At 41.9% G+C, this 57,431-nt stretch overlaps 1 protein-coding gene across 2 annotated transcripts; it reads right to left on the bottom strand.

Annotated features, from left to right (window-relative positions):
- Positions 1-4,333: 4,333 nt before the first annotated feature.
- Positions 4,334-41,902, bottom strand: CYP2J2 (cytochrome P450 family 2 subfamily J member 2). Of its 2 annotated transcripts, XM_068966316.1 has the most exons (9): positions 41,663-41,902; positions 28,526-28,688; positions 25,542-25,691; positions 24,997-25,157; positions 22,871-23,047; positions 21,032-21,173; positions 16,334-16,521; positions 10,536-10,674; positions 4,334-4,831 (listed from the first exon to the last, which is right to left on the bottom strand). In XM_068966316.1, exons 1-9 carry the CDS (start codon positions 41,870-41,872, stop codon positions 4,653-4,655), a joined length of 1,509 nt encoding a protein of 502 aa, XP_068822417.1. In that variant the 5' UTR covers positions 41,873-41,902; the 3' UTR covers positions 4,334-4,652. The 2 variants fall into 2 exon arrangements, with proteins under 2 accessions (XP_068822417.1, XP_068822418.1); XM_068966317.1 differs by lacking the exon at positions 16,334-16,521 and having other exon boundaries at positions 21,032-21,241.
- Positions 41,903-57,431: the final 15,529 nt, after the last annotated feature.

Genomic DNA, 57,431 nt, shown 5'->3' with positions numbered 1-57,431 from the left:
TGTTGCTTCCTGTTTAGTGACTTTCTTGGAATAATTCCGTAAAATGTCTGTTCTTCACCACGTGGGGCACCTGAATGCTGTGCTGTTAGCCTTGTGTTCCAGCAAATGTGTGCAGAGAGGTCTCCTCAAATGCCTTGAACCTAATGGTCTCTGCATGTGATTTGGGTTGAGCCTTCAACACTTCAGCAGGCAGTTCACACCCTACATTAGCATTAACTTCCTGTTTGGGCAGAGCCTGGAGGTCAGCTGGAGATGAAATTAGTGCTTCCTAGGTTCCTCCTGTGGAGAAGGCAATGGCATCCCACTCCAGTACTCTTGCCTGGAAAATCCCATGGACGGAGGAGCCTGGTAGGCTGCAGTCCATGGGGTCGCCAAGAGTCAGACAGTACTGAGCAACTTCACTTTCACTTTTCGCTTTCATGCATTGGAGAAGGAAATGGCAACCCACTCCAGTGTTCTTGCCTGGAGAATCCCAGGGATGGGGGAGCCTGTTGGGCTGCCGTCCATGGGGTCGCACAGAGTCAGACACGACTGAAGCGACTTAGCAGCAGCAGCAGCAGCAGCAGGTTCCTCCTGAGCATGCACAGAGCCCTTGAAGGTACATAGCTTTCTAAATTCCCAGGAATATGGCAGAGTTTGTTGAAGCCCCAGTGGACACCTCCTTCCCGTTTTCCCTCTTAATCCTCTGGGCAGCATGTCTTTTCCCCTCATGTTACACCAATGTCCAATTGTCCCTGATGTGTTTGAATACATGCCTTGTAGTGTGGTTCACACAGGCTGGGCTTGGAGGCAGGTTAAGTAAAGACAATGTGAAGAGTTGACTCATGGGAAAAGACTCAGATTCTGGGAGGGATTGGGGGCAGGAGGAGAAGGGGACGATAGAGTATGAGATGGCTGGATGGCATCACCAACTCGATGGACGTGAGTTTGAGTGAACTCCGGGAATTGGTGATAGACAAGGAGGCCTGGCGTGCTGCAATTCATGGGGTCGCAAAGAGTCGGACATGACTGAGTGACTGAACTGAACTGACAGACTTCTGTGGTGATCCAGTGGCTAAAATTTCACCTTCCAATGTGGGAGGTGCAAGTCCTCGATCCCTGGTTGGGGAGATCGTACATGCCTTGTGGCCAAAACAACCAAAACATAAAAAACCAGAAGCAATATTGTAATAAATTCAAAAAAGATTTTAAAAAATGGTCCACAGTAAAAAAGATCTTCAAAGAAAAAAATACAGGCCTTGAGAGTGGGTCTTTCAGGGGATCTGCCAGATAGTCCAGTACTGACAGCTGTCTGGGCTCAGGGCCTTTGGGGAACACACTCCAGCGGCTGTTTGGCACCTGGTTTTCTTGGCTGCCAGAGTTGCCAGGCAGTTGCTTTTCGGGTGACTGCAGAGCTGGGGAGAGAAAAGCTGGAGCAGGGGCACAGAGCTCAGTGCTCCTACTGAGATTCAGCCCTCCTTTTGTTTTTCTTTGAGTTTTTCCTTAAACAGAAGCTCAAGTTGTTCCAAGACTTTGCATGCAATACTGTAGTTGCTGCACAAAATATGGTTAATGTGTGGAATTCTGGAAATGTGGATTTTGAGAACTTTTATTGGTTTTCTCTGTGCTTTTATGGAGAAGTAGATTTCAGAATGTCTTTACTTTGCCATTTCAGAAGTTCTCCCCATAAGTCAGAGTTTTGGAAGTAGAAGGGACCTGAGCAAGCAGTCTTTGAGATCAACATTTTCCAGAGTGTGACATGAAGGCTTTTAAAAGGCCTGCTGCACATAGCAGACATCTCTGACACACTGCAGCATTAATCAGTCTGCCCTGACCCAATCACTGGGCTACTCCCCAACCCCATCCCAAACCCAGTAGGTTCAACAAACATTTGGTGAATGCCTACTATGCAACCGGCTTCCCTGGTGGCTCAGAAGGTAAAGCCTCTGCCTACAATGCCAGAGACTTGGGTTCGATTCCCTGGGTCTGGAAGATCCTCTGGAGAAGGAAATGGCAACCCACTCTAGTTCCCTTGCCTGGAAAATCCCATTGATGGAGGAACATGGTAGGCTATGCTCCATGGGGTCACAAAGAGTCGGACACGACTGAGTGAGTTCACTTTCACTATGCAACCACTTAGATACTGAGCCTAAGGGAGCCAGGAACAGTCACCTCTGAAGAGCTCAGTACACTTAGGAGATTACATGGAAATAGGGAATTTAAACCTCTGAATAAAGTTCTCAGAGAATGAAGAAGGGATCAACTAACTGGCTGAGAGAGTCTAGAAAATCGAAGATTTGGCTTTAAAGCAGAGTCTGCCAGACATAATTAGACATTTCTTACAGAAAAATACAGATAGACAAGAATATGATAAAGAACCTAGCCTGGAGGGAATTGATGGGGGTAAGCATTTTGGCAGAAGTACTGAGAGATGTGTCTGAAGAGATGAGCTGGTGTCAGAGCAGAAAGACTACCATGTGCCCAGTTAGTGAGCAGGACCCCCTGACCTGCTCACTGACTGGGAATGCCTGGCTATGCCCGGTCCACCTCCAGAGGGCGCTGTTCACTTAGCCCACCATGAGGGCATCCTGGGGGTTTACCATGTGGCAGCCCTGCTAAAGGATTCATAAAGATCCTGTGGTCAGTAGGGAGGAGAGTAACCTACAGTGAACCCACCTGACGACCTTATAAGAAGGCAGGGAAATTTAGAATACAGTAGAGGGAAAGGGGAGCTGGAGCTCCCCAAATAAACCAAGAATAAGAGAGTTACAAAAAGACAGATAACAAAATACTTGTGTAAATGGCTTGGACAGGAAAACAGTTCATAATTTAGAGTCTCTCCAGTGAGGTTTGAGGAAAGAAGGAGACATTTTGCATGGTCAGAAAGTTCAAATACTCCCAATCCTGTGTCCCCAAGTTTTCTGGTTAATTGTTGTCACACTCTGCTTGAGTCCAGGTCCCACTGCACCTATTAGACAGGATGAGTGTCCAGGGTTTTCCATTGATTCCACAAGTAGGTAAACTCCCGTCCTTCTAGAATCATGGAAAATGCACAGCAGAGCAGGAATGGACCTCCGAGATAAGTCAAAAAAATCCACTGAGCACATAATGAAAAGCATTTTGATCAATTCTCAGTCTATGTGGATGATCTGATTGGGAGAAACAGAAGTGGGAGAGAAGCACTCAGATGTTCAGGAAGCGCATGGTCTGCTTTGAATGGCTTTATTCTAGAAATGTCCTTTAGGTTGCTTTCCGGAGATGCAACTTTCCAGGATGTTACAAAGAAAGAGCGCTCTGGTGGGTGGCTAGGGTTCTCACTTTCTATTCTAGACCAAATTCTCCATCTAAACTCTAGGAACACAACCAACTCTCCCAGACATACTCTTGGCTCTGACAGGCTCAGGCTAGCTCCAGCCAGACACTTGCTCTCTCACTTGCCTTCTGTCCCTCCCTCTCTCCTGCTCTTGCTCTTCAGTGTCTTTCCCTTTCTAATGGTATTTATTGAATTAGCTTTCCTCTGAATTCCAAGCAACAGGAATGAAAAGCCCAATGACCTCATGGCCCTTTTTGTTCTGAGCTATTTAAATTCCTTAAGTGTAGCAATGTTAGAAAAAAGACCTTGAATGGTTTAGTCCCATTCACTAGGTTTGTTGGTATCTGTCTGCATGGGGGTTGGGATCCAAACCCAGGGACTGTCAGTGGGACCTGGCCTTCCAGGTGGTGCCATTTTCTCCCCTCAGTGACCACACACAAAGAGGGCTGAGCAGGATTCTGGCATTTCAATTTCCTGCTATAAAATATTCTACCATGCCTCAGCTGTTGTGTTTAGGCTGGGAATACTTGCCAACCAAAAGCCAACATCAGTTTGTGAGAAAAGATCACACCCACCACACTGTCAAATCCAATATGAAATGGCCTGGGAATAAAAAATGCCAGAGAGGGGATTGAAGTATAAGGAGTAGCTTAAAAGATAGAAAATATTTCCACATTTGTCTCCCCCCTAACCTGCTTAAAACGTTTAGTTAAATGGAGTCCAAGACCAAGATAGTGCTTTGTTAGGTAAATCAGAGAACATTCTTCTTCACAGAAACTAGTCTATAAATTAGGAATTCCACCTGCCCTGCTGACTTCCCAGGGGCCAGTCTGGGGCAGAAGCAGGGTAAGCCTGCCCAGTGCTACCAAGTGTAAGGGTCTATCTGGACACGGTCAGTGGCTGCCCCAGGGCCCAACTTCTAACTCTTACCCACCATTTGGCACCGCTTTGACCCAGGCCATCTCAACAAGCCAGAGCAAATCCCTATCTAAGGAAGGAAGCAGGAGGAGGCAGATCAGAGTTATTATGCCTTTTATGATGCACTTTATGGTTTCCAAGCCACTTAAAGCCCATTATTTCCTCTGATTTTTACAGCAATTCTTCCTTTTAGAGAAGAAATCATTGTCCACTTTAAATCCTCTGGATGAAAATGATATCATTCATAACATAACTGATTTCCTCAATGCCCCACTGGAGACAGTAAAGCTGGGGTTTGGATCCAGTTTCCTCTGAGTCCAGTTCCTATGACCTGTCCCAGAGTCACTGGATGCTGTCCTCTCACTTCTGAGCAGGCCTCGTGCCTTGAGGGGTGACAGGCCCATTCTTCCTGCTTTCCTTCCCCTCCCTCTCCCCAACAACTTCAGGCCCGAGGAACAGCACAGAGGCGATGGCTGACTGGGGAGAGGGTCAAGCCCATTCTGAACGCCAGGCTTAACTCTTCATTGTCTGGAGGCCTGAAGGTAAATTTTTGCAGAAGTGAGGTAAAAAAAATAAACAACTCAGTTCTGGCCAGTTGTTCTCCAAGGCACATCCTCTTTCCTGAAAGACAATAAAAAGTTACCTGTTCAGGTGGTGTCTGTACCAGCAAGGATTGAAATATTTTATGACTTCTTGTAAAACCTGAGCAAAGGCAGAGGGCCTGCCAGCCTCTGGGGCTTTATGTATTCAGTTTGATCACAACCACCTGGGTTAACCAATGGAGAAGGAAATGGCAATCAACTCCAGTATTCTTGCCTGGAAAATCCCATGGATGGAAGAACCTGGCAGGCTACAGTCCATGGGGTTGCAAACAGTCGGACATGACTGAGCGACTAACGCTCACACATACACACCTGGGTTAACCAAAGCTCAGCGAGCTTATTACACAGTCACACACTCCCAACCTGCACGTGTGAATGAGAGAAGTGAGGCCTGAGCTGGCCCAGCACTAGCCTAATGTTGTTTAAAAATCCATTAGCAAATAACAATGACTAAAGCAGACAAAAAACCAAAATCTTAGGTAGTTTTTCTCAATTGTTAAAAGAAACTTTTGAAAAGTGTAAGGAAGTAAATGTCAGATCAAAGTTTCTCAAGTACAAGGCATCTTCTCTCTACATCACAGTTCCTTCTATTATGACCGGGAGTCTCCCTGCCATGCAGGGGCGACCCCATCTCATCCCACCTGTGTTCACCTGCTCCAGGCTTCCCTCCTCCCCTCCTTGGGCTACAACACCCCACACTGGGCTCTACCATCATCTCTATTTTTTTAGATTTTTTTCTTTTTTTAATATAAATTTATTTATTTTAATTGGAGGTTAATTACTTTGCAATATTGTTTTGGTTTGGCCATACATCAACATGAATGGGTGTTTTAATACCTTACTTTCTCCCTAAGGAAAAAAAAAAAATTGTGAAACGTGTGAAGACAAAAAAAGATGTTTGTAACCCCCAAATTCAGACAAAACCCTTGTTAATATTAGACATATGTCAGCACTGTCTTTGTAAGGATTCTCCTGCGCACCATCACTGGGATTACTCTAATTAATTCTGGGCATTGTTGCTTCTGTTACTTGGTATTTTCCCCTGTAATGAAACTTTCTTAGAAATAGTTAATGCAGCATGCCTCTGTTTTGTCCTTGCCTATAATGAGCTGTTGAGGAAATGAAATTAGAGAATATCTGCAAAATATTGAATCAATTAAAATATGCTTTAGAATCATATCGTTCTTAAATTGTTTTGTGCCTATTTCCCACCAGCGTGTATCTAATTTTCTCTGTTCCCCTCATCCTTATCTCTGTGTGTGTGTATGTGTATGTGTGTGCTCAGTTGTGTCCAGTTTACCAGGCAAGAATACTGGAGTGGGTTGCCATTTCCCACTCTGGGGATCTTCCTGACCCAGGCATGGAACCCACATCTCTGGCATCTCCTGCTTTGGCAGGTGGATTCTTTACCACTGCACCACTTGGGAAGCCCCTTTTTATCTCTTTACCCATCACAAATAATACAAGAAGGAATTTTGTTAAAACAGTACCAGATCAGCTGTATTGTAAATACCCAGGATTCTCCTAGAAGAATCCATATATGACAAAACTGGACCCACGGAATGAAGAACCAGGGTTACAGTACTTGTTTCATCAGTACCCAGCTCTGGGCTAGGAGTAAACCCTTTATTCCTACAGACCTGAACATGGCTCACTTGTCAAACACGTGAGATAATCTCTCTCCCAACTATATTACGTGGCTGGGTGAGGATACCAGGAAGACAGGAGGTATGAATTACATGAATTTGCTTTTAAAATCATGAAAAGGAGGGCAACTTGATCTCACAGCTTCATCCTGGACTGCGGGAAATGTGGACCTTCTCCTTGGTGCTTCCACTAACTGGCCATCATTAACTAACCAGGTCAATTACCTCATTAGTAAAACTAGAGAAATGACCTAGGGTTTTGGGGGAAAGTTCTTCATAATTTTATCTCCCATGATCCAGTGAATTAAAAAAAAAAGTTCTTTGAAAAACGAGGATTCAGCCTCTTGCCTTTCATGAAGCTGTCTGCTGCTTTGTTGGATCAAAAGGGAAAAACTTAAATGAGGAAAAGAAAATACAAATTTGCAGTAACAGCTTTGCCATCTGCCCTGATTATATGCATGTGTCCTAATTCCACACCTGATCATCCTTTCCAGAGAAGGGACGGAGCTCTCCACATTCTATCCCTTCAGGGAGGCTGTTTTTACAAAGTGCCAGATCAAGAATGAGGCAAAGCCACCGTGCTCCAGAGATGGCAGCGTGGTGAGAAAACAAGACAGTGGTGTTGACTCTATCTCCTGAAACCTTTTAAGCTGGCCTCACTCTGTCACAGCTGAGGAAATCCCCAAATTGCTTGCCTTCTCTCAATGCATTCTCCTCAGCAAAAAGACAGATAGTGAGACCAACTATTTGCAAAAATGGCTCCAATGTCCCCCCATCTCCCTGTACCCACATCATTGGCAGCATGATTTCATAGCCCTTCCCATGAAAGCTGCTTCGTTCCCTTTCTCCTGAACTGGGGCACACAGGTGACCTCTGGCGGCCACCAGAACGCAGTGGAAGTGATGGTTGCCAGTTCCCAGCCTGGCCCTTAGGAGGCACTGTGTGCTTTTCTCCCTCCTGGGGTCTTATCTTCTACATGTACACCTGCTGGCTAGATTGCTAGAGGATGAAATTTGGAAAGGACCCCCACTGTCTCAGCTGAGGTCATCTTCCCTCAATCTTCAGTCAGCTCAGCTCCCAAACAGGCAAGAGGACAAAGCTAAGGTCAGTCGAGCTCCCAGCTCAACTGCAGACTTGGGAGCAGTAATACACACTAAAGCTATGGTTTTTCCAATAGTCATGTACGGGTATAAGAGTAGGAACATAAAGAAGGTTGAGTGCTGAAGAACTGATGCTTTTGAATTGTGGTGCTGGAAAAGACCCTTGTGAGTCCCTTGGACTGCAAGATCAAACCAGTCAATCCTAAAGGAAATCAACCCTGAATATTTATTGGAAAGACTGTTACTCAAGCTGAAACTCCAATACTTTGAACATCTGATGCAAAGAGCTGACTCACTGGAAAAACCCTGATGCTGGGGAAGATTGAAGGTAAAAGGAGAAGGGGCATGGTAGAGGATAAGATGGTTAGATAACATAGATGTTATATAATTACTCTTTTAATTATAGGCTTCATTTACAAGGAAATTATCTCATCATTTAATCCTCACAGCAGCCCAGTTATTAATAGTTAGGCAATGGATCAGTATCTCATTTCTTAATGTGAGGAAACTAAGAATGAGAGAGAACTGTTTCTTATTCAAGATCTTGAGCCCAAAGAATTGCCAGAATGGGGCCTAGACTCAAGTTTTTCATCTAGCGCTCCTTCTTGCATAGTTAAAATGTAATTCACTTGCCCACTTAAAGCCTTTCCATTTTAAGATTCACCAAATTCATATCATATTATAATTCTCAATAGCAAAAACAAACAAAAAAACTGTGTCAAGCATGATTAAAATACTTAAAATACACATGTGAAACTTTGTCTTGTAATAGGAAATATGAAGCTCTTATAGACAGGAAGATTGAAAGGTATTTCTACATCTCATGTCTGTTTTCATGTTAGGAGGTGACTTGTCCAATGTAAAGATGGCACAGAACCAGAGGAAGAAAGACACAGAAGATCCAATCAGAATCAGTTCAGATACACGCAGGACAGTGTCCTACAGCAGGAAAGCCTGGGCTTTGCATCACTTCTACATGGGGTCAAATTCCAGTCCCTCCCTCTCTGTGCTTTTGTGGCATGATCAACAAAATAATACTGTTGTAAAAAATCAATCTATATTTAATTTAAATCAGTGATAAGAAAACTACTATAAATTCCAGAGTGCCAACTCATTGTAATATTTAGTTACTGTTTTGGAGGGAGACGCTGCTAGGAAGAACACAGGCTTTAGTATTTGATAAACTTGGTCACCACTGAGTTCTAGCTCTGTCTTGTGAGCTTTTTTATGACTGCAGGCACAGTAGCTGACCCTGCTAAGCTCCAGTTTCCTTCCATATCCCTAAAGGTGGTGAACAGAATTTGAACTTTGTAAGGTTACACTAGAACACATACTTTTTCACTTTTTATGACAATTAAATTTATTTTTTTAATTGAAGGATACTTGCTTTACAGAATTGGAACACACACTTTTTAAGAGTGTTTTTTTTTTTTTTACTTCATTCATTATCATATCCTCAGGGCTGAATGTCTGATACATAATAGATACCCAGGAAATTCTTACAGAATTAAGAAATTGGAAATTTAGTTGAAATGATCTCTGCAACATACCTAACTTAATATGTTAAATATACTAAAATTTTTCTCACTCATTTTACAATGTTATAAATTGAAATACTCTTTTGGAACTGGCTGTCTTGGAAACCCAGGAGTTTTCACTGCACCTTCTTTCATACCTTTCAAACTGTATACCATGTAAATGTATTGACTAGTTATTTAAAGAGTTATTAGAATTTAAGACAGTAAAAGGACTTCTTAGGACCAGTGATAGAGTAGAATCCCATTTAGTTAAGCCTACGGCACTTAGAGTCACTTGTGATGCCCATAATGAGAAGCAAGCAGCCGCTTTCCTTGCCCCTTCCCCATCCTCTCCTAGCAACTGACTCTAGTTCTGTGTGAATGGGTTGCCCTAAAAAGATCTTTGAACACTGAAAACTCTGTAAGGAAGGCAAGTATTCAACCTCCTCTCTGGGTGACAGCAAGGGTCTGAACTCTTGTTTCAGCATTCTGGGGCCAGCACAACGTGACGCTGAAATCTCCATCAGAGTCAGGCCAGGGCTTAGGAAGTAAAGGCATGAGTCCTGGGGATGCTGCACCCGGGGAATCCTGAGGTGCAGCCAACAGCAAGAGAGAGTCACTCTGGAGGGGACTCTATGGTGTGGACTGAACACTGTTGCCGGCCATTCTGCTGCTCTCCACAAAGCCATCAGTCACTGCAGCTGCCCCTAGTGCTGTGCTCTGAGTGGAATTCAGGATGGAGAAAAAGAGGATACTGGCTAGAGTGTTAGGATGCATATAAAGGACTGATGCTAAAGCTGAAACTCCAATACTTTGGCCACCTCATGCGAAGAGTTGACTCATTGGAAAAGACTCTGATGCTGGGAGGGATTGGGGGCAGGAGGAGAAGGGGACGACAGAGGATGAGATGGCTGGATGGCATCATCGACTCGATGGACGTGAGTCTGAGTGAACTCTGGGAGTTGGTGATGGACAGGGAGGCCTGGTGTGCTGCGATTCATGGGGTCACAAAGAGTCAAGACATGACTAAGTGACTGAACTGAACTGGACTGAAAGGAATAATTTCACTGAGCCCAGACTCTTGCATCTTCCCATAAAAAGAAAGGCACTAAAATCATTAACTTGAAATGTCTGGTCTTTTTGTGTGTGTCTAGCAAAATCTTATGATGTGTGATTACATGTTTGTTTTTTTTTTTTCTCTTTTCCAGCAAGAACGCCTACCTACCCTGGTTCTTTCCCTACCTTTTGGAAACAGTCCCCAAGAGCTATCTGAGAAGCCATCTTCCTGGGATATAGTCTTCTGTAAAGCCCTGAATAAAAATTCTCAACTTTTAGGCTGAGTTTTTATTTTCCTGTTGAACCTGGAGACATGCCAACTAAAGCAAAACACCAGGGAGAAGAGGAGGGAAGGGCTGAGAGAGGGACTCTGGGTTTCCACACTCATATTTCTCACTACTCACCTATTGAAAAAGGCAGAAAGGCTTCCCTTTTCTTAAACCGTCCATTCTCTAGAAAATGCTCCGGATTGAACGTGTTGGGGGTGGCCCACTCTGCAGGGTCCCTGTGCAGTGCAGTCAGGTTGGTCAGGACCATGGTGCCCTGGAGAAGGCAGAAGAGACTCAGGCAGGGATTGACCCGCACAACATACGTGTGCAGAGGGGTGGCGGTCCCCCGGGACTCCACACCAAGCTGGCAGCACCCTGAACTCCCTCAGCCTCCCTGACCCACCACCTTCTGAGGCCAGCCCCTAGGACCCAGCTCTTTGCCATGGGACAGCTTACAGTGATGGACTGGGATTGTCTGCTGGGAATTTGACCTGGGAAGTGTGACTGCTGTTAGTGCAGAAAGGATCTCTGCAGGGACTCATCAGTGTAGAACTTGGGAGGGAACACATATACATCAATAAGAGAATAGTGAGACATCTCCCATTTGCTTCCTTCCAATGTCTAGTCTGTTCTACAGAGGGTTTAATAATAGAATGAGGTCACCCAGCAAAAGGAACCGCTGTTCTTCCAGACACAGAGCAAGAAACCTAGGTGTCTTCCACAGTGCCTCCCTTTCCCCCATTCTTCCTTCAAACAACCCTTCTTTTGGTCAACTTTACTCGAAATTTCTCTTGATCCTGTTATTCCATTTTGTGTCCACCACTGCCACCTGATTCAGGCCACCACCTCGCTTCAGTCATGTACGACTCTGTGCGACCCCAGAGATGGCAGCCCACCAGGCTCCCCCGTCCCTGGGATTCTCCAGGCAAGAACACTGGAGTGGGTTGCCATTTCCTTCTCCAATGCATGAAAGTGAAAAGTGAAAGTGAAGTCGCTCAGTCGTGTCTGACTCTTAGCGACCCCATGGACTGCAGCCCACCAGGCTCCTCCACGCATGGGATTTTCCAGGCAAGAGTACTGGAATGGAATTGCCTTCTCCGCCTCGCTTGGCTATCCGCCAGTAATAGCCCTGCCTATGCCCATGTTCTCTTTTCCCCTTCAATGTGCTCCACATGATGAAAGCAGAGTTAGCTTTGAGTAAGATTTAATCATTCCACTCCTGTCTACCCAGCACACCTGGAACGTGACGGATACCCTTCACTAGCTCCCATCACTCTTAGATGAAGGACACATCTCCCTGTCTGAGTCACCCTCCTGCCTGCACTCCCACTACATCAAGCTTCTTTCAGTTTCTCAAACATGCCACATTTCCCCACTCATTTCTGTGCCTTTTTACATGCTGTTCACCTTTGTCTGAAATGTCCTTCCTTCTCATTTTGTCACTGAGTTAACTCTTAACCACCCTTTAATCCTCTGCTCAAAGATCACTTCCTTTGTGAAGTCCTCTCTGCCCGCTCCTGCTCCCACTCCTCATTGCAGTCAGCCTGCATCTTCCTAGAAACTAGTGATTTTTTTCCTTTAGATAGTTATCACAGTTGTACTTTTAAACTTGCGTGATTATTTTCCTCTGAGTTGTTCTCTGAGGTTTAAACATTTTAGGTGCTTAATGAATATCTGATGAATTAATAAAGAATAATAAGCGCTATTTTGAGAACTTTCTATAGTAAGCACAAGGTTAAATATTCTACATGCATGACCTCATTACACATCCATCTGTGAAATGGATTTAAATGCATTCTCACAGGTAAAGATTTTAAAGCTCTGGGAGGTGGAATAAGATGCCCAAAGTCACAGGGTGGAAGGAGGCAGAAAAATGATTTGAATTAGGACATTTGACATCAAAGTTTGACTCCTAGCCTCTACAACATAGCCAACGGGATCTTTAATTCCCAGGATGATTTTTTAAGTCAACATTAATAATCAATGTCAGAACAAGTCTACTGATCTGGGATAGTTTCCTGGAGTTAAATGAATTGCTATAAAAATGCAAAGATCACTTGAGAAATAATATAGACCTCAGCAAGAGTCAAATACGACTTAGCAACTAAACCACCACCACCAGCCTTCAACCACAAATGATCAATTAGCAAGAAAATATTAGGTTGGTGCAAAAGTAATTGTGGTTTTGCACTACTAAATTTTGCCCTTTGATACTGGAATACATTCTTAAATGTGGTTATGTTATACATCATTTTCATGCACATTTCTTGCTTTATGTTTTTTTTTTTTTGCTAATGACATTACTTGCTGTGTATTTTATATTTATTTTAGACTATGGAAATAATGTTAGACAAAAAGCAAATGTGAGCAATTTTCTTATGAGTCAGAATGGGTCATAAAGCAGCAGAGACAACTTGCAGCATCAACAAAGCATTTGGTCCAGGAACTGCTGATGAATATACAGTGCGGCGGTGGTTCAAGAAGTTTTGCAAAGGAGACGAGAGAGAGAGTCTTGAAGATGAGTAGTATGGTGGCTGGCCATTGGAAGTAGATGACTGTTGGAGAGCAATCATCGAAGCTGATCCTCTTACAACTATAAGAGAAGTTGCTGAAGTACTCAGCGTCAACCATTCTATGGTCACTTGAAGCAAATTGGAAAGGTGAAAAGCTCGATAAATAGGTACCTCACGAGTAGACCGCAAACAAAAAAAATCATCATTTTGAAGTGTCATCTTTGCTTAATCTACACAACAAAGAACCATTTCTCGACTGAATGGTGATATGCGACAAAAAATGGGTTTTATATGACAACAGGTGATGACCAGCTCAGTGGCTGGATCTAGAAGAAGCTCCAAAGCATTTCCCAAAGCCAAATTTGTACTGAAAAAAGGTCAGTCACTGTTTGGTGGTCTGCTGCTGGTCTGATCCACTACAGCCTTCTGAATTCCAGCAAAACCATTACATCTGAGAAGCATGCTCAGCAAATCAATGAGATGCACTGAAAACTGCAATGTCTGCAGCTGGGATTAGTCAACAGAATGGGCCCAATTCTTCTCCATGACAACAACTGACTGCATGTTGCATACTTCAAAAGTTGAATGAATTGGGCTACATAGTTTCACCTCCTCCACCATATTCACCCGACCTTGGTAGCCAACCAATGACCACTTCCTCAAGCATCTTGATAACTTTTTGCAGGGAAAATGCTTCCATAACCAGTAAGAGGCAGAAATGCTTGCCAAGAGTCCTGAAGGACAGATTTTTACACTACAGGAATAAGCAAACTTATTTCTCATTGGCAAAAATGTGTTGATTGTAATGGTTCCTTCTTTGATTAATAAAGATGTGTTTGAGCCTAGTTCACTTCAGTTCAGTTCATTCACTCAGTCGTGTCCAACTCTTTGTGACCCCATGGACTGCAGCACGCCAGGCCTCCCTGTCCATCACCAACTCCTGGAGTTTACCCAAACTCATGTCCATTGAGTTGGTGATGCCATCCAAGCATCTCATCCTCTGTCTTCCCCTTCTCCTCCTGCCTTCAATCTTTCCCAGCATCAGGATCTTTTCAAATGAGTCAGTTTTTCACATCAGGTGGGCAAAGTATTAGAGTTTCAGCTTCAACATCAGTCCTTCCAATGAATCTTCAGGACTGATTTCCTTTAGGATAGACTAGTTGGGTCTCCTTGCAGTCCAAGGGACTCTCAAGAGTCTTCTCCAATACCACAGTTCAAAAGCATCAATTTTTTGGTGCTCAGTTTTATAGTCCAACTCTCACATCCATACATGACTACTGGAAAAACCATAGCCTTGACTACACAGACCTTTGGTGGGAAAGTAAAGTCTCTGTTTTTTAATATGCTGTCTAGGTTGGTCATAACATTTCTTCCAAGGAATAAGCGTCTTTTAACTTCATGGCTGCAATCACCATCTACAGTGATTTTGGAGCCCCCCAAAATAAAGTCTGCCACTGTTTCCACTGTTTCTACATCTATTTGCCATGAAGTGATGTGATGGGATGCCATGATCTTTTGTCTTTTGAATGTTGAGTTTTAAGACTACTTTTTCATTCTTCTCTTTCACTTTCATTAAGAGGCTCTTTAGTTCTTCTTCACTTTCTGCCATAAGGGTGGTATCATCTGCATGTCTGAGGTTATTGATATTTCTCTGGTAATCTTGATTCTAGCTTGTGCTTCATCCAGCCTAGCGTTTCTCATGATGTACTCTGCATATTAATTAAATAAGCAGGGTGACAATACACAGCCTTGACGTACTCCTTTTCCTATCTGGAACCAGTCTGTTGTTCCATGTCCAATTCTAACTGTTACTTCCTGACCTGCACACAGATTTCTCAAGAGGCAGATCAGGTGGTCTGGGATTCCCATCTCTTTCAGAATTTTCCACAGTTTATTGTGATCTACACAGTCAAAGGCTTTGTCATAGTGAATAGAGCAGAAATAGGTGTTCACAGTGATTTTGGAGCCCCCCAAAATACAGTCTGCCACTGTTTCCACTGTTTCTCCATCTATTTGCCATGAAGTGATGGGATGGGATGCCATGATCTTGGAACTCTCTTGCTTTTTCGATGACCCAGTGGATGTTGGCAATTTGATCTCTGGTTCCTCTGCCTTTTCTTAAAGCCTAGTTACAATGATTTAAAATTCACAGTCCAAACAGCAATTATAATTGCACCAAACTAATATAGTAAGGCAATCATTGCAGGAATAGCTGCTATTCCTGGTTCTGCTGGGCTGGTGACTAAGGCTGGACAATGCAGAATTTCCTCAGGCTTTGCCTTGAGGTTGTCCCCAGGTACAACACACACAGAGCAATTTAGACAAACTAGAATGGATCCACAGAGGCTCACCAAAGTTGTGAGAAAGGGAAGAACCGCAAATGTGCAGTGTACAGAGAGGACACTAGGGGGCACAGGAGAGCTGTCATCTGAGACCCTCAGTGTGGTGGGCCGAGTGAGAGCAGAATTTCCTTTGGGAGGACAGGTAATTTAATGGGGACCCACTGAGAAATATTTCAGGGAGACTCTTTTAAAATCCAAGGAGAGCAACTCCTGTGGAAAGAACATGGTGTAGTACAACAAAAGATGAGCCTGGGAGTCAGAACAGTTCCGTTTCTGGAATCCAACTCTTGTCACTGTAGCTGAGAGATCTTATGCAAGATTAATTACTCTACAAGCTCCGGCTTTCAGATTTATAAAATGAAAGAATGGAATTATTCTCAGGACCGATTCAGACATTTCTAAATAACATATATAGTCCGCAGGACATAATCACTGCTTAAAAAGAGTTGGTTCCTCCTTTCTCTCCTACTCTGATATTTAATACTGCATATACTTGGATTGCTTTCCCTTGGGAGGCAGTCCCACCAAGGGTCTGTAAGTCAAAGACAGAAAAACACCTGTGGTGACAGTATGTTAGAAACACCAGAATGAATGTGATGTTGGTTCAGGCGGTCTCAAAAGTCCCTCATTTTTCAACATTCCAGCACTGCAAAGCACAACTGTGCAAAGCACAGGTCTCTGTCTTGTGAGAAGCACTCCCAAGGCAAAGGAAAGGACCTCCTGACAAAGTCTGAGACTTGGAACTGCTGCCTTCTGTATCCCCATGTAGATTTACCACTCACGCCACATAGTAAAACACTGAGAAACCTCATAGCAAAGAAAAGCCTGGTTTTGCCTAATCACAGCTGACCTAGGAATCCCCCCTCTCCTCTAAAACACCTGTTAACATCCTGTTCAACTAATTTTCTAAGCTCACACTTAAGGAACAAAACTAGTATTTCATCAGGCATAATATATTTCTCTCCCCATGTAAATAACTCTCTAGGCTAAGAATGTTTTTCCAATTGAGATATTCCCACCGTTTACAGATATGAGCTTGGAGATCTGAGGCTGTTGGTGTGAGCCCCTAATTAATTACCTTGGGCAGGTGGTATCCAGCCAGGATGGTGTCCACTGTTACCTCCCGGGGCACGTTCAGAGGGAGGATGTTCCCCATCCGCTGCACCTCGTGGATGACAGCGTTGGTGTAGGGCATGGACTCACGAGTGGCTGTGCTTGGTGGTCGTGACTTGCCAAGCACCTTATCGATTTCAGCCTGGACTTTCTCTGGAAAAGCACAGGAGGTTTCATCATTCTATTTTTCTATAACTTTCCTAGAAGCCAGTTAAGCTAAGGAATGGAATAACCAGGATCAAAAATGCTAAAGGAATACATCAAGGCTGTATAGCATCACCCTCCTTATTTAACTTATATTCAGAGTACATTATGCTAAATGCTGGGCTGGATGAAATCAACCCTGAATATTCATTGGAAGGACTGATGCTTAAGCTCAAGTCTTTTGGTCACTTGATGCAAAGAGCTGACTCACAGATAAGACCCTGATGCTGGGAAAGATTGAGGGCAGGAAGAGAAGTGAGTGACAGAGGATGAGATGGTTAGATGGCATCGTTGACTCAATGGAAGTGAGCTTGAGCAAACTCCAGTAATAGTGAGGGACAGGGAAGTCTGGTGTGCTACAATCTATGGGTTGCAAAGACTTGGACACGGCTCAGCGATTGAACAACAATAACAAAACGACCAGAGCTATAGTAGAGTCTCTGGACAACCTCCTCAGGGAGGTATGTGAGTGGGAAGTGGGCCCTGGTGTGAGACAGATCTGGTGGCAAATTCTTGCTCAGTACTAGTCCTGCTGCGAGTTCCTGGAGCTCTTTGAGCCTCTGGTTCGTCTTCTTATTAGTGAGGATGAATCAAGTTTCACCTTTAGGAATTTTTAGATTTGCATGAACTGATTTAGGGAAGTATCCAACAACAATAAAACCCTGTTAACTATGCCCCAATATTTGTTTTCCTCTTTTTCTAGAATAATAAATATTTGATCTGGATTCCTGGTTCCTCAGCTAAAGATTACATTTCCCAGATCCCCTTGTGACTAAGTTCTGGCCAAGAGAGTGTAAGTAGAGGGAATGTTCAATACTTGGAACATGCCCTAAAAGGAAAGGCACGTGCTTCCTGCTCCTCCCCTTCCTGCCGGTGGAAAGGCAGCCACAGAGGTGAGCCTTCTGTGAGTCCCAACAAGGGTGCCGTTCTAGATACAACAGAGCAACACACGGGAAGCAGTTTAGACCCAAAGGGTTCTGCAGAGTCTAGCTTACAGTTTCTGAATTGAGAGAAAAATAAACTTTCTTTTTTTACTGAACATTTAGAAACGTTTTAAATTGTGGTAAAAATACACGTGATATATAACTTACTTATCTTAGCCACTTTAAAGTGTGTGGTTTAATAATGTTAAGTATATTCGCATCGTTATACAACCAATCTCCAGAAAATTTGTCTTGCAAAGCCAAAACTATTCTCACTGAACTAGAACTCCTATTTGCTCTAACTCCAGGCTCTAACCATGGGGTCTAACAACCACCATTTTACTTTCACTTTCTGAGTTCAACTGTTCCAGATACCTCAGATGAACAGAATCATATAGTTTGTTCGTTTTGATTGGATTAGTGAGTTTAGCGTAATGTCCTTAAGGTTCACCATGTTGTAGCATGTGTCAAATGCTTCATGTTTAAGGACGAATATTTCATTGCATTCCATATTTTGCTTATCCACTCATCCATTGATAGACGCTGGGTTGTATCTACTTTTATGCCATCTTAAGACATTATTATTTTGGAGCCTTTTATAGGGAAGCTATAACTATATCCTAATTAGGTGGCTTTCACAGTTGTTCAGTTGCTAAATCCTGTCTGACTCTTGTGACTCCATGGACTATAGCCCACCAGGCTCTTTGGTACACGGAATTGCTCAGGCAAGAATACTGGAGTGTGTTGCCATTTCCTTCTCCAGGGGATCTTCCAAACCCACAGATAGAATTTGTGTCTCCTGCATTTCCAGGAGGATTCTTTACCACTGAGCCATCAGGAAAGCCCATAATTCACAAATAAGTGCATTTTACAAGTGCATGACTCAGGACACATAAAAAAATATATACACACGAATAAAACATTTGTTCATATATTTAAGGAAAGAAAGTTTCATGAAAAAGCATTATCCTCAGTACACAGAAAGCACTCTGATTTTACTAATCTATTTTTTTTCAAATTTAGGGCAAAAAGTTGGTCTTGATTTACTAAATTAACTCTATCTCCTATTAATAAACTTTTACCCACAGTTTGCAAAAATGCATCACAATAGTTTCTGTCCTACATGTGCTTAAACTCTTTCGGGGGAGGGGGTGGCTAGAAAATGAAAAATGATTCTAACAGTCACTGTCTTTGAAAGGACTACAGTCTTTGGGGAAGATGTATAAATAACACGTTATAAACAAACTAATGGAGGTTCATTAGGTCATCTTTAAAGAAAGGAAATGCTAGTATTTTCCCAGAAGTGTGGAGAAACACTTGGAGGCTACGTTGAGTAGACTCTTCAAGCATAGCTAAGGGTTTACTGTATAGAGAAATTAGGGAGATATATTCTTGATTATTCTTCTAGGGAATGGCAGGTGTGATGGTCCAAAGGCACAAATAAGGACAGTGAAATTAAATGACCTGTGACTTACTGAAGCCCCTATGCAGGCTGGACAGGTAGGAAAGAGGCACAGCAGAGCGCATGACGTACCAGACGAAGGTCTGTGAGCAGTGTCCACAGGTGCTGGGAGACACTACTTGAGAAGGAGGGAAGGCTGCTGCCAGATTTCATATGTGAGTGGAATGGAGTCCCTTCCTGGAACCCGCCACAATGTCAGTGGACTTCAGTCTTCCCCACTGGACAGTGAGTTTGCTGAGGGCAGGGGCTCTCTGTTATATCTGTGTTATGTGGACCCATCCCAATTCTGGCAGAAAACTGAAGAAGGCACCCATTCTCAAGTCCACCTGTCCTACCTATCTCTCCATCCTCCCATGCTATCTTCTGGCCCTTCTTTTGGACAGTGTTCCAGGAGGCCCCGTTCTTTTTTTCTTTAAAAAATTATTTATTTTCAATTGAAGGATAATTACTTTATAGTATTGTGTTGGTATCTACCAAACATCAACACGAATTAGCCATAGGTTTACCCATGTCCCCCCGCACCTGAACATCTCTCCCACCTCCCTCCCATCCCACCCATCTAGGTTGTTACCGAGCCCCGGTTTGAGTTTCCTGTGTCATGCCGCAAATTCCCACTGGGTATCTATTTTCATATGGTATTCTATATTTCCATGTTACCCTCTCCATATCTCCCACCCTCTCCTTCCTCCGCTCCCAGTCACACCCATAATCTGTTCTCAATGTCTGTGTCTCCACTGCTGCTCTCCAAACAGGTTCATCAGAACCATCTTTCCAGAGTCCATATATATGCATTAGTATACGATATTTTTCTCTTTCTGACTTACTTCACTCTGTATAATAGGCTCTAGGTTCATCCACCTCATTAGGACTGACTCAGATGCATTCCTTTTTATGGTTGAGTAATATTTCATTGTATATATGTACCACAGGTTCTTTATCCATTCATCTGTTGATGGACATCTAGGTTGCTTCCATGTCCTAGCTGTTGTAAATGTAACAGCAATAAACCCTGGTGTACGTGGGTCTTGTTCAATTTTGGTTTCCCCAGGGTATATGCCTAGTGATGGGACTGCTTTTTGGGTCATATGGTGGTTTTATTCCTAGTTTTTTAAGGAATGTCCATACTGTTCTCCATAGTGGTTGTATCAGTTTACATTCCCACCAACAGCACAGAGGGTTCCCTTTTCTCTACACCCTCTCCAGCTTTTATAGTTTGTAGATTTTTCAATGAGGGCCATTCTGACCAGATGATAGGTGATATCATTCTGACCATTCTGTGAGGTGATATCTCATTGTAGTTTCGATTTACATTTCTCTAATAATGAGTGATGGTGACCATCTTTTCATGTATTTGTTAGCCATCTGTATGTCTTCTTTGGAAAAATGTCTGTTTAGGTCTTTTGCCAACTTTTTGATTGGGTTTTTGCTTTTCTGTTATTGATTTGTATGAGCTGCTTATATAGTTTTAAAATTAATCTTTTGTCAGTTGTTTCATTTGCTATTATTTTTTCCCACCCTGAGGGTTGTCTTTTTCACCTTGTTTATAGTTTCCTTTCCTGTGCAAAAGCTTTTAAGTTTAATCAGGTCCCACTTTTTAATTTTTGTTTTGATTTCCATTATTCTAGGAGGTGTGTCATAGAGGATCTTGTGATTTATGTCATAGAGTGCTCTGCCTATGTTTTCTTCTAAGAGTTTTATAGTTTCTGGTCTTACATTTAGGTCTTTAATACATTTTGGGTTTACCTTTGTGTATGGTGCCTATGTTTTCTTCTAAGAGTTTTACAGTTTCTGGTCTTACATTTAGGTCTTTAACATATTTTGGGTTTACCTTTGTGTATGGTGCCTATGTTTTCTTCTAAGAGTTTTACAGTTTCTGGTCTTACATTTAGGTCTTTAACATATTTTGGGTTTACCTTTGTGTATGGTGTTAGGAAGTGTTGTAATGTCATTCTTTTACATGCAGCTGTCCAGTTTTCCCAAAAGCACTTATTGAAGAGACCTTCTTTGCCCCATTGTATATTCTTGAGGAGGCCCCATTCTGACCCAGCCGAGGCCCACCCACTGACGTGCTCACCTTGGATTTCAGGGTACAGGGCCATGTAGAGCAGACCCCAGCGCAAGGTGGTTGACGTTGTCTCTGTTCCAGCAAAGAAGAGGTCCAGGGTGCTGTAGATAAGGTTTTCTTCATGGAAACTTGAAGCAGCATTGCCCTTATACTAGAAAGCACAGTGATTATTGATTTATTCAGGTGGTTCTTAGTTGCCACAACACACGGGGCTTCATCCTAAAGAGAACATGAAGGAGAGACTACCCTAGGAGAAATATCTTTCCTTTTGGCTGTCTCATGAGGCAGAGATTTATTACTGGAATATCACTGCCCCTAGTGCTGGCAGCTTTTGTTAGCTTTGGTGGACAAAAAAGACAACTAATTTTTTACACCCATAATTAGGCAGAATCTATTATTACACTGGCAAACAGCCTTGGGTTCCAATATTACTGACACCATTCACTATTTGTATGACTTGAGCAAGTTAATAAACCTTTCTGTGCTTCAGATTCTGTTCCACAAAACAGATATAACAATATTCACCTCTGAAGATGGAATTATGAATTATGTGAGTAGGAAAGGGCACATAGCAATTTTCAATGAATGTTTGTACCAATAACAGAAACAATAACTGAATTTCTCTAATTCTCCTATCTCCCCATTAATCTTTTCCTTTTAGGTTAAACTTTTCTGATTCAAACAGTCATTCCTCATGGCACTCCAGCATCTTTACCACCTTCCTTCAATGTGTCAATGTTCCTCCCTGTGTGGTCCCACACCTGCACATCTTATAGTAAGTGAAGTCTCCTCCTCATAAGAGAAATCAATGCTTCTATTAATGTTATCACAATAAGGTGAAACAAGAGAGGAATTGGAAAGAAATCCATTCTGCCGACTCTGGGAATGAATAATCTGACGGGTCAAAGATGATGACACCAATGCAGTGATATGTTTACCAGAGGGATGACTGCTGCAAAGGCTGTTCATCCCATTTGGCTTTTTTCCTGCTTCTTTCCTACAGTAACATTGAAAAGTGGATGACATAGGGATGAGGGAGGAAGGCAAATGTCTCTCTCATCCGAGCCTAAACTCTGGCATCTGCCTCAGATTTACCTCTGTTCTGCAATGCGGAGCTGGGGGAAGGGGTAGGAGACTGGGCTTTGGTCCAACTAACAATTAAATAATACTTTTTTTTTCCCTTTATGTAAAGGTCCTTCTGATACAGGTAGAGAATGGATTATGAAAAGGCAGTATTTGGTCTTTCTAAAGTCCTTAAGCCAAATACTGTTAAACCTCTGTCTTTATTTCTAATTGTCCCATCAATTTTGAGTTAATGTTATTCCTACATTCTGTGAAGTGCTGCCTCTATTTTCTTCCCCTGTGGTAGGCTGAATAATGACCCACAAAGAAGTCTATGTCCTTAACTCTACAATCTGTGAATTTTATACGGCAGACAAAATTCTGTAGATAGATTGAAATAAGGCTCTTGATAGGAAAATTATCCTGGATTATCCCAGTGGGCCCAATATAATCACAAGGGTCTTTAGGAGAGGGAGGCAAGAAAGTCATAAAGAGCAGATGTGAAGATGGCGGCAGAAAAACATGCTATATTGATGGCTTTGAAGATGGAGGAAGGGGTCATTAGTCAGTCAAGGAGTAAAGGCAGCCTCTAGACTCTGGAAAAGTCCATCAGCAGTTTCTTCCCTAGAGCCTGGCAAGAGCCAGTACTGCCCCCACCTTGACTTGATAAATGTTGGTTGTTTTAAGCTACCAAGTTTGTGGTGACTTCTTACACCAACAAGATATTAGAATCCCTTCATTTGATCTTTAAGAACACTATTCAGGAAAACACACAGGTCCCCTCACCTTTTCTGTCTCTTGGAGGTAAGCATCAATGAAGTCTCTTGCTTCAGCAGGATTCCAGTCTCTCTTGTGGTTTTCAATCATACGGGCAACAAACATCTTCAGTTTCTCCCAGTTACTGAAGAGCCTTTGGTGTGGACCCGGAAGGAAATTCATTATCCTTGGAAAGACATTGTAGAGCTGATGGAACAAATAAAACCATCATGGAGAAAAGGGTGGGTGTGACATTTTTCTACTTCTTAAGATAAGTCCATGGGGTTGCAAAGCATTGAACACGAGAGCGACTGAACAACACGCCAAGGAAACTGTATTCTTTTTCTATCTCTTTTATTTACTTCAGTTTAATCCTTTGAGTCAACCTTGACTCTTCTCTCTCTCAACCCTCTTATTTTCCCTCTGGCAAAGCATTTCAACCCTCCATCCCAAACCCCTTCAGACCAATTTTCACTGCTCCATCTGCTTTGTCATCCTAGTACAAAGCACTAACATTTTTTATCTGGATGCTGTAGCCTCCAGCAGGTTTCCTGATGCTCTCCTTAACCCCCTTCTCAGCCTGTCTTCCACTGAGCTGCCACAGCGATCATTTAACAGTTTAATGAGATCATTTCACTTTTTGACTCTCAACCTGCCAATGACTTTCCAAGATGTTTAGACAGATTCTACATCCTTCTCCTGGCCTGAGCGCCACACGATCTGGCCCCTCACCCTCCTGTTGCCTCCTCTCCTATCACTCCCTGACATCTTACTCTCTCTTACTCTTTCCAGTCCAGCCCCATTGGTCTCTGTGCAAACATAAAAAACACTGTTCTTGTTTAGGACTTTGTATTTGCTATTTCTTTCATCTAGAATGGTTTTCCTCTGAAATCTGTGTAATTCCAGTTGCTTAAGGTGCTACTCAAATGTCACCTATTTGGATCTGTCTTAGCTGATGATCCTACAATTAGCAGCACTTCTGGAACTCTCTTCCCATTCCTTTATTTTGTTTTATATTTTTCCATGACAACTGTCATTAGTATGTGTGTGTATATATATTTGTGTGTATTTGTAAAATATGTATGTTTATCTATGTATATGTATCTAACTATGTATCTACATTCCTATGTATCTAAATATCTATGGTAAATCATATGTGTATTTATTTGTCTGTCCTCAGTATGAGGTAAGCTCAATGTGGGTAAAACATTTTTTACTAAATACAGTAGTTTTGTATATATTTTTTCTAATAATATATGGTAGAAAATAGATAGCATAAGGTAATGGAAAGTTGTCTAGATTTCAAATGTGATAGCTATGGGTTTGACAATTAGGTCTGTTTCTTTCTAGCTATAGTACTTTGCTAATAGTAGTAATAATTATGTGATCTGTATCTACCTAAACTAGCTTCTAATGTGGGCAAAGGTTATTTTCATGATCAAAGGACATGAGATCCATACCACACTTAACACAGAGCCAGTGGAATACTATGTGGATTTGTTTACACATTCCCATATCTGCTTGCATACATCAGGATGATCCATTTCATCTTTAAAGAACTGTTGTAAAAAAATAAATTAACTGAGACAAAGTATGTATAGTTGTCCATCAAAGTGCCTGGTCTACTTTGGATCTCTAAGAAATGCTTTGTACCCCTGCCCTATTGCCTCCTCCTAGCCTCCCAGGATTTTTGTTCCTTGGGAATAGTCAGCCTGGTATCCACTGAAGTCCCATAACTGAACTCAGTTTTCCAGTAATTGGTGCATATGTGAGCAGTAGCATCTAACTCTTTGTGAACCCACAGACTGTAGCCCGCCAGGCTCCTCTGTCCATGGGATTCTTCAGGCAATAATACTGGAGTGGGTTGCCATTTCCTTCTCTAGGGGATCTTCCCAATTCATCTTCAGCATCACCTGCATTGGCAGGTGGATTTTTTTGTTTAACCACTGAACCACCTGGGAAGCCCTCTTTGTCTATAGTCAGTGTTCAACTATGTTACATAAAACATCAAATTCACAGACTGACTTCAGACATGTTTGTCAAAGTCAATTTTAAACAGTTATGTTAGCTTAAGAAAAAAGTAAAAGGAAGAACCCATCTCTGTCTGATATCAGCTCAATGTCCTTCTCCAAGGTAGGAAGTGAGAACCACCTCACCTGGCACCACAACGTTGTCTCTAGGTAGGTGACCTCATCCAGCAGCCTCAGCAGCTCCTGGAACTGATCATCCTGGTAGTCAAACCGCTCCCCAAAGGCGATGGAGCAAATAATATTGGAAACGGCATTGTTGATTTTGAAGTGAGGGTTGAAAGGCTGCCCTGGAAGCAGAAGAAGAGAGAGAGACTTCAGATTGGTTTGTTCCTAGTTTCGAAAGTATATTCTACATGGCATATAACACACTGACTACAGAACTATATCTGAAACTGTGGTCCCAGCACCCTACACAGGTCTGACACACAGCAAGCACTCAGTCAATGCCTGGAAGTCAAATTGATGACCAGGATTTAAAACCAATAATGAGTTTTATACCCATCTTCTTAACACTCAAGCTCCATAATGGCAGTTCATGGTTAGCTGTTCACTGTTATCCCCTAAGAACACAACACAGTCCTGGGCTTAGGACAGACATGCAGGTATTGATGAGCATCTGGTTAGTGAAAGCATGAACCACGGTCCCTGGACCTGTCCTAGGACCTGCTCACCGTTCTTCTCTCCTATTGCTTGGATGAGGAAGGCAACTTCTTCCTGTATGTGTTCCTCTAAGCTTTTCCTTCCTAAACCAAAGTTCCTCAGAGCTGTCAGGGAGAACCTTCTTTGCTCTTTCCATATGTGGCCATTGGACATGATCAAGCCTGGGAAAAAGAAAGCCAACATTATGAAAAGAAAGTCAACAAGACCCATGAGGAACAATGTATCTGACGGAAGGAAGGGGAAGGGCTTTAAGGTGTTTGAAACTATTCAGAGAAATAATCCCAAAGCAATGGATACAATGGCTAGCATTTACTGATTACTCATAATGACAGACCTTTTAGCATTTTTAATGCATTATATAATACTAACAGAACCTCTTTTGAGGTACATCTTATCATAACTGCCAACACTCCCAACAGTTTTGTTGAAAAGGAAACTTAGGTGTAAGAGATAAAATAAACTCTGCAATGTCACAGAGTTAGCAAGCAACTGAACAGGATTGAAATTTAAGTCTGTCTGACTCCAAAGTCCATTTTTGATGACTTGTCATATAAATATATGTAAATATTTGTATCATGCAACAAACTAAGAATGCACTTATGGATTAGACAAAATCCATATTCACAAGGTAAGTCCTTTAGGTGAGATCTTATCTAAGCCTGGCCTTAAAAATAAATGAATCACTCAAGAAAGCATGGAAGAGTGAAAAATCTATGCAGAGCGGACAACACAGGCAAAGGAAAAAAATCCATCTTTGTGTGTTCAATCAATGATCATTTATTTCATAACTCAGGAGAGGTCACCATCCTTTCATTTCTTTACTTCCAGAGTACCCTTCAACTCACTCTCATATCGGACTGTGGCCTCCACCACGACGAGGACATGACCTTCCCTGCTGCCCAGTCCAGGATCCTTTTCAACCTCACCATCATGTGTCAGCAGCATGAGGCACTTCTTTCTTGAAATACTCTCTTCCAATGGTGTCCAGGACACCACATTCTCTAAATTTCCCTCCTTTGTACTCTGAATACAGACAAATTCCTTTATCTTTTGTTAATTCATCTTCTATTGAATTTTGAAATGATGGAGCTCTTCAAGGCTAGGTCTGAAGTCTTTTCTCTTTATCTATATTCCATGTTGGGGGAAACCTCATTCGTTCCTAAAATTTTAAATCTACTGATAGTTAGTATCTATTTCTGTCCCTCAGCACTAGACACATACACAAGTATCTGCTTGACTCTGCAGATTTAAAGGCATTTCACACTCAGCATATCTATAACTGAATTCATTATTTGCTCTATACAACCCCCAGGCCAGCCAACACTTTGTCCTCTTCCACACGTCCCTTCTTTCCTTTACCTACTCATTTGGGTGTCTACCTCAACACCTCACTCTCCCCCTGTCTGGGTCAACATGTCCTATTGGGTTTTCCTCCTGAGAAACTTACACACATGTATCTTCACAGTCACTCTCCTGGTCTAACCTGTTGGACTGCCATTTCTCACCACCTCCCTGGTCTAGGCCAGCACCTCCTCTCACCTAAAATGCTGCAATAGTCGCTTTCTCCCTTTAGCCCATTCTTCACGTTGTAGTTTAGAGAAGTCTTTAAAATGGACCATGTAAGGATGATGATCCCTTTCTATACTGCAACCATGCAGGCGCTTCCATTGTTATTAGGATAAAAAGCAACATCCTTAATTTGCATGAACTATTCCTGTTCGAACTCAGTAGCTTCATCTCCATTTAATCCCTGTGTGGCAACACTGGCCACCTTTCAGGTCCTCCAGTTCAGTGTCCTTCTTCCCACCTCAGAGACTTTTCATACTCCATTCATTCCCTCCACCTGATAGTTTTTTCACTTTATGATATTAATTGTGACTGTGTTAGCTTTTCCTGAGACTCAGGATATTAGACACTCCTAAGAAGTACATTGCGCTCTTATCTTCATTACACTAAGGTCTTAAATTGTTCCAGTAACTGATACTGTTTTCCTGAATGAAATGTAAGTTACAGAAAAATAAGGACTTTGTCATTCTCCTCACTGTTCTGTCACTGGTACCTACCACCAGGCTTCATATGGCAAGTAAGCACAGTGAATGGATGTAGAGTTAATGGGAAAAATATTTCAAAGAGAAATTGAGAAGCACCTGAATAATATGGTGCTTTCGTAGAATATATTTGAGCTTTTCGTTTAGATTTTTAAACGTGTGAATTTAATAATCATTTTAAGTATTTATGCTAAACCCCTCTTTTTTCTTTTCAGTGATTTTACTTATTTATGGCTCTGCTGGGTCTTCAGTGCTACAGGCTTTTGTCTAGTTGGGACAAGCAGGGGCTGCTCTCCAGTTGCAGTGCACCAGCTTCTCACTGTGGTGGTTTCTCTTTTTGCAGAGCACAGCTTCAGTATTTGCACAGGCTTAGCTGCTCCGCAGTATGTGGGATCTTCCCGGAAGAATCCACGTCTCCTACACTGGCTGGCAGATTCTTTACCACTGAGCCACCAGGGAAACCCCAAACCCTCCTAACAAAAACGGAAGGCTCGAGATATCTTGTAAGGCACAGCCTTAACAACAGACCACAAGAAGTGAGACGCAAGAAGGGATCACATAATCAAGAGGGGGAGGAAGCTGATCCATATCCATTTTCCTAGGGGAACAGATCTGAGTGGAGAAAGAGAGCCTGAGAATTCATTGCCTTTCCTCTGCTTAAAAACACATCACATCACCGAGTGAATGAGGATACTTATTTATTAAAGCATCCAGAGTGAGTTCATGCAGGTGATGTCGCTTTGCTCAAATCCCTGACATGAGGGTGGACCCTGCCAGGTGCCCTGAGGAGGTACCTTCAACAGGGAAATGTGGGCACTCAGCTTCCTTAAGGGGCAGGAACTTATGAGGGGCCTAGTCCCTGGGAGTGTTGGAGAATTACAGAAACAAAAGTACCTTTCACAGACTATAAGAGTATCAAACGTACACATCTTATATTAGAAACTTACCATTTTCCTTAAAAACACGTTCTCGAATAGGGGTTATGGGGCGGTTCACAAAGTTTTGGTCCTGGTGGACAAGGACTTCTTTGATTAAGGGCAATCCAGTTATAACGACTGAAGGCAAGTCACCGAGTTCCAGGCTAAAAAGGTTCCCGTATTTCTTCACAAACTAAAAAATAGTAAAAATAGTCATAGAATATGCACATGTCTGTGTATCATGGAATGTAGAGTATGTTTGGCTGTGGGAACTTGGATGGGGACAGGAAGGGTGTGTGTGTGTGTGTGTGTGTGTGTGTGTGTGTGTGTGTGTGTGTGTGTGTGTGTGTGTGTGTGTGTGTGCATCCATGTTATGCACCCAGGTTTGATGGGGATGTTTCTGTTTCCAATTCTCCTCGTCTCAACTAGCCTCAGGTCGAATCTACCATAGGACGTGGACATCCCTTATAAACATTCATTCATATGTTCGACTTCCTTGAATTGAGTATCCACCATTTGTCCTGAGAACAAGGCATAAAGATTTAACAAGATAAACAAGGTATCTAACCTCAAGTATCTTCGTGTCTAGTAAAGGGCAGAATTCAGTCCATGTGCCTTACCAGAGAAGGCAGAGATGTGGTTAGTGAACATGGCCTTCTTAGTAAATCACATCTGCTTAACCAGGAGAGAATATCCTTTTCCTCAACATGTTTTAGGTGACAGAAAATTCATCATAAGGCTGGGAGAAGAGCACACTGATTCTGGAGCTGAGTGTAAGTCTTAACTCTGTGGCTGATTAGCTGTGAGCTCCAGGGAAAATTGCTTAGTTTTTTCTTTTTTTTTTTGAGTCTCAGTTCCCCAGTTGTAAAGTGAGAAAATAATTCTTTCCCTCAAAGGATTCTATGGAGAAAAATGAGAACAGAAATGTGAAAGGCACTTTGTTCCCTGGTCCCTGGCAGATAGCCACTAGAGTTTCTGGGGAATGAATGGGCTCTGTGTGCAAAGGGATGTGGGTGTGCTTGTTCATGGTGAAAGATAGGACAAGAGGACAGAGATGATGTGGGGAGAAAGGCCCTGGTGGTCACAGACAACCACATCTACCGAGTGCCTTTCATAACTACCTTTCATGTTCTGTCTCATTTAACCTACAACTGCCCTGTGGCAGTAATGATTTTCCTGGTCTTTCAGCAAGAAGTAACTTGGCCAAGGTTGCAAAGCTATTGCACGTTGGTGAAACTTTCCAGGCATTATGTAAGATTTAAGGACAAAGCCATTGACCTGGGATGGTGATAGGAACTTAGAGTTTAGTGGATGTGAGAGAAAGAATGTGAGGCTGAGGGTGAGGGATCTGGGGGAGAGGACAGAGAGAGAATGGAAGAGTGGGTGGGTGGGTCAGGAGTGTACACAAATGTGCAGGTATGTGCAAATATGACTTGGATTGCAGTCAACAGTCATTAATCAATGTCTTCCCTGATATGTTTACTCAAGACAGCAATCTAGATAGGCCCTGCCTCTGCCCCCAGTATGCAGGGCTGTGTCCTGCTGCAGGCTGTGATATCAAACAGAAGCACGTATTTCCTCCACGTGTCGATGGCCCCATCTCCCCACCTGCCATGACTGATGCTCCCCCATGTCACTCCAAATGCCCTGGACCCCACTGCCCCATCAAAGAAGATACCATGGATTTAGTCTCATTCCACCACCCTGCTCCCATGCTAAAGGCCAAGCCTGAACTCAGTCCTTCCATCGTTCTTTTGGTCCAGTCTTCCAGCTGTGTTTGCTCATCACCAGTACAGTAAGTCTGTCTTGTTATAAAGAGAAGAGCCAGGATTCCATCTGAGTCTGGTCTGCCTTTAAAGTACATGTCTTTGTTCTAAGAAATGGCAGGAATGGGTCTCTTAAATCAAGACATTTTATTTCACTGTGCTGAATGCCTGGATGAACTTCTTAGGTTTTACTTTAGAAAGGATTTCTTGACTATTTTAGAATATACAGTAAAAATATTTTGGGAATGGCTGAAAATCTCAGTTTAAACTAAAGAACTCCTACTGACAATGGATACAATCTGGAACCTCACTCAGCTTGTTCTTGGAAGGGATTAGGCATTCCATTAGTGTTTACTGAAATGAACTTCTACAGAGTTCTATCACTTAGAACTTTCTGCCCAAGTATATTTCTAGTTCAACAGAACTAGATCAAACATTTTTATGGTGTGATCAACAGTGTAAAAGTGGATACATCAAATGACCTCCTGCAGTCCTGTACCAATGATGGTGATGTCTACCAATTCGTAAGTAACCATGCCAGTCACTGTGCCAATGGCTTTACTTGGAGGTAAACTTAAGTCCCAGTGTCATCTGAGATTTTGTAAGATAGAGAATACACTTCAATGTACAACAATAAACAAGTTGTTAAGAAAGGGACAGTATAAGGGAAAAAAGAGGTTAAAAATATGGTTGTTGGTCTCCTACACTGTTGGTGGGGACGTAAGAAGGCCCAGTCACTATGGAAAACAGTACAGCGTTTCCTTAAAAAACTTAACATAGTGTTGCCATATGACCAGCAATCCTACTCCTGCCATACTTTTGGACAAAACCATAACTCAAAACAATACATGCACCCTTATGTTCACAGCAGCTCTATTCACAATTGCTGAGACATGGAAACTACCTAGATGTCCATCGGCAGATGAATGGCTAAAGAAAAGGTGGTATCTATATACGATGAACTACTACTCAGTTATAAAAAGAACGAAATAATGCCATTTGTGGCAACATGGATGGACCTAGAGAATGTCATACTAAGTGAAGTAAGTTAGAAAAAGACAAATACCATATGGTATCACTGATATGTGGAATCTAAAATATAACGTAAATGAAGTGAAGTGAAGTGAAGTGAAGTCACTCAGTCGTGTCTGACTCTTTGCGACCCCATGGACTGTAGCCTATCAGGCTCCTCCGGCCACGGGATTTTCCAGGCAAGAGTGCTGGAGTGGATTGCCATCTCCTTCTACAAAACAGAAACAGACTTGGACATAGAGAACAGATGTGTGGTTGCCGAGGTGGGGCATGGGAGACGGATGGAGTGGGGATTTAGGATTAGCAGATGCAAACTATTATACATAGGGTGGAAAAACAACAAGGTCCTGCAGTATAACACAGGGAACTATATTCAATATCCTGTGATAAACCATAGTGAAAAAGAATATCAAAAAGAATATTTATATATAAATAAGTGTATATATATATAAACTGAATCATTTTGCTGTATAGTAGAAATTAACACAGCAGTGTGAAAAAGGTGGTTCAGGAGGCTAAAACAGGCTTAAGAAATGAAAACAGAAAAATAAACAGAAAAGGAATAGCATAGTAGCTATAAGAGGCAAATCAAAGTGATAGGTTACAGGAAATTTCATATGAAGGATAAAATTCCCACATGTAAGATTAAGCACTTAAATAATAAAATAGAGCAAAATAAATGTTTAGGACAAAAAACTTAGAAGTGTTGAGTTGGTGAGACAAGACACTGAACCATGAAATATAAAGTTGAGGAAGATACTACTTTATCTAATTTCTTAAACCCAAAAACCAATAGACAAAGACACAAAAAGAGAAGAGGAAAAAAGGAAGAGTGCACCAATTCTTACTCCCACTAGCAGTGACAGCATCTGCGCTCTAATACTCACCGGCAAGTGTGTGTATGTGTGTGTGTGTGTTTGGAGGCGGGCTGGACACAAGGAGGACTAAGATTCTCTCTTACTTATTAAATTATATTTCAAAATGTGTCACTCAATGTATTTGTATTGCTTTTATAATTAAAAAGTGCTTCTATCCAATAAAGCACAAAAAAGAAACATAAGGACATAGGAAATAAAACTTCATGGCATTTTATACAATTTTTTAAGCAATAAAATCATTTGAATATAGAGTATGTCATGGATCTGGTAAAGGAAAATCCTTTACATGTGAATACATTTATGCATAAATGCAGTTCACCAGTCCCCTGAGGTCCACAAACTCCTGCTAAGAATACTGGTCTAACTGGTAGTTCTTGGGATTATATTAGGTTTCTGAGAACAGCCTGTGGAAATCAAATTCAAGTTCAATCCAACAGGTTTTTATGAACTGGTTTGGAGTTGTCAGGTACCTTCTGACATTGCTATGTTATATGTGGGGGCAATACACAGACCACTATGCAATGGTGTTTTCCTGAAGTGTCAAAGCTTCCTGGGGAAGGCTGACTGCAGAAAAAAACTAATGCATAGAAGATGATATATATTACCATTCTGGGGCAAAGGGTATGAAGCTATGGAAAGAGGAGAACAATTTCCACTCAAGATATGGGAGAAAGTGTCCAAGAGGACATGATATTTGGGCCAAACTGTAAATGAAGGTCAGGGTACCGGCAAAAGGACATGTATTGTGAAGGCAAAGATTTTAGACTGTGGGAACGGCATACACAAATGCAAAGACAGGGAATCATGGGCTTTCAGGAACAAGTGAGCTCTCTTTTCTGACTACACTATAGGTTCATTAAAGAGCACAAACCCTATGGTAGGTCAAGGCCCATTGCTGGGGGTATAGGCCCTGAAGTTTAAGATGCCCCCAATCTAATGGAGCATACAGATAAGTAAACAGTTCTTATTAGTATTACCATTCTATACAATAAATTATCAAATGGGGGAAAGTAGGTAACACATAAGGGGGCCAGAGACTAGCATACATTCCTGGAAACAAACAAACAAACACCTTTTTGTTTATGTAGGAAGAGGGGAAACAAGCCTGACAAGATACTGCGAACTAGACCAAGAATATCTTAATGTCAAGTGAAATAATTTGGATCTTGTTTTGTTTCTAGGTAGAAAACTGAATGAAAGGTAAGGGCTGCTGCTGCTGCTGCTAAGTCACTTCAGTCGTGTCCGACTCTGTGTGACCCCATAGACGGCAGCCCACCAGGCTCCCCTGTCCCTGGGATTCTTCAGGCAAGAACACAGGCGTGGGTTGCCATTTCCTTCTCCAATGCATGAAAGTGAAAAGTGAAAGTGAAGTCGCTCAGTCGTGTCTGACTCTTCGCGACCCGATGGACCACAGCCTACCAGGCTCCTCTGTCCATGGGATTTTCCAGGCAAGAGTACTGGAGTGGGGTGCCATTGCCTTCTCCAGAGGTAATGGCAGTGAATGCTTAAGAACATGGATTTTGAAGTTATACAAATCTGTATCCAGCTTCTGCTTGTTACTTTCTATGTGGTTTTTGCTTCAGTTATTTACCTTCTCTCTTTCCCAGTTTTCAAATCTATAAAATGGGGGCTATTACTAGTTTCCATCTTTGGGATGGTGGTGATAAGTAACCACAATACTAAAATAAATAATAAAATTATTTATTGTTATTGATATATTTGAGAGTGTATTTTAGCAAAATGACTCTGGTTAGATCTGGACAAAGGAATGGAGAGGAAGTGGCCAGAGAGTAGATGGATGAAGCCCATACAGCAATCAGGCCAGACAAGTGAGGCCTGGTATGCAACCAATGACTGGTTTTTCCTTGAATCTGTTACTATAAGTTTTTGAAAAAGGTGGGGGTGGGTGGTAGATATAGGAAGACGCATCAACTATGCACTAAGCACCTTGGTAATAAACTGATATTCAGGAACTTATTAGGTTCTTATAATAATCCTATAATGCATTCTTTGTTTTCAGAAAAAGAGGCAAAGAGATAGCACAGCTGATGGGTATAAAATTGGGCTCGTTATAGCTCAGTTTGTCTCATCTTTAAATGAAAGCTTATGAAGATATTATCTCTCTTCTTCTGAGTGACAGACTCCCTAAAGATTAGTTGGCCACATGACATCCCAATTAAAACCCACATTTCCAAGCTTCTCCAGGTGAGGCCAGTGAGACACCTGACAATGGGAGCAGGGGTGATATGTGCATCTTCTGGGTGATGTTCTTACAGGAAAGTTGCTTCTCACCACCTCCCTCTTCCCCTTTTCACGGAATGGACCTTATGCACGATGATGTCGTAGGATGAGATCAATAAGACAGAAAGAACTGCGGTTTCTAGATGACCTTGTGGTACAAAGCAGTCTTCCAATCCTGGTCTTCTGGCCTATATCTGAACTTACTTGTGTGAGAGAGATAAATTTCAATTTTTTTTTTTTTTTTAGACGATTGTATTTTGGGGCCTTTTTTATTACAAGCAGCTCCATGTATATACTCACTAATACATTTATTTACCTTATCTACAGTTCTCCCACTTCAGTCCAATAAGATTCTCTCTTACTTAAAAACATGCTCCTACAATAAGCCATGTAGCTGTGGTACAGAAAGTTCAGAAAAAGGAGAAAAAATAAGAGTGGTTCATGGTTCCCATCATGCCATATAAATTGGCCAGTTTCTTCACTGCCCTCTCACTTCATTTTACCTGATGTCACTTCCCCCATTTAAAAATCTCCTGTCTACTTTACTCCATATAACCTCTTGCCTAAGATTCCTTTCCAGTTCAGCCAAATTCAACATTCTACAGGCGCTGTCCCCATTGCTTCCCATTCATAGTGATCCCACATAATGACATCTCACCTGGTTTACCACAAAGTTTATACCATACATTTCATCATACACTGTTTTGTACTGTGTCTGTCATATGATAGTTCAGTTCAGTCACTCAGTCGTGTCCGACTGTTTGCGACCCCATGAATTGCAGCACGCCAGGCCTCCCTGTCCATCACCAACTCCCGGAGTTCACTCAGACTCACGTCCATCGAGTCCATGATGCCATCCAGCCATCTCATCCTCTGTCGTCCCCTTCTCCTCCTGCCCCCAATCCCTCCCAGCATCAAAGTCTTTAATGAGTCAACTCTTTGCATGAGGTGGCCAAAGTACTGGAGTTTCAGCTTTAGCATCATTCCTTCCAAAGAAATCCCAGGGCTGATCTCCTTCAGAATGGACTGGTTGGATCTCCTTGCAGTCCAAGGGACTCTCAAGAGTCTTCTCCAACACCACAGTTCAAAAGCATCAATTCTTCAGCGCTCAGCCTTCTTCACAGTCCAACTCTCACATCCATACATGACCATATGAGGAAAAACCATAGCCTTGACTAGACGGACCTTAGTCAGCAAAGTAATGTCTCTGCTTTTGAATATGCTATCTAGGTTGGTCATAACTTTTCTTCCAAGGAGTAAGTGTCTTTTAATTTCATGGCTGCAATCACCATCTGCAGTGATTTTGGAGCCCACAAAAATAAAGTCTGACACTGTTTCCACTGTTTCCCCATCCATTTCCCATGGAGTGATGGGACCGGATGCCATGATCTTCGTTTTCTGAATGTTGAGCTTTAAGCCAACTTTTTTCACTCTCCTCTTTCACTTTCATCAAGAGGCTTTTGAGTTCCTCTTCACTTTCTGCCATAAGGGTGGTGTCATCTGCATATCTGAGGTGATTGATATTTCTCCCAGCAATCTTGATTCCAGCTTGTGTTTCCTCCAGTCCAGCGTTTCTCATGATATACTCTGCATAGAAGTTAAGTAAGCAGGGTGACAATATACAGCCTTGACGTACTCCTTTTCCTATTTGAAACCAGTCTGTTGTTCCATGTCCAGTTCTAGCTGTTGCTTCCTGACCTGCATACAGATTTCTCAAGAGGCAGGTCAGGTGGTCTGGTATTCCGATCTCTTTCAGAATTTTCCACAGTTTATTGTGGAAAATTATTTATTTGAGTACAAATAAATACAAGTACAAATTTGAGTTTGTACTTGTACAAACTCTACAAAATCCTGATTTCTACAACTCTACAAAGTCAAAGGCTTTGGCATAGTCAATAAAGCAGAAATAGATGTTTTTCTGGAACTCTCTTGCTTTTTCCATGATCCAATGGATGTTGGCAATTTGACCTCTGGTTCTTCTGCCTTTTCTAAAACCAACTTGAACATCAGGAAGTTCATGGTTCATGTATTGCTGAAGCCTGGCTTGGAGAATTTTGAGCATTACTTTACTAGCATGTGAGATAAGTGCAATTGTGCGGTCGTACGATAAGCACTTTATAAATGTCTGTTGCATAAATGAACCCATGAATAAGCCAATTACCCTCTACCTATAGCATGAAAAGTCAGATAGCATCAGTAGAGAATAAGTATATGAGTCAAATAATCATGTGTCCAAGGCCTTGTTTGGCCATTACCTAGGCTGAATAACTTAGCTTAACTGCTTTACTATTTTCAGCCTGTTTCCTCAGTGGTAAAATGGAAACATCAAAAGATTCCTAACTTGTGTTCCTTTTGTGAAGATTAAATGAAAATGAATCCACAGACAAGACTTAGCAGCTAGTTAATGTTAAGTGCCTGCTCTGTTGCTCAGTCATGTCCAACTCTCTGCAATCCCTGGACTGTAGCCCACCAGGCTCTTCTGTCCATGAGATTTTCCAGGTAAGAATACTGGAGTGGGTTGCCATTTCCTCTTCCAGGGGATCTTCCCAACCCAGGAATTGAACCCACATCTCCTGCGGCTCCTGCATTGGCAGGCAGATTCTTTATCACTGAGCCACCTGCAAAGCCCTGTTAATATTACAGCAGATAGTTAATGATAGGTACTGGTAGATAGGTAAGTAAAGATATATAGGTAATGATAGATAATGATAAGTGCTTAATGTTTCCAAATTGCTTGAATGCAAATTTAATTATAGCCAAATCACATTATTTAAACTCTATTTTTTACAACCAGAAATATTTAATTGCAAACTTATATAAAATAAAACAACACTTCTGATGAAAAATCTTTTGCCAGAGATAAGGCCCTAGGCTCAGTATCATCCTTGGCCAGTTTTATGATATGAGGCAAATCATTTAACCTCTCTAGTCATATCTACCTTAACAGTAAAACAAGGGCACAGATCAAGTTTCTGATTTCAGACAAGAGTGAGTAAAAGCATCCCATTTTACTCCTCCTCAGCATCATGATACTAACTGGCACATAAAAAATTAACACCAATAAAGCCCTGTTCTTTGTAGCTAATGAACCAGATAAAGAGTGGTCCACCAGGACAGAATATACCATAAGAGATGTAACCCTCCCCCATCCTGATGGAAAGCTACAGTACTAACGATGCATGAAAACTTGCCTTCATCCTGTCTCTGCATCCTGTCTTCATCCTGCCTCTACAGCAAGGCGGTACTTCTTCCCTACTGAGTTTGTAAGCTGAATTGTAACTATCTCACCCCTGAACTGCAGAAAAGAGACTCCTTGAAGGAGTCAGTGGGCAAAATCCTGATTTCTACAACTCTACAAAAATAAGGAGGTACCCATATTCCATGGAGATAATATGGTTAGATTACTGACTTCTCCCCACCCCCTGCAGTAAGGAAGAGGCTACCCTACTCAGAGGGGCCCCAGTCTTTTGTCCCCATCCTCATTCTCTCCAGCCTGCACCGAGGAGAATGTGGGTTAGAGTCCTATTGAGGTAAACAATATATAAGTGGAGTAGACCAATACAGCACTGCAAAGGCTTTATAACCTAAATTGATACTTGAACCACAATTCACAAAAGTAAACATTCTAAACATAGGCAGGTTGACTATCTGCAAAAATAAAAGAGTCATGTAGCAAAATACACAAAATGTCCAGAGTATAGTCCAAAATTACTCATGTTATCAAGAACCAGAGAAATCTCAAAGTGAATGAGTTGAAACCAATACTGAGATTATAAAGATGCTGTAATTACAGATTAAAGACTTTAAACCAGCTATTGAAAATATGTTTTGATAAACAATTACACTCTTGAAAAAATTTTAAATAGAAAATCTTAACCAAGAGCCAGAAAATACACATATGAACAGAAAAGAAATTTTAGAATTGAAAATAATAACTAAACAAAAACTCATTAGAGCAATTCAATGGCAAAGTGGTAATGATGGGATAATCAGTCAAACGGAAGACATCAGCAGGAAGTGTCCAATCCGAACAACACAGAGAAAATAGACTGAGAAGAGATAAAAAACTGAGCTTCAGGGACTGATATTAGAATAGGAGAAGATCTATCACTTGTGTCGTCAGTGCCAAAGAGTACCAGAAGGAAAAAACATGGACTTGAAAAAATATTTGAAGGAATAAAGGCTGAAAAATTCTCAAATTTGGTACTACTAAAACTGACTGAGGCAAGAAGTTGTGAGTGAATCCAATAAATCCAAAGAATTCAACACTAAGGCATATAACTGAATTTCTGAAATCTAAAAACTAAGAAAACCTAGCTTTCAAAGCATGTAGAAGAAAACAATTCCTTACTTATGGGGAACAACAGTTCAAATTACAGCAGATTTCTCATGAGGAACCCTAGTTCCTAGGCCAGAAAGAAGTAGCAGTACATTTTCAAGGGTTTAATAAAAGAAACCGTCAACCTAGAATTCTATATCCAGTGATAATACACTTCAGAAACGAAGGTGAAATGAAAACATTCTGAGATGAAGGAAAGCTAATTTTTTTTCAGCAGACCAGTTCTAAAAGAATGGCTAAAGAAAGTTCTTCAGAGAAATGGGTAAACACAGTAGACTAATCTTGAATTTAACACACTGTGCTTGACAGTTAAAAGAAAAATTATAATACTGTCTGAGGTGGTTCTCAGTGTATATAGAGACAATATTTAAGATAATTTATATATTACAAAGTGGGGGAAGGTAAAGGGACCTAAAGAGGTTTAAGATGTGTGTCTTCTACCTGAAGTGGTAAACCAAGATACTTACTGAATAAGTTCTGTATGCATAGCATGTAATCTTTACAGCAAGCATTCAAAAAAAACAATACAAAGAAACATACTCAAAACACTATGGATAAATGAAAATGGAGTTCTAAAAAAATATTCCAGTGACCTACAGAAAGAGAGGAAAGGAGAAAAAACAAAGAGTAAAAAACAAGATGAGTGAAAAAACAAAGTGAAAAATAGGAAACAAATAATAAATTGGCAGACTTAAGTTTTAACAAATCAATAATTACATTAAATATAAATGATCTAAACTCATCAATTAAATGTTTGATATTAGAAGCATGAACAAAAATTTACCCACGTATATGTTTCAAATATAATGATATAAGCAGGTTAAAAGTAAATAAGTAGAGAAGCATATACTATGTAAATATTAATCAAAAGAGAGCTGAGAGCTGGTGTGGCTATACTATATCAGATAAAGTAAAATTCAGGGAAAGAAAATTACCAGAGAAAAAGAGGGACATTACCTAATAACAAACAAGATAACAAATTCACAAAGATGACATAACAATTTTAGTGCATATGTGCCAAATAAAAGAGCTGTGAAACACATACAAGAAAACTACCAGAACTGAATAGATACACAGAGAAAACTGTAATTATAAGTTGCAGACTTCAACAAGCCTCTCCTAGTAACTGATAGAATTAGTAGGTAAAAAGTCAACAAGGGTTCAGGAGCACTAAACGACTGATTCATCTAATAAGGTCTAACTGAGATGTAGTACAGAACATTCCACTCAACAAGAACAGAATGCATTTTTTTCCAAGTATGTATGGACTCTATCTTGGGTCAACTTTAACATACTTTTTTCAAAGTTGAAATCAGATATGTTCTCTGACCATAATGGATTCCAACTGGAAATCATTAACAGAAAGAAAACAGGAAAATCTGCCAATACTTGGAAGTTAAATAACATATTTATTAAACAGAGGTACAGGCTTAGACTCCTTAGAAAAGACCCTGATGCTGGGAAAGATTGAAGGCAGGAGGAGAGGGGGTGACAGAGGATGAGATGGGTGGATGGCATCACCCACTCGATGGACATGAGTTTGAGCAAGCTCCGGGAGTTGGTGATGGACAGGAAAGCCTAGCGTGCTTCAGTCCATGGGGGTCGCAAAGAGTTGGAAATGACTGAGCAACTAACTGAACTGAACTGACAGGTTAAGGAGACAAGCTTTAAAATTATGGAGACAAATCGTCATTTAAACGGTACCAACTGTGTATTTCTTCCAGAAAGTTGATAAAAACCTTCTCTATCTGAACTTGAGTTTATATTACAAACTTGTGTTTAAAGTGCTCCAGGCATTCAAGGGGAACTGTTATTTGTTGGGAACCTATAATAAGCGGTGTTAGTATTGACCATTCACTGTTTTATTTAATGTTCGCAAACATCAATCACAGTGCTGTCTGTCAGCAAGATACCTAGGATGAAAGGCAGGGAAGCAGCCGAAGGTGCTTGAGAAAGTGCTTTTATGTTGGAGGAAATATTAAGGAATTCAGAATGGCCACAATTAGGGAGCCCTGATGGGAGATGATTATAAAGAAATGGAAAGAGGTTACAAGAAGGGTTTCAAGTAGCTCCCGGCATCTTGCGTGCCAAGTCGCTTCAGTCCTGTCCGACTCTGTGCGACCCCATGGACTGTAGGCTGCCAGGCTCCTCTGTCCATAGGATTCTCCAGGCAAGAGTTCTAGAGTGGATTGCCATGCTCTCCTCAAGTAGCTCCCTAAGGAACAAGAACTCTGGGAAGCAGCAGGGATCACTAACAAAATCTAAGCAAAGGGGTGACATTTAAAAATGATGAGTGAGTGTGGACTGCTGGCTGAGGAGGCTAACTGTGAGGGGGCTCAATCCTTGTGGAGTTAGGAGCAATTCAGTCGAAAAATGGTAAGGATTTAGATAGTATTTATCACCATTTTACCGAGTGGCAAAATACGGGATTTTTTTCCCCAAGGATAATATTAAAAAGATAAACTGATCATATTATAAATAGAAAGTCCCAATAGTATGTAACAAGGCTTTCAGTTAAATGACTTAGAGAACGCATCTTATCTAACACACTCAATAGTAAACAGTTAACGATGTTTCACCCAGGGAAATCACGGGTGGTGTAATCATGCCAGTCACTGAGGAAAAGAGAGAGGTTCAAAGCAGGGTGTAGTCGGGTGCCCGCTTCAGCCTTCACCCCGCATCTTATCTAACACATTCAATAGTAAACAGTTAACGATATTTCACCCCGGAAAATCACGGGTGGTGTAATCATGCCAGTCACTGAGGAAAAGAGAGAGGTTCAAAGCAGGGTGTAGTCGGGTGCCAGCTTCAGCCCGCTTCAACCCCCATCCTCCCGCCCTCGGTACCCGGAATGGCCCCTGTCCCGCAGGTCAGGGTCAGGACGCGCGCGGGCACCTTCGCCCGCTCCTACCCGCTGGAGCGACAGGTGCCCCTGCTCAAAGTCCAGTTGGAAGAAGTTGCCTACGAAGGGCAGGCGCGGGGGCCCCGGCGGGTAGTTCTTTGGACGCTGCCTTTTGAGGAGATCACTCAAGAGGAGAAAGACGACGGTCCCCAGCAGGACAGTGCCAGGACGGAGCGCGGTCCAGAAGGCAGCCGCCAGGGAGCCCAACGCCTCCAACATGGCTGCGCTGGCCCAGCTTCCGCGGTCCCAGCCGGCGGAGGTCCCTGCGGGGCTCTGCCGCCCAGCTGCCAGCACCGCCCTCCTTCCCCGGCTGCCCCGCCCCGCCCCGCCCCTCCGGGTCTGTCTGTCTGCAGCTCCCCTCCCCTCGCTGCCGCCTCGCCGCCCCTCTGCTGCTAAGTCGCTTCAGTCGTGTCCGACTCTTTGCGACCCCATAGACGGCAGCCCACCAGGCTCCCCCGTCCCTGGGATTCTCCAGGCAAGAACACTGGAGCAGGGTGCCAGTGCCTTCTCCTCTGCCCCTCTAGGTTGCCGCAGAGCTTGATCTGCTTGGGGCTCCTGGCTCTTTCTCAGGCCCCGACTCGCCCCACCGGGGCCCCTACTCCCCTGTGTGTCCACCTAGCCCTCCTACCGCCCACCAGGTGCCTGTGGCCAGGTTCCTAGGAGAACGGCAAAGGTGTTGGAAAAGGCCCGGCTAGAAGCGTTTTTATTACTATTTAGAGAGCCCGTCTCTTTGTGGGAGCGTCAGGACTCTTGGGTTTATGATTTCAGTGCATCTCAGAGAGCGCCGCGGACGTCTGAGCTCTGTTTCAGTCTCCGTCTCACCTAAGCATTGGAACCGTGCCTGATAATCAGGAAAACAACAGCACGTGATATTTCTTGGGCGCATGCTACTTGCCAGGTATTGAGTCCCCTTCTTTAGATGAGTTGCTTAATTCTGACAAATTTATGCAGCTTGTAGTTGCTAGCAGAAGTTGAATTATGAATTATGTGGTGAATAAACGAATCCAGTTTACATGCCGCACATGTAAAGGAGGCCCTGTCTTTGTAGCTTTTTTGAAGGTTAAGAAGCACTGCATCACAGCTGTTAACAGTGAGCCTAGTCCTTAATAGGTGTTTAATGAATATTGGAGGGAGGTGTCTTAGTCCTTGTCTTTTTTGGTTTGCTCAGTGAGATTCTTCCTCTGAAGCCTCAAGATGGTGTAGAAACAGATTCCAAACTTCCATGCTGTCCTGCGTGCCTACCTGTGTCTTACCATTTGTGCGATACACAAAATATGAATCATAGTTCCAGAGGTGCATAGCACACACTCAGATTTTCGACATATGCTTAAAATGTTTCTCTAAAAAGAAAAGAGCACTCAAGTCACTTTTCTATCCTCCAAAGTCTATACTGAGATATTAGTCACAGCCTAGTTTTTATCCTTCCGGTCCATAGCGTCCTGTTTGACCAGAGTTGTTATGCATCCATGCATTGTTTGTTTAAAAGTTTGTTTCTTTTTAGTTGTGCTAGGTCTCTGTTGCCTGGCACAGGCTGCTTCATTGCAGCATAGGGGCTCTCTCTAGTTGCAGCGCACAGACTTCGTTGTCCCAAGGCATCTGGGATCTTCGTTCCCTAAGCATTCCTGGCATTGGAAAGCAGATTCTTAACCACTAGGACCACCAGGGACGTCCCATGCGATGCTTCTAACAGTTACACGAATGCTGTTTTTATTTTTAAATTTTTTCCCCTTTATCACTTTTCAAAGTAAGCAGTAGGTTTCCACAGTATCACCAAGAGTAACCGACAAGTATTTCTTTGTGGTTCAGCCTCTCAGTCATGTCCAGCTCTTTGCAACTCCATGTGTGGCAGCAGGCCAGGCTTCCTTGTCCTTCACTCTTTCCTGGAGTTTGCTCAAACTTAAGTCTATTGAGTCAGTGATGCCATCCAACCATTTCACCCTCTGTCATCTGTTTTTAAAATAATTCTTCTACAATCAATATTTTTCTCAGTATTTTGTGTTTGAGATCTATCTGGGTTGAATTTCATGGCTTTAGTTTATTCACTCTAATAGTTCTTTTATTGGTGTGCTGCAGTCCACGGGGTCATGAAGAGTCAGACATGACGTGGCCACGGAGCAACAACAAAAGTTCTGTCACTCTCCTACAATTTTTGTAGGGGTATAATGGACATATAACACTGCAAATGGTAAGATTTCCTTAAAGATATATATATATCTCACGTTTTAAAAATTCATTCATCCATTGATGGGTGTTAGATTATTTCCATGTTTTGGCTGTTGTAAATAACGCTGCAAACAATATGGGCACACCATCCTCTTTTGTATTTTCATTTTATTCAGATAAATACCCAGAAGTGGAATTGCTGGATCATGTGCTGGTTCTGTTTATACACCACAGTTTATTTACCCATTTCCATATCAGTGGACATTTAGGTTTGTTATCTCCTTCTTTCTGGATTTTCTTTGTTTTTGGTCTTTTGTGAGTTTTTTTTTTGGGGGGTGGGGTAGGGTGGGTAGGTTCTTTGTTTTGTTTCGTTTGCATTTATACAGTGCTGCAAGTGAGACTGTGCATGTGCTGGAATGAATGATGTAACATTTAGTATTAGATGATCTCTACTAGCTTCTCATAGACTTTGTATAAATCAAGTGCTGAACTTTACCTCTAAGGTAATGGTTTTCATATATTTATAATATGTGATTTATACTGACTTAAACTTCTATATGCTATCTAGGTTGGTCATAACTTTCCTTCCAAGGAGTAAGTGTCTTTTAATTTCATGGCTGCAGGCACCATCTGCAGTGATTTTGGAGCCCCCCAAAATAAAATCTGACACTGTTTCCACTGTTTCCCCATCTATTTGCCATGAAGTGATGGGACCAGATGCCATGATCGTTTTCTGAATGTTGAGCTTTAAGCCAACCTTTTCACTCTCCTCTCTCACTTTCATCAAGAGGCTTTTTAGTTCCTAAGCTGAGCGCCGAAGAATTGATGCTTTTGAACTGTGGTGTTGGAGAAGACTCTTGAGAGTCCCTTGGACTGCAAGGAGATCCAACCAGTCCATTCTAAGGGAGATCAGCCCTGGGTATTCTTTGGAAGGAATGATGCTAAAGCTGAAACTCCAGTACTTTGGCCACCTCATGTGAAGAGTTGACTCATTGGAAAAGACTCTGATGCTGGGAGGGATTGGGGGCAGGAGGAGAAGGGGACGACAGAGGATGAGATGGCTGGATGGCGTCACCAACTGGATGGACGCGAGTCTGAGTAAATTCCGTGAGTTGGTGATGGACAGGGAGGCCTGGCGTGCTGCGATTCATGGGGTTGCAAAGAGTCGGACACGACTGAGTGTCGGAACCGAACTGAACTGAAACTTCTATATGAAAACATTAAGAATACATCTTTAAAAACAAAGATGCAACTTCAGCTTCTAATTTGATTCATCATTGGTTTCTCTGAAACAAGGTCTCTAAGCTGTGATTAATATTTTTTCATATAATGAGTACTCTCAGGATACTGTGTAGCCAGTGGTAAGTGCAAAGGGAAAAAAAGCATTTTCAGCCTTAAGACTTTATTATGATCAGTGTGACCTTTCCTGGCTGAATATTGTTCTCTTCTTGTTCATTAGGTCAAACTAAAAATCAGCACAGGTATTTTGTTCTTAATATATTAAAATATAATATGACTTAAAAAGCTTTTAGGTATAATGTCTATTTAGATCTGCCCGTTATTTAAACTGAGTGTTTGTTTTGATGATAAAGCCTCATGTTGTAGTTGTTCATCACTAATTCCTGTCAGACTATTTGTGACCCCATGGACTGCAGCATTCCAGACTCCTGTCCTTCACTATCTCCTGAAGTTTGCTCAGATTCATCTCTATTGAATTGGTGATTCTATCTAACCATCTCATCCTCTGCTGCCTCCATCTCTGTTTTTCTTCAGTCTTTCCCAGCATCAGGGTCTTTTCCAGTGAGTCAGTTCTTCTCATCAGGTGGCCAAAGTATTGGAGTTTCAGCATCAGCATTAGTCCTTCCAATGCATATTCAGGGTTGATTTCCTTTAGGATTGACTGGTTTGATCTTGCTTTCCAAGGACTCTCAAGAGTCTTCTCCAACACCACAATTTGAAAGCATCAATTCTTCAATGCTCAGACATCTTTATGGTCCAGCTCTCATATCCATTCGTGACTATTGGAAGAAACATAGCTTTGACTAGACTGATCTTTGTTGGCAATGTGATGTTTCTGATTTTGAATACTCTGTCTAGGTTTGTCATAGCTTTTCTTTCAAGGAGCAAGTGTCTTGATTTCATGGCTTCAGTCACTGTCTGCCGTGGTTTTGGAGCCCAAGAAAAGAAAACTGTCACTGTTTGCAATTTTTCCCTTTCTATTTCCCATGAAGTAATGGGACTGAATGCCATGATACTAGTTTTTTGAATGTGGAGTTTAAGCCAGCTTTTTCACTCTCCTCTTTCACCATCATCAAGAGGTGCTTTAGTTTCTCTTCACTTTCTGCCATTAGATTGCCATCATTTGCATAGCTGAGGTTGTTGATATTTCTCCTGGCAATCTTGAATCCAGCTTGTGATTGTCCAGACCTGCATTTCTCATGATGTACTCTGCATATAAGTTAAATAAGCAAAGTGACAATATGTAGCCTTGTCATCTTCTTTTTCCAGTTTTTAACCAGTCTGTTGTTTCATGTTCAGTTCTAACTGTTGCTTCTTGACCCACATACAAGTTTTTTAGGAGACAAATAAGGTGGTCTGATAATGTCATCATTTAACAATTTTCCACAGTTTGTTAAGATTCACATGGTCAAAGACTTTAGCATAGTCAATGAAGCAGCAGTAAATGTTTCTTCTGGAATTTCCTTGCTTTCTTTATAATCTGATGAATGTTGGCAATTTGAGCTCTGGTTTCTCTGCCTTTTCTAAACCCAGCTGTACATCTGAAAGTTCTCAGTTCATATACTGCTGAAGCCTAGCTTGAAGGATTTTGAGCATTACCTTGCTAGCATGTGAAATGAGCAGAATTGTATAGTAGTTCAAAAATTCTTTGGCATTGACCTTCCTTGGGATTAGGATAAAAACTGACCTTTTCCAGTACTATAGCCACTGCTGAGTTTTCCAAGTTTGCTGACATATTGAGTGTAACACTTTACCAGCATCATCTTTTAGGATTTGAAATAGCTTAGCTGGAATTGCATCACCTCCAAGTAATGCTTCCTAAGGCCCACTTGACTTCACACTCCAAAATGTCTGGCTCTAGATGAGTGACCACACCATCATGGTTATCTAGGTCATTGAGACCTTGTTTGTATGGTTCTGTGTGTTCTCGCTACCTCTTCTTAATATCTTTTGCTTCTGTTAGGTCTTTAAGGTTTCTGTCCTTTATCATGCCAACCCTTGCATGAAATGTTCCCTTGATAGCTCCACTTTTCTTGAAGAGATGTCTAGTCTTTCCCATTCTTTTGTTTTCCTCTATTTCTTTTCATTGTTCATTTAAGAAGGCCTTCTTATCTCTCCTTGGTATTCTCTGGAACTCTACATTCAGTTGGGTATATCTTTTCCTTTCTCCCTTACCTTTTGCATTTCTTCTTTTCTCAGCTATTTGTAAAACCTCCTTAGACAACCACTTTGCCTTCTTGTGTTTCTTTTCATTTGGGATGATTTTGGTCACTGTCTCCCTTATAATGTTACAAATCTCTGTCTAGAGTTCTTCAGGCACTTTGTCTACCAGATCTAATCCCTTAAATCTATTCATCACTTCCACTGCATAACCATAAGGGATTTGATTTAGGTCATACCTGAGTGGCTAGTGGTTTTCCCTACTTTCTTCAATTTAAGCCTGAATTTGGCAATCAGGAGGTCATAATCTGATCCACAATCAGCTCCCAGTCTTGTTTTTGCTGACTGTATAGAGCTTCTCCATCTTCAGCTTCAAAGAATATAATCAATCTGATTTTGGTATTGACTATCTGGTGGTGTTCCTATGTAGAGTCGTCACTTGGGTTGTTGGAAGAGGGTGTTTGCTACGACTAGTGTGTTCTCTTGACAAAACTCTGTCTGTGCCCTGCTTCTTTTTGTACTCCAAGGCCAAACTTGCCTGTTACTCCAGGTATCTCTTGCCTACCTACTTTTACATTCCAGTCCCCTGTGATGAAAAGGACATCTTTTTTTGGTGTTAGTTCTAGAAGGTCTTGTAGGTCTTCACAGAACTAGTCAATTTCAGCTTCTCCGGCATTAGTGGTTGGGACATAGACTTGCATTACTGTAATGCTGGAAAGGAACTAAGATCATTCTGTCATTTTTGAGATCATTCTGTCATTTGGAAAGGAAATTAGATCATTCTGTCATTTTTGAAATTGCACGCAAGTACTGCATTTCGAACTCTTGTTGACTATGAGGGCTACCCCTTTTTTCCTAAGGGATTACTTTGGCAGTAACTGCTCTCTGTTATTCTGTTCCTTGTCTGTATTTTTCATCTTCTGGGCAAGGGCTTCCAAATGTAAGTGATGGATCTCCAACACTGTTCACTGAACCACCCTGAGACTCTAATTCTAAGGCCCCCAACCCCCTCTCTTTAAAAGCCAGTGAGCACTGTGTCTAACTGAATCTATCTGGGAAGTCACAGAAGAAGCAGTGGAACTTTGTAGTTTTCTTGCAATGAGGTTTATGGGGGAGGTAGACAAGTATCTCAGAGAAAGCAATGGCACCCCACTCCAGTCGTCTTGCCTGGGAAATCCCATGGACGGAGGAGCCAGGTAGGCTGCAGTCCATGGGGTCGCTAAGAGTCGGACACGATTGAGCGACTTCACTTTCACTTTTCACTTTCATGCATTGGAGAAGGAACTGGCAACCCACTCCAGTGTTCTTGCCTGGAGAATCCCAGGGACAGAGGAGCCTGGTGGGCTTCTGTCTATGGGGTTGCACAGAGTCGGACACGACTGACGCGACTTAGCAGCAGCAGCAGACAAGTATCTATAGTTCACTCTAGCTGGCTGCTACAGTGGAGGTTCCTTCAGCAGATGTTGTGTGCCTCCAGAGTGGCAGGCATCATGCCTATAAAGGAGATACCATGGGACACAAAAATATATCAGTTCCTCTTCTCGTGGAGCTTACAGTCTAGATGCTGTGCCCCAAAGAACATGAGTTCCCAGAGCTATGATTAGTCTTCATATATTTCAGACATTTCCTCTTTATGCACTGCTGCTGCTAAGTCACTTCGGTCGTGTCCAACTCTGTGCGATCCCACAGATGGCAGCCCACCAGGCTCCACCGACCCTGGGATTCTCCCGGCAAGAGTACTGGAGTGGGTTGCTATTTCCTTCTCCAATGCATGAAAGTGAAAAGTGAAAGTGAAGTCGCTCAATCGTGTCCGACTCTTAGCGACCCCATGGACTGCAGCCTACCTGGCTCCTCCATCCATGGGATTTTCCAGGCAAGAGGACTGGAGTGGGGTGCCATCGCCTTCTCCTGCAGGCGGTGTTTATTTCACTGTTACTCACACCCTGAGACAGTCCTTGCTGCCTCTTAGCGTCTCATAGCTGGAAGTCCAGTATGAATCAGGCGTTTTGCTCACTAGTCCCATTTATGCTATAATGTTGCTCATTATTCTGTCATTATTTCCTTGACGTTGCAGAAACATATCTGTGTCATCACCAAAATATTCCACTTCATTTTAAAGCTGGCTAGGGTCAGTGGTCAGCCATGAACTAAAAAAGCACCCTCAAACTCTTACATTCTATTCTGGGTTTTGTGTCTTTTCTGTCTTGTAAAAAATATTTATCTTTATTTATTTATTTGACTGCACCAGGTCTTAGTTGCGGCATGCAGGATCTTCATACTTCCTTTTGGCATGTAGGATTTTTAGTTTCAGCCATGAACTCTTAGTTGCAGCATGTGGGATCTAGTTCCCTGACCAGGGATTGAACCCAGACCCCCTGTATTGGGAGTGTGGAGTCTCGGGCACTGCACCAACAGACAAGTCCCTGGGTTTTGTTTCTAATAGCTATAGGACTTTCAGGACATCATTTAGCCTTTCTGAACTTCACTTTTTAGTATTAAAATGGAGACCAACTATTTGTGTTTATCTTCCTCAAAACTGTAGGGCAATTCCAGTGAGATAATGAGTGTCAAAAGGATTTGTAAAATGTTTTTATTTTATATCTACTATTCTTTAAGAAGTTTCTCTCTCTTTATTTAGCACTTGCTCCCTGTATCAGTTAATTGACATTCTGTACATATGAAAATCACCCTATTTGAAAATGTTTAGCTTAATAACTTTTACAAATTCAGATAATGCTAGTCTTCAAAACAACTGTATCAACTCACTCCATCATGCACACATGTACACACCCGTTACACATACACAAACATAATGACTATTGATCACATACACTTTTAAGTTCTTAACTACCTTTATTATTTCACTGTTCTTTTACTTTGTGCGTATCAAAGCAGTACAGAAAACCATAGTGAGAGTGGTAGTATTGCTGGTAAGATAAATAAAGGTGTTATTTCAGTGGCTATTAGAGATAAAAATTGAAAGTGATAAGAAAATGTTGTGTATCACACATATAATTAGAATGAAATAATTGACTCTTGAGAATAAAAATAAAGTCATGTAAGCCAAAAAAAAAAAATCGACTTTACGTAACTTAGGAAGAGACATGATTGTAGGGCTAATGGGAGACTAAGAGAGGAGGCTTAGAAACAGGATAAGATCCAGGACTATATTAAAGACATCTTCAGTCATCCAGGCTGTAGGAACCATTCCACTCTCCCAACTGGGCTTCCCTGGTGGCTCAGTGATAAAGAGTCTGCCTGCCAGTGTAGGAGATGTGGGTTCGATCACTGCGTTGAGCAGATCACCTGGAGAAGGAAATGAGAAACCACTCCAGTATTCTTGCCTGAGAAATCTCATGGACATAAAAGCCTGGTGGGTACAGTCCATGGGGTCACAAAGGAACCGGACATAGCCTAGTGACTAAACAACAGCAATGCGTATGTATATATATAAATACACACATATACAAATATAACTATATATGTAGTACATATAAAAGATATGTACATAGTCAGAGATATACATACCTACCTACACACATATTACTATACAAACATAATTCATCATACAACATGTGACAAATGCTGATGGGTGACCAGAATCAATGAGGGATGGGGAAGAGGGATGAATAAAATAGAAAAGCAAGGAGACAGGTGGATGTGGTTAAAGGATTGGCATCAATATTTAATGCCAATTTTACCTCAACTTTGGTCTTGAAGATGTTAGAATGCTAAAAGCTTGTTAAAGTAAAATACAAAACGAAGACCAAATTTGAAAATTTCCTAAACAGGCAATACCATTGCAGCCATATACACACTAAATCTAGCTTCTTTCGTGAATATAAGTAATGTTTAATTTAGATTGTTTCTTGTAACTGCCTCTGATAATTATAAAAGAACTTAAGTCAACTTCCTAAAATGCTATAAGATAATCACATTTATCAATCCTCTGCCATCTAGAAACTTCCCTTATAGTAACCAATCATTGGAAAAGTTGACCAGCTTCCTAATTTTCACTTTATATGTCATCCTGCAGAATCATGCCTCTGACCTTCCTAATAGTTTTGGTTTTTAAAGGTCCCAGTCTGTGAACTGTTCTTATGTGCACAACAAACCCTTACTAAATGCTCCTTCGCTAGTCTGGCTTTAATTTTTCCCTTTCTGGATTTTTGGCAAGGTTAAGCCTGATTGAATGGTTTTTGATGAAACTTGTTACAAGCCACAGATGTTGACCAGATGCTAAAGCCCTTTTGACCTTCTCTGATTTTTGAAAATGTTGACATAAGAAGTGTGTACATTGCAGCAGATGAGGAATTTTATTCACTGTTGTTCAATCACCATTTATTGAGTGCTTGAGTGCTTGCTTACTGTGGGTCAGGCCCTATTCTAGACAGTGGAGATACAATGGGGAGAAGACAGACGATACCCCAGCTCTTGTGGAATTTATGTTCTGATTAGAGGCAGCTGATAATAAACCAATTAAAAAATTAATCAAGTGAACCTCAGAACTATTCAGAAAAGTAAAATGGAATAATGTGATGGAAAGTGACAAGTTTCTTAAAGGTTGGTGGTCTAGGAAGGTCTCCTTGAGTAAAGAACAGTTAACTCATATGTAAATACTAAAAAGGCACACAAAAAAAGTTCTGGTAATAGTTGAGAGGGGAGGGCAGAACTATGCAGAAGGACTAACAGTGCCCATGTATGAGAAGAATCTTAGTGTATTGATGTGGCCAGGGAGGGCATGGGCATATTTCAAAGGCAGGAGGCTAGAGATCATATCAGGCAAGGAATTTGTAAGCCATGATAAGGAGTTCAGAGCCTATTTTAATTTTGCTAGAAGCCACTGGAGTTTTTTAATCATAGAGTAGCATGATCTGATTTTTTTTCTGTTAAATGACCCTACATTCCTTGAAGAAAATGATTTGCAGGTATAAGAGCAGAGGAAGGGAGACTGATGCGAAACTATTGTAGTGAATAGACTGGTGGATAATGACTCAGAGAGGCGAGAGTAGAGGTAGAGAGAAGCACTTGGAATTCAGGTTGTGTCTGCCAGCTCTCAGAAGTGAGAAGTTCTTCTTTTTAGCTTCTTGGGCAAAGAATTTTGAATCATAATCATTTCCTCTGTCTCTTACATTTCAAATGTAAGTCCACAAATCAAGTGTCTATCTTCAAAATATATCTAGCATTCTATCACTTCTCACTGCCTCCACTGGTGACACCTTTTCACAAGTATCCTCATTTCTTATCTGGATTATTGCAAAAGCCTGATTTTCCTACTGCCACGGTTACCTTTGGAACTTTCACAAACAAACATGCATGCACATGCCTGCCAGAGTGGTTCATTACAAAACAAAATCAGGTCATGTTACTCAACTGCTCAAATAGCTTTCCAACAGCTTTCATCCTGGCGATGTCCTGGTAGGCCCTACCCCCTGGCTCTCGTGGTCTTTCTCACTCTGCTGATACTCCTGCGGTGGCTCTTCCAGTCCTGCAGTTTGGGCACTCTCCTGACTCAGGGCCTTTCCCCCGACTCTTTGTTCTGCCTACAGAACTCCTCCCCAGAATGTCTACGTGGCCCTTTTCCTAACCTCCTTCTGGTTCTTTGCTCAGAAACTGTGGTCTCAAGAAGGATTTCTCTGTCCACTCTGTGTAAAACTTCAACTCCTCCCTTCCTGTTTTATATTTCTTTATATCACAAATTCTCACTTTAGCATACCGCATACCGATATTTGTTTATTCTCTCTCTCTCTCTATTCCCCACTGGGATGTAAGATCCATGAGCACAGAGTTTATAAAACTCAGTTTTGTTCACTGTGATATCACTAACAACTGGTACATAAATAGATGCTCAATAAATATTTATTGACTGTTGCAGCAGATTAAAAAAGGGAAGAGAAAGAAGAATAAAATTCACATTCTGGGAAGTACAGAAAACAAAGCAATATGAAAGGCACATTACATTTGTGGGTCAAATATTGAAAAAGGTAATGAGATTAGACTTCAGAAGGTAAAAATGGGTTATTTTACACAAAACAAAGTAACATATTTATGTTAGCATTAATAGAATTTCTACATATAAAAGCTTACTCTTTGAAATTATAATGATAAAACTTAATGTATGTTGTTGTTCAGTCACTAAGTCGTGCCCAACTCTTTGTGACCCATGGACTGTAGCACACCAGGCTCCTCTGCCTTCCACTGTCGTCCAGAGTTTGCTCAAATTCACATCCATTGAGTCGGTGATGTTATCTAACCATCTCATCCTCTGCCGCCACCTTCTCCTTTTCCCTTCAGACTTTCTCACCAAGCAGCAGAGTCTTTTCCGGTGAGTCAGCTCTTTGCATCAGGTGGCCAAAGTACTTAAGTACTGGTAACATTTAAGGCAGTTAAAGAACATTTTTAGAGACGAATTTACTCTGAGGCATGTGAGAGGGGAAAGCTGAGGCACAGAAGAGGAGGCACTTGCCTGAGGTTTTTCATCCATTAAATCATGAAGACGGGACTCAGACTCCGGCTGTCTGTGCCCCTAACCACTCCTCTTGCTTTTTATTTGTCTATAGACTTTAATTTCCCAACTGTACTACTTCTCTGGCCACGACCCTTCTTGCGACTTATTTTTCAAGGAGGGTGCATGTGCAAAGGAAGATAGGAGGTTAGGTTGCGTGGCGTGCTGAACGTTGTACTGCCGTGTCCTGTGGAATGTCCCTTCTCTGCAGTTTGAAAACTCAAAGAACAGATTAGAATTTGACCTGGGAAATTCCAAGAACTGTTGAGCAAAACCCCATAAAACACCGTTAATTTCTGAAAAGCTCGTTCTCCCAAGGAGAGGCAACACAGAACAGTACTTATGGGATAATTTGGAAAGCTCAGGTGCCATCTGAAGGTTCGCGCTGCTCCTCAGATGCGATGGGTTGAGACCGCCCCCATGTGGTCACAACGTGAAACTGTAGAAGCAAGCCCCCTCAGTTTCTGGGAGAACTCTGCGGTATCCTTGTTTCCTTCCGACCTTCTTGTCACTTGATGTAAGGTCACTGATGAGATTTAGCCATGCCGGCATTTTTCTAGAGAACATTCATGGTTTGAACTTATCACAGGATAAAATTCCTTTGGGAGCATGGCACTCCTGTGCTTAATCGCTCAGTCCTGTCCGACTCTGTGACACCATGGACTGGAGCCCTCCAGGCTCCTCTGTCCATGGGGATTCTCCAGGCAAGAATACTGGAGTGAGTTGTCATGCCCGCCTCCAGGGGATCTTTTCAACCCAGGTCTCCCGCATTGCAGGAGGATTCTTTACCATCTGAGCCATCAGTGAAGCCCAAGACTACTGGAGAGGGTAGCCTATCCCTTCTCCAGGGGATCTTCCTGATCCAGGAATTGAACCTGGGTTTCTTCTTGGCCTATTTGGCTAAGATCAAGTGGTGGTTCAGACGGAAAGCGTCTGTCCACAATGTGGGAGACCTGGTGTTCGATCCCTGGGTCGGGAAGTTCCCTGGAGAAGGAAACGGCAACCCACTCCAGTACTCTTGCCTAGAAAATTTCATGGATGGAGGAGCCTGGTGTCCATGGCGTCGCAAAGAGTTGGACACGACTGAGCGACTTCACTTTTCTTTTTTTTCTTTTTCTCCTGCATTGCAGGCAGATTCTTTACCAGCTGAGCTACCAGGGATTCCTAGCCCCCATGTTACTCTGGGGCCAGATAACCTATCAATCGTTGGTTTCATCTAAGGTTTTCTATTTTCTGCACATAACAGGCTTCTGTCTTCCCAATACACAATCTGGGCTTCTGCATACACAATCCCCTGGCCGGGAATGCCCTTTGCCTCCATTTCTACTGCAAGAAACTCCCATAAAACCCATTTGAAAAGCTCTGTGTAACCCTTGTATTCCTGCCCCCCAAAGCCTTAGTTATTTGGGGAGTAATGTAGGGCTTCTTTCAACTTAACATTCTCTAGACCCTAGGACTGTGCAACCCACTAGCAAGCTGGTACCACTTCAAGTATTCTTAATCACATTTTATCTCATGAGTTTTAAACAATAGAAAGCAATTAGTTCAGGCATTCTTATTTCCCACCTTGACTATTGAAACATCCTCTTAAATGGTTTCCCTGCCTGCCTCCATTCTTTTTCTCCTCCACTTATCCTCCAAACATTTGCCAGAGCAAAATGTCCAAAAATCTACATTAATAGAACACTATTTTACAAAAAATCCTCTAATTTTCCATTGCTTGCCAGAGTGGCCTTCAAATATTTTGATTATGCACATTTATTAGCAAAATACCTCTCAACATGCACCCACAGCATAGATTTATTTAGGTATTTATAAATCATATATATGTTTACTATAGTCATGAATCATGTATGTTATAAAATGTATAAAAATAAAAATTAAAAGAATAAAAATAATGATTCTTACAATATTTTTGTCAACAGTATAAAAATCTTATTGCACTAATAATCTTTATGGGGTGAGCCATATCATTGGATGTACTTGATCATTTTTGCAAGTCTTTGTTCAACACTATGTTACTCTCAGTTTTCTTGAGTGCTGTATATTAATGGGTGTTATAGCAATAGTAATAGAAGTTCAGAATTTTTTAAAACATCTCAGCAGAGAGTCCTATGCAACCCTCCAGTACAGATGTAAATCGCTTTGGAAAACACTGACTTGAAGCACAGGATTCTAACTCCAAAATGGCATTCAGTTCAGTCAGTTCAGTGACTCAGTCGTGTCCGACTCATTGTGACCCCATGGACTGCAGCACGCCAAGCCTCCCTGTCTATCACCAGCTCCCGGGGTTTATTCAAACTCATGTTCATTGAGTCAGTGATGCCATCCAACCATCTCATCCTCTGTCGTCCCCTTCTCCTCCTGCCTTCAATCTTTCCCAGCATCAGGGTCTTTTCCAGTGAGTCAGTTCTTCGCATGAGGTGGCCAAAGTACTGGAGTTTCAGCTTCAACATCAGTCCTTCCAATGAACACTCAGGACTGATCTACTTTAGGATGGACTTGTTGGATCTCCTTGCAGTCCAAGGGACTCTCAAGAGTCTTCTCCAACACCACATTTCAAAAGCATCAATTCTTTGGCACTCAGTTTTCTTTATAGTCCAACTCTCACATCCATACATGACTACTGGAAAAACCATAGCCTTGACTACACAGACCTTTGTTGGCAAAGTAATGTCTCTGCTTTTAATATACTGTCTAGGTTGGTCATTGGAGAAGGCAATGGCACCCCACTCCAATACTCTTGCCTGGAAAACCCTATGGACAGAGGAGCCTGGTAGGCTGCAGTCCATGGAGTCGCTAAGAGTTGGATACAACTGAGCAACTTCACTTTCACTTTTCACTTTCATGCATTGGAGAAGGAAATGGCAACCCACTCCAGTGTTCTTCTTGCCTGGAGAATCCCAGGGACGGGGGAGCCTGGTGGGCTGCCATCTGTGGGATCGCACAGAGTCAAACATGACTGAAGTGACTTAGCAGCAGGTTGGTCATAACTTTTCTTCCAAGGAGTAAGCGTCTTTTAATTTTATGGCTGCAGTTACCATCTGCAGTGATTCTGGAGCCCCCCAAAATAAAGTTTGTCATTATTTCCTCTGTTTCCCCATCTATCTGCCATGAAGTGATGGGACCAGATGCCATGATCTTAGTTTTCTGAATGTTGAGCTTTAAGCCAACTTTTTCCACTGTCCTCTTTCACTTTCATCAGAGGCTCTTTATTTTCTCTTCACTTTCTGCCATAAGGGTGGTATCCTCTGCATGTCTGAGGTTATTGATATTTCTCTGGCAGTCTTGATTCCAGCTTGTGCTTCATCCAGTCCAGCATTTCTCATGATGTACTCTGCATATAAATTAAATAAACCAGCATTCAGGAGTCTTTAAAACCTGGCCTAACCTACACTTCCACCCTGGCTCTGAGCATTGTCTCCTGTACCCTGATGTACTTGATCTCAGATAAACTGGATGACTTCTGAGTCCAAGGCTGCCCTGTACACTTTCACATTTCTGTGCTTTGGCACGTGCATGGGATGTACTTGACCTCCTTTGTCTGCTATGAATTTCTGATCATCTCTCACAAGTATGCATATAAAAGTCATTTGTTTTTGAGATTTTCCAGATTCCACTCATAAGCCCTAGACTCAGTTTCTTCCTCATTCGGTGTTTGAATAACATCTTTACATTCTCCGCAACTATAATTTTTTAGTGTATTATAGA

Source organism: Capricornis sumatraensis, chromosome 2, assembly GCF_032405125.1.
Source record: "Capricornis sumatraensis isolate serow.1 chromosome 2, serow.2, whole genome shotgun sequence".
In the NCBI taxonomy this organism is placed as follows: domain Eukaryota; kingdom Metazoa; phylum Chordata; class Mammalia; order Artiodactyla; family Bovidae; genus Capricornis; species Capricornis sumatraensis.
This window is presented reverse-complemented; position numbering and strand designations above follow the sequence as displayed.

Excerpts from the sequence above, each read along its gene's own strand:
- CYP2J2 (XM_068966316.1), bottom strand. The coding sequence starts at position 41,872 with ATGTTGGAGGCGTTGGGCTCCCTGGCGGCTGCCTTCTGGACCGCGCTC. Across the intron at positions 25,158-25,541 it reads AGCAATAGGAGAGAAGAACG|GGCAGCCTTTCAACCCTCAC; the intron begins GTGAGCAGGTCC and ends TTCTGCTTCCAG. Across the intron at positions 16,522-21,031 it reads CCTGTACCCTGAAATCCAAG|AGAAAGTCCAGGCTGAAATC; the intron begins GTGAGCACGTCA and ends GTGCTTTTCCAG.